This window comes from Macrobrachium rosenbergii, chromosome 3, assembly GCF_040412425.1.
Source record: "Macrobrachium rosenbergii isolate ZJJX-2024 chromosome 3, ASM4041242v1, whole genome shotgun sequence".
Taxonomy (NCBI): domain Eukaryota; kingdom Metazoa; phylum Arthropoda; class Malacostraca; order Decapoda; family Palaemonidae; genus Macrobrachium; species Macrobrachium rosenbergii.
The window spans coordinates 19,332,197-19,404,285 of record NC_089743.1 but is presented as its reverse complement, the minus strand read 5'-3'; positions in this window follow the sequence as shown (position 1 = coordinate 19,404,285).

Sequence of the window (72,089 nt, the reverse complement as noted above, 5' to 3'; positions counted from 1 at the left end):
TGTGACTTTATTAACCTTCCGATAGTCGAAGCATAAACGAAAATTACCATCAGGCTTCTTCACTAACACTACCGGAGAGGACCATGGGCTTTTATGGGGCTCTGTTAAGTCATGAGTCAACATATAGATAATTTCTTTGGCTACTACCGTATTTTTAAAGGAGTTCAACCTATAGGCGTTGCAATATAGGCGTACGACCCGGTATATCTGAAAACAACTCTTAATAACCCGTAACCAATTTTTTTAACGACCTTCATTTCATTTTTAAACAGATCGATGAGATGCGATGGGGTCTCCTCTAGGCCCCACCTTGTCAACATTTTCATGTGCTCCCTGGAGGAGCACATAATGGAGGAGTGCCCCCTGTCTTTCTGTCCCTTATTTTACGCCAGGTTACATAGACGACACATTCGTTCTGCTGAAAAATGAGTATGATGCTGATAGATTTTTAAACCTAACCAGCAACTTTCACGATAATATTAATTTTACTATTGAAAAGGAACAAGACGGTAAGTTGGCTTTCCTTGATGTTTTAGTTACTAAAGATAATGATAATTTTAATACGACTATTTTTAGGAAAGGTACATTCACCGGGCTCGGCTCCAATTTTTATAGTTCTTTTTTTATTAATTTTAAAATTAGCTCTGTTCATACCCTAGTACACCGGGCTCCATCTCTAACTTCTAACTGGTTTTCTTTTCATTCCGAAATTCTCTTCCTTAAGCAGTACTTCCATAACAACTGTTTCCCTGCCCGTCTAGTACTTAAGGTTATTAAGAAAGTTCTCGATAAAAAAACTTGCACCCTTAATGCCTAAATGTAATGTACATAAACTTACTATATATGAAGCTTCTGATTTTTACCTAACAATCAGATTTTTGCTAAGCAGTTTGCTAAAATTATTCAAAAACATATTGGTGCTCTTAACATTAAATTAATACCAAAAAACCCTAAAACCATTGGTTCTTTGTTTCCTTTCAAGGATCGGCTCTGTCCCTTGATGACGTCGGGCGCCGTATATGAGTACAAGTGCCCCGGATGTAGTTCCGGGAATTACGTTGGTTCGACTCGGCGTCTCCTCAAGGTCAGGGCCGATTCTCACATGGGCATGAGTTATCGTACGGGTTGCAGATTGTCTAATCCCGAACTTTCAAATATAAGATCCCACGCTAGAGGTTGCAAAACATCAGTAAAATACGACAACATCAGAATAATTGGCCAAGCTAAGGAACCTGGAGAACTGCTTCTCTTGGAAAGTCTGAACATCAAAAGAATTGTACCGACGTTAAATTGCCAATCATCGGCCGTTCCCCTGTTCATAGCATGATTCCATTGTTTGTTTATATTTGTCCGTCTCCTCCTGTTTTTATGCTGTTTTCTTTTAGTGTGCTTTCGTCTTTCACCCTGAGAGGGGCGCCTTCTGCTCTACCTTCTGATTCTATTTTTCAATTCCTTTTTATTAAGTTCAGTTTTTATTAAGTTCATTTCAAGTTTTCGTTTATTGGTTCTTTAATGTGTAAATGTATTTAAGTGTCATTGTTTAAGTTTAACCGATTTGCTATTTCAAGTTTTTTATGTTTTGTGTATGTTTACTTTTAACTATGTATGCTGAATGACCTTTTTTAATTTAGATGTCCTGATGATGTGACCACGGGTCAAGAAACGCGTAGACAATTAATGTACGTACTGGACCTGTATATGTTCCTGCGCCCTTCTCCTGCCTGACGTATATATATATATATATATATATATATATATATATATATATATATATATATATATATATATATATATGTATATATATATATATGTATATATATATATATATATATATACATACATACATACACATGTATATATATATATATATATATATATATATATATATATATATATATATATATATATATATTGTGTGTATGTACGTATATATATATGTATATATATACATGTATATATATATATATATATACATGTACATATATATATACTTAAGTATAAATATATATACATATAAGTATACATATATACAGTATATATTATATGTACATATGTATATACATATGGTACTCCACAGGACCCACACAACGGCAATCCTACGTCCACCAGGAAGATCCTCAAAAAAAAAAAAAAAAAGCCCTGGACGTCCAAAGTCAGACCTGGGCCTTGGTTCTCACAATGATCGCCCGAATAATCCAAAGAAATTAATTACCTGTACCTTGGCTAAGCGAGAGCCCCTCGACATTTGCTTAGCCGAGGGTGAATGAGGATGAAGAGTAACCCTTCAAGAGCAATAGTATATCCAAAAAGGCGTTTGAAGCTAATCCAAAAATCACGTGGAAGTAATGAGGCTCAGATATTACCTGACTCGTTTAGCCGAAAGCATCTCCGACCAAGCCACAATAACAGCACCACTCACTCACAAATATATGAAAAAGACAGAATGGTCATTATCGGCAATCACCGAACAATCAAACCACCGGGGAGGAGGAAAACAGACTAATTGGATAATACAAAGTTTTAACATAACATCAGCATCCTATAGTATTAATAAATCAAAACAAAGTGACGCTGAGCACAAAGAGAAGTAAGTCCTTGTGGACTGCTGTCCTTTTAAGATTAATAATTAATATTTTATTTCTCTGGCAGATAAGTGAGACCCAAGATAGTAAGAGGTCCCAGGACTCATATCCCGTGGAAACGCCCTAAGATTCACCACCTTTTCCGTTCGACTGCCAGTGGCTCCTCTCAGCCTTTCCCATGTCAAGTTCATGTTATTTATGCTACTCATGTTATTTTTTATAATCTAATATTATTTGGCTATCATCCTATCTTTTTTCCTAAGGAATCTCACGTTTTAATGATCTGCCATTGGTCCAGAGATTTTTTTTTTTTTGTACTAGTTAATATTATTTATTTACGTCAGTATTTGATTTGACAGTTGTACGACTCAGGACGCCCCGATCCGAGTTTATAAAATAATCTGCACAGAGATATTCTTCGTCTGTCCTTTTTCAGTCCTCCTTGTAAAAAGTGTAAGTGTATAATCTATAGGCTACTTTTGCCTAGTGCATATTTCTCCTAATTTCTTCGAAGTAAAATTGAATATATGAAATGCAGCTCCCAATAAATTGAGAGAAGAGCATTCGGAAATCCGTAGTGAAGATTGAGATAAAAGTGTTGTCTACGAGAGCTTAAAATCCGGCTTGAATGTTTGATATGCCGCGGTGAAGGGTAACTTGTTTGGATTGGAATTCTTGGTTGTTATCTAAAGGTAATCTGGCTTTGGTTAAGTGATCTAAAGGTCAGTTTGATTGTAGAAATGAAGGATATTGTGGCGTTTGTTGAACCCGAAATGGTTTTTGTTTTTGGTTTAGGATGAAGGATGGGGTGAGAGAATTCACCACAGCTGCAAGATCACTTTTAGTTGTAATCATGTCCTGTAATATCGATGTTGAATGGTAGCATCTCTTCATTAAACCCGATGCAGACGTGTAGCTAATTCTTAATCATCTGTTGCACATGTGACTTCCACCAGTAAGACGAACAATTTCTCTTTATGAAATTTGATTAACTTTATTATTATCGGGGCAAAAGAGCGTATCTCCAACAAAAGATGTTTCTTCTGTTAGGGGTATTAAAAAAAGGTTGAGCCTAGTTGCTTTTACAATGAAGAATTGACAACATAGCTTCATGGCTTCGCAGAGGCTTCAAGTAACCCACATAAAAAACTCATCAGCATCATAGTGATCTCTTACTGTTGTAAACACCACTACCTTTCCTTCAGTGTGAAAATTCTTTGTTAGAAAAGCCCTAACATTTTCTCCCTTACATGAGACCATCCGAACTATCCCCCATTTTTCAACATTGTCTTTATGATGTCCAACCACTTCTACACACAGTTCTTACTGTTCCATCTGAGACAGCCTTCCTTTCCACGTATATCCTTCCTTTTACTCACCAGACGCGAATTTTCACCAATGCAAATTTCTTTCTCACAAATGCTGCCTTCCTCGTCCTCTATATGACCTTTTAAACTATGCAGACCTTCCGTTTCTCGATGCTAGTCCTTGTTTCCACTCCTAGCAGCTTCTTTTCGCCAGTGGTTGGTTATCCTGCTTTTTTCAATACATCTGTTTTTATCACATATAACATTTATTTTTGTGACCTCCGCCTGCCTTTCGCTCGTTACTTGTTGACCTTTGAAGAATTAGATGAATTTATTTCTGGTGATAGAAATTCATGTCTCGCTATAATGTTCGGATTCCACAATAAGCTTTAGGTCCCGTTGCTAGGTAACCAGTTGATGCTTAGCCACGTCAAATAAATCTAATCCTTCGGGCCAGCCCTAGGAGAGCTGTTAATCAGCTCAGTGGTCTGGTTACACTAAGGTATACTTGTTTTGTTGACCTTTCTTTCCACTACAGCTATTCTTTATTACCCTTCTTTTTACCCACGCTAACATTTTCACTCTTGGTGTTCATTCATCAACGCAACCAGATGTATCTTGAAAATTATATATAATTACATATATATATATATATATATATATATATATATATATATATATATTGTGTATATATATGTGTATAAATTTGTTGTGTATAATCACTATGCAAATGTACTGGCACGTTTATTAAGTAACTTAGAACATGGATAAATTGGTTGGCCTGGGTCTCTCATAATCTAGGTTAGAAGCCCATCATAAAAGGCAATTTCGTCATTTCATTTCCTACTTCGGATTTCAAGGTTTTCGTTCAAAAATGTAAATAAGTAAGACAGGCAATGAAGAATTATTTATGTATGTACGTGCGCACACACACACCCAGTCACAGTGTGTTCATGTTTGTGCACATGGAATAAAAAGTATAAAATAAAAATTTATAAATGAATTTTTTTAAACATGCTTTTATTAAAATGCACTAGAAAATAAAAAAAAATAATTTTTTGAGACACCAGGATTTTCTTACAGTCACCATGTCTACAAAAATAATGGCGTGGGGGCCAAACATGGCAGGAAATGCTACAAGAAATGAAAAAAAATATATTCTTGTCTTGTAGCATTTCCTTCTATATTGTGCGCCCACACTTTTATTTTTGTAGACCTGATTAATTGTAAGAAAATCCTGATGTGTTTCGAAAAAAATAATTTTTCCTTTTTAGTGCATTTTAATAAAAGCATATTTTACAAAATTATTTTATATTTTTTTATTTTGTACTTTTAGTTTTGACAAGCTGACGAAATTGAACGTGATATCCTGTTGAGCCAAGGAAGGTTAAAAAATCCGTAGTTATTAACATATTCTGCCAAGTCAAAGAAGGTATGAAAAATCCGAAGAGTTTCATACAAATCCTGAGATACTGGGAGAGGTCACTGTATAGTCACTAGAGGTCACTACTGACCTACTGATCATGTAAGGTTGTATTGTCACTAGGATTGAGTAACCATGCAAAATTTCAAGTCCATTGGATGAAGGGAGTAGGTTGAAAATTGAGTTACAAGTTTTGACCCAAACAGATGGACAGATGCAGAAGTCAAGTTAAGTAAAAACATGTAATAATAAAAAAATGTTACGCATGCTTTTATTATAATGCAGTAAAAAGTAAAAAAACAATTTTTTGAGACACCAGGATTTTCTTACAATTAATCAGGTCTACAAAAATAGTGTGGGCGCAAAACATAGAAGGAAATGCTACAAGGAAAGAAATATATATTTTTTATTTCTAGTAGCATTTCCTTCCATGTTTTGCGCCCATGCTTTTATTTTTGTAGACATGGTTAACTGTAAGAAAATCCTGGTGTCTCAAAAAATTATATTTGACTTTTTAGTGCATTTTGATAAAAGCGTGTTTTAAGAATTTTTATATTTTTTATTTTATATTTTTTAGTTTTGACAGAAATTGTAACTGATTTATGCTTGTAACTAAAAAAAATTGAATGTAATATCCTGTCAAGCCAAAGAAGGTTTGAAAAATCCGTATAGTTATTAACTTATTCTACGGAGTCAAAGAAGGTATGAAAAATTCGAAGATTTTCCTCCAAATCCTGAGATACTGGGAGAGGTCACTGTAGGGTCATTAGAGGTCACTGCTGACCTATTGATCATGTACAGTTCTGTTGTCACTGGGATTGAGTAACCATGCAAAATTTCAAGTGTATCAGATGAAGGGAACATCTCGAAAATTGAGTTACAAGATTTGACCCAAACAGACGGACAGACACAAAAGTCAAGTTAGATAAAAGTGTTTAATAAAAAGAAAAAGGATAATGTAAGTCCTTACATATACAATGCTGGAAGCAATGGTGGTTATCGTGTAGGTCGAACCATAACTTTAATGCCTTTGCGCGGATACTTGATTTCAACGAAAAGTTCGTTTTCAATTAGGCAATTATCGTCAACAATGTTGTTGTGTCTGCTTTCAAGATAAAATATTTGTTCTAGTTGTATAAATTTCCAAGGGCTCCAGTTTATCGTTTCCCTTATATCGTTGTATTTCTGGGAAACACGTTTATTGGCTTTCTAATTCGCGTTGTAACTTGCGATCTCAACTTTTACGCCCTTTAACGAATAATTTCACCCAACCGAAAAACGACCACTTCAAACACGGTAGCAGAGAGGGTTAAGTGGGAGGGATGCTCGGTAGTGGTAGTGGGTTGGTGGTGGGTGGAGTGGGCTTCGGGATTGTGAAGAAAGAGGGGAGGGTGGCCAGACGTAACATGAGAGATGTGGGGTGAGGGCCGTGTTGGGGAGAGAGGCTGGAGGTGGGAGGAAAGAGGAGAGGATGGTGGAGGTGAGGGATAAGAGGGATAGGTGCTTGTAGGTGGAAGGGCGATAGGTAAGGGGGGGAGCCGGAGAGGGAGCATTAGAGATGCAGTTGTTAATTCACCGCTATCATAATCGCTTTTTGCTGATGCTGCTAAAGTGAGCAGTTCAAGTGCTTCCCCGCCCTTATCGGCCGCTCCTTGATCATGCCCCAAAATGCTGCCGCTGCGAACCTTAATGGCTTTGAGATGGTGTTTCTGTTGACGCCTCTTTTCACACTTTTAACACCCATCCTTTCTCTCTAGATTTCTCTTTTTCTTCTTCAGTAGTCACGTTTTTATTTCTTGTTTGGATTGTTCTTTTATCTTTTGTTCATATTGGAGAATTCTTCGAGTGCCTTTCAATGTGTTATAGATATTAGGTAACATTGATTGTTGAGAACACTCCATCCATAACTTTCATGAAAACGGATCAGTCCTGTTGCTTTTTTTTTATTTTGCTGACGTGAGATTTAAACGGTTACATCATAATAATACGCTTATAATGTTTCATTCGTATTTGAGTCTTTGAAGTTCCCACCTTAAGATCCTATCATGCTAGTTCTTTTGTTTATATATTTTCAGTCTATCCACCTATAAATGTTATAGGTAACAATAATCAATCTAGTATGTGTATATATATATATATATATATATATATATATATATATATATATATATATATATATATATATATTTATACATATATATATATATATATATATATATATATATATATATATATTTATGTATATTTATGTATATGTATATATTTATATATATATATATATATATATATATATATATATATATATATATATATATATATATATATATATATAATATTACTGACAATAACCTCTTTCCTTGAAGAACTGAACCTTCGATCACTGAAGCTACGGAGACCATAAAAGAAGAGGAACCACATAAGCATACTTAGGGTATAACAGTGAGCACCACTGCACCCCCTAACTTTAATTTCACATCCTCTAATAGGACTGAGGTGATATACCCATGACAGTGGTCAACGGTTCGAATCTGTTAGAGAGGAACTAATCGTTATTGTCTTTTTTCAGTAGTACGGTCTGTCTATAATGTTTACATTACCTATGGCCCATTGGGACTAGTATTAAATATGTGCAGCTTTGACCGCTGTCATACCATGTGTATGCCGTTTCATATCGGGTTACTTACCTTTGGTTGTTCTGTAAATGAATGGACTAAGCATCGACTCCTGCTTCAGTGGTCAGTGTTTTGAATCTCCAATACTGCCTGCTTCTAATTTATATATAAATATATGTACAAACTTTATACAACAGTTGTGTGTCGGTTCAGATAAGTCAGATTTCATATGCTTAGCTTTTATACCATATTTTCTTAAGGAAAGGCTGATAAAGTATTCTAACATTATCCTACGAGACTCTTCAGTTTGGGATTCTTTCACTTAACCCAAAATTATAATCATCGAGACATTGATGTGATATTAGGTTTCTGCTGTTGACCTGATCCAGTTCCTTGTTGGATGAGTCGGTAGAGTTGTCGGCTAGCACTCTGCTAGGCCCGAGTTCGACTCTCCGGCCAGTCAATGAAGAATTAGAGGAGTTATTTCTGGTGATAGAAATTAATTTCTCGGTATAATGTGGTTCGGATTCCACAATAAGCTGTAGGTCCCGTTGGTAAGTAACCAATTGGTTCTTAGCCACGTAAAATAAGTCTAATCCTTCGGGCCTGCCCTCTCTGGGAGAGCTGTTAATCAGCTCAGTGGTCTGGTTAAACTAAGGTATACTTAACTTTAACCCCCCTGATCCCAACCCCTTGACAAGGTAGGGGGCTTAGGGATCCACTGCAGGGAGAGTATGCTCTTTTACACCTGGTCTCTCTGCTGTGGATTCGGCTGAACACTGGGACATTTAACTCCTGTGCTCCTCCTCCTCCTATAAATTTTCCCCTTCCTTATTTCCTCTTTCGTTGACGTCCTTGGCATGGTATTGGATTATTGAATTCACTGCTCTTTTAATTTGATGGAAGGTGGAGTCGGACGGCATGCCGCTCCACTCGTAAAACTAGAGTACCCAACATGGTCGAGCAAGGGAAAATTTTTACGCCAAGCCATGCCCTCAAAGCTGGGTCCAATCTCGACGGATTGACAGCCCTTAAGGCACTGCGGGCATGGTGTATGTCCGGGTAAAAAAAAGTATACCCTAGTTTACCCAGACCACTGAGCTGATTAACAGCTCTCCTAGGGCTGGCCCAAAGGATTAGGTATATTTTACGTGGCTAAGAACCAATTGGTTACCTAGCAACGGGACCTACAGCTTATTGTGGAATCCGAACCACATTATACTGAGAAATTAATTTCTATCACCAGAAATAAATTTCTCTAATTCTTCATTGACCGGTCGGAGAATCGAACGTAGGCCCGGCAGAGTGCTATCCGAGAACGATACCAACCCGTCCAATGAGGAACTACATATATAGGATCCCAGGATAGCTCTGGGTAACGGTATTGCTCCTCCTCCAGTTGGGCCTCTCCTGGATAAAATTGACAATATTCGTTATATGGCGAAGCAGACAAACCTCCCTACGACTTCTGGCATGGCAGTGGACTGTTCATTGAAAAACTCAGTTCATGAAAATCAAGGTGTATTAAAACCTTAATGCCATATAATTAGCCTAAAAGAAGTAGATATCGTCATGACCCAACCTTGACTCACTTTGATTCTCTCTGTGGAGAGTCAGTCTGGTCAGGATTTTTTATTTTGCAAGCAGACCAGGACATATCTGTATTAAAATGAGAAAATTACTTATTGAATCGATGCCCACCGCAAGAGTTGAGCATAAGTCAAATTAAAAAAAGGGAATGGTTGGTTAAAACAACAACCAGAGACCAATCAGGAAATTACCAGAACATTAAAAATATAGAGAACATAAATATAAATGTTACAAGGCATGATACCATGAATAGTGTACAAGGCACAACAGTATGATGAAATTATAGACAAATTAATGTTATTAGATTCGGTAAAGAAAAGATACAAAACTTTGAAGACTGCGAAATATATGAGTTCCCAAGCAGGAAAAACAAAAGTAAATCAATCAAAATAGCAAAGATAAAGTTCAGGGGCCAAAACTTGCCCTTGAAAATTAAAATACTGGGAGTAAATAGCGAACTAAGTCCTTATGTTCCCAAACCTATGAATGCAAGAACTGCTGCAAATATGGTCATACAGCCATTAAGTGCAGAAATTTTCCCAGATGTGCCTTTTGCAGTTCGCAGGAACATAAAACACGCTGGGACTGTCGCCAACCAAAATGCATAAATTGTGGCCTAGAACGTCATGCTCGATCTAAAGGATGTGCGTTCTATATCTAAAAGACTGAACTTTAATTACTACAAGAACGATCTGGAGTGTCGATCGGGGAAGCAAAGTTAGAACAAAGGGAGAGGATTGAATGACCCAGCTAAGAAATTTAGGTATGCAGATGCTTCAAAATCAAACAATACCAGAACTGAAATGAATGAAAACAGAAACAAAGAACCACCACAAAAAATACAAGATGAAAAGAACTCTTCGAAGGAAACTTCAGACATCAATGACATTATCACAGTGGGCAATCGATTTACCTCTTTACCGGAAATAGAAACGAATAATGACATAGAGGAAGACGGAGAAGAATTAAAAACGCACGAATGTGATAAAACAGATAACTCGGAAGAGGCAACTAGATAAGACCCCACCAGATTCCACCAAACCAGACTCTAAAAAGGTAAATAACCCACCAATCTCACCAAAAGCCAAAATTCAGAAACAGAACACTAAATCAAACATTCTACTGTCTCCCAAAGTAACAGCAGTACCTCTAGGAGCTGAATTACAAAATTCAGAAAAAATGGAAAACCGAAAAATAGATAACTACAATGAAAGCAAAGAAATTCATCCATCACCAATTATAGGCACCACAAGAAAAAAAAAACAAACTGATGAACACGAAGATTCATGTGCTTGCAGTAAATCCTTTATAGCAATGTGCCACAAAAATGAAACTATAACTAAAGAAAGTATAACCAACACTAAAAGAAATTTCATGAGATATAGGAATAAAGAAAAATCAAACATCAACTCTCATGGAGAAGGTTGCATGTATTGAGCACTTCGAATATTACAAAGAAAAACATATCAGTATTATAGATAATATTCTAAAGAAAATGAAAATGGAAAAATTAAATTAAGATAGTAAAAATGTAACATTTACCGAAAATCAGATTCAAACTGCAACAAAAAATGAATGAAGACCTACAAAAATACAAGTTAATTTATAACAAACTTCAGAAAACATCAGCTTATATTTTTAGAATAATCTGACCACCCACATGTTACACCATTCAACCGGCATATAATTCAGTGGAATATAAATGGATTATTAACGAGAATACTCTTGGGAGAAATCCAACGACTTATTAGTGAACACGAACCAATGATTATATGTATACAACACGTAAGAAAATTTTTTCCAAGTATAGGTAAATATCTGCTATCCACAGCGTCAAAAGAAAAGGAAAATAATTTAGGAACAGCAATATATGTCCATAATAAAATAATATACGGCAAAGTAGATATCGATTACACTGAATTATAAATTTCAGCAGTAACAGAATAGAAAACAATATATTTGATATTATTAACTTAACCAACCCAGTAAAAAGTATGATTTAAACATTTTTCAACAAATAATAAAAGAAATTAAGAATCCCATATTAATTGTAGGAGATTTCAATGCACATAATCCCATATGGGGCTATAACAATATTGCACCAGATAAAAATGGAGAAAAAATAGAAAACTTAATGAACACTATTAAGCTCTGTTGTCTGAATGACAACGAAGTAAATACATACTGTTCCAAAACCCATGCAACATTTTCCTCAATAGATGTCACCCTTTGTTCAACAAATATAGTTGACAAACTAGATTGGAATACGTGTGATGACTCCTGCTCAAGTGATCATTTTCCCATTATAATATCCCTATTAAATAATAAGCCAAAACCATACTCTCTACATTGTAACATGCAAAACTCCTTTATTCACTCAAACATTTCTTTTCTTTTTGTAAATCAGTCTTTAGTCTTTTCCCTGCAGACCGATCCAACCCTTTTTCATTGCTGGGAATTGATGATCTTTTGTCCCTCCAATGTGTCATATTGAATATGTCCGTTTTTGCTTGCATTTTGTATTGTTTGGAAAGAAGCCTTTTTGGATGTCCTCGTGGGTTTATGAAAAATGCAAAAATCAGTTAGGGTTAATGTTCCGTATATTTTATTCTGATATATTTGATTTTGTCATCTTTTTCTCGAAAGTTTTGTTGATGAATGGTATTGCACAAAAGCTTCGTCTGGAGATGTGAACCGTGTTATGCCTGCCTCAAGCTAGATGTAAGATCAACAGTTTATTCACTTTATTATAAATTCTTTAGAGAATAGGGGACGCATACGTTTTTTTATAGAAAAAAAAAAGTGAGAGAGAGAGAGAGAGAGAGAGAGAGAGAGAGAGAGAGAGAGAGAGAGAGAGACTGAGACTTTAGGTTATAATTAAAGTAATATAGCATCAAGTATAGTAACATATTTTCTGTGATAAACAATTACAACAGGTTTCCTACATTTTAAGATTTATTTAAATTGACCTTAAGCCCTTTTGCTCCCTCGTTTCAGTCATATCTTTCTCTATAGATATGCTCTTAATCACTCGATGACTTATAGCTGTTTTGTTGATAGATTGCTTGGTTAAAATATGATTAGTTATCGTACAGATAATGCTCTGATGTTTGCTTGTGAAGACTGATGGAACGTCAACCTACTGCACTTGTCTTGCTCAGGCATTTTTATGTGGAGGTTTACAAAACGGCAGCCAACTGCTTTTATGTAGAATATGTTTTAGGTGGAAAAAAGTTATTGGAAGGTAGACAATGGATAATTTAGGTGATATGTACATACGTAATATATGTAATTAAAGTGGAAAGAGTTCACTAAAAATGTATTACATATCAAATAGTATGGTATTTTCCAAGACCTCTGTAATAAGTCCTAAAGAACAGGGAAAACAGATAGCAGGTGAATCTCCGTGTATCTCACATAAGCAAATGAGTCCAATTCCGAAGTAATCGATACTTAGGAACAGAGCGACTCATATTTACATTTAATTGGGAAAGCTCAGGACGTAGCACCGTCCCCGACAAATTAAGAAACCGCAAGGTAATAATTGTGGAGCGAACCGCAGAATTTAATCATGTAATGTTTCCCATTAAAATTAACTTGTAAATCGATCTTGAGATGAGACCATTGATTAGATTGCCTTTTCCAATATTTATTGTATCCTTTGTCCCAGTCCGACTTATTAGTATGATCCGACATTATCGGCTTCGAAAGAACTGTGAGTAGGTCTTCTCATGTGTCGGCTCAGCATGTCTGACGTTTCTCTGATTCCTTTTCCTAATTGAAAGAATAAATTGTTTTTATGGTTTTTGGGAATTAACCAGAGATGTTTAAGTTTCTTGCAAGTAACAGACTATGGCACTGTACCTTTGCCTTTATTTTGACCTCAACAAGATCTCTGAGTCGGTGTTTATAGGTCTTCCTTAGTTGTGATGGGTTTGCAAATTCCTGTGCTTGGTTGTTGTTTTGGGTCCAGTGTAGCTATACGTGAATTTATATACATAGTTGGTTGACTCTACAGTTAATGTTACATATTTGGTCGACTCTGCAGTATATGTTTGAGGTGAGGTGCAGTTCTTCATTTCAAGTGTGCCAACCAGGTTAGAACGGCAAAAAATTCATGGGCACACTCGCTTATCGGAGGAAGTGATCGTGACACCATTAGGAATTGCTTGTTTCATATCCTTACCTTCTAAGTAAACTGGACGACTTTAACTGAAAATTGCATTATATAGCATATTCGATATATCATAAATAGCAATAGTATATAATTGGATACAGTAGCAGTAATTAAAATATAAAAAGTGAAACAGCATAAGACACTATGCAGTCGTATTGGATTCTCTCGTAGCGTTTGACGTTAATCAATAGTGAGTTCATTGTAGGTTGATGGTACGCGGACAGTGTGTGTACATTTAGGCTATAGTATGTGTTACATTGGCAGTGAAAAAACGAAATGGGGTATCAGTGTAGAGGCGTAATCATTATAAACAATATATTCCTACTAAAGATGCACTTGAGAAAAATCTCACTACGCAGATTTTCTGTCCCTGTGCTGGTGAAACATATGCTACTGAGAGACATTTGAAAGGCGTTGCGGGAAGGAAGGGCTGGATAAAATGTGAAGATTGTGGAACTCTGGAATACTGACTCAGTAAAATGAAAAAGGGTTACAAGTTACGCGACGGTGAAGAAAAAAAATGTGTGCTAAACAAAAAGAGATCCCACGTTAGGCAGAAAACATTTATTTGAAGGAAGTTAACTGTGTTTGCGTGTGCTGGGGTTAAATGAATCGAAGAGACGAGTGTTCATCACTGAGTTATTTCAGTGTCAGTTTGCCATATGTATGTTTAATGTTGTAATTACAGAATAAATACAAAACAGGTAGAAAAATAATGAGTTTGGAAATATTAATGGAAATGAATTTGTTCTTGTACATTTGCAGAAAATAGATCAAATATTATAGAACATTTTGAGTAATATAATTCACTGTTTCAGCTAGCATAATAACCAAATATAAAATTCATTGTCATTTGATCTCAGTTCAACCAATGTATTAAAACAGTGACATTAAATCGTATTAGTTACAGTAAATGCACGTTAATTCATCTTGTGTGGGCGTTTGTTGCAGAGGAACATAATACATTTATAAATCACAGTTGTAAAATGCAAGTAAAAATAAGATTACATGCGAAATTTAAAGTGGACAAGAGAGGAGGAAAGGGAATATAATTAAAGAAAAAAAGTCTAGTTATTTGTGTGAACTAAAATAATGATTATGCTGTTTGTATGTATGGAAAAATGTGATTGAGCATCTACGGCGTAAGAATTACATGATAATCCCGGTAGGGAGGTATTTTTAAAATGGATAAGTCGGGATTATTTTGTTGGTAACATAGTTTATAAAATGTTCTCGCATCCGCAATACTTTTGGGAAGGCAATTGCTGCCATTGCTCGCTCAGCGTCTAAAAGTGTTCACTCAGACGTAAGTGTAGAATGACTCATCTATTTATTAAGAGGTCAGCTTGAGTAGCTCCAGTATTTGCCGCTGATAAACCTTGTGCCGAAGAAGTTTTAAAGCCAGGAAACCCTGAGGTGTTGCTTTCAAGCCGCCGGTTAGTCACATTAGTAGAAATTAAGGTATACAATAATACTTAACAATTTAACATTACATGCTTGTCGAGTTTTCATTAAAAATAACCAACATAAAACAATAAAGTGTTTAGATCAGGGGTGAGCAACAAGTAGCAAATCATAACGCGACACAAACTAATCTTGAATAAGTCCAATTAATTTCTAAAGTTGTGGAATCTGTACTTATTATAATCTTTATTTCTCTGATGATGTCTTTCTTAATCATAATGATCTTTGCGCTGCCTTTTATTATGCTTGTGAGCTGCCTCTCACTAAATCCTCAATTCTTCACAGTATGTGATATATAATTCATATACGCAATATTCCAAGGCGCTTGAATTTCAGATCCACAGTTTCATCACGCAGATAATGTTACGTACAATTCTTATTTTCATGCTTGCCGTATTTTACGGTACTAGTTGATTTCATTGGTGTTATTAGTTAAACAACATCCCCTTCGTTTATACAGAAATACTGCAACAATCCATAGTTTTCATGGAGATACGAAATTATGATTTCAACTAAGAGGTATCAGTATTCATAAAACAAATGCAAAGACCAATAAATGCTTATCCTCTCCAAGATGTTACACTTTGAATAACAGCAAGCGCAAGGCTTAAAACAAACTTTTCCAAAGAAGCTTAATAAATATTGCTTATTCATCATTACCACGGCCAGCGAAAATGCAGCAATTAACAACCAAATCATGAGATTTATCAGTTATGATACAATGCGGTACAGAGAATGTGGAGCAACACCCAGAAAAATACTGTCTTTGTTGAGAATTCTAGTATCAGAAATAATTATATGACTAACACCACGTCAGTATAAAATTTATTGCTCAGCGTAGACTTCCGGCACTCGGAGAAACTAGGACCTACCTAACTACTGTATATGTAGCTTTAATTGCCAGTGGCCAAGGTGTCCTTTATCAGGGCATGAATCACAGGCTTCATGTGTATGCTTGGTGCCAATGACCTCCAGTAGGGCCATGTTAAGTGTTACAGTTCCCTAATGAGATCATAGAAATGACTCTTCCAATTACAAACGAATCGGTGACTTGCAACCTCCAAAGTTACTACTTAGCACCTTACCGGTGCTTGTATTCAAGATCCAAAGTACCAATAGCTGACATGATTGGTCTGCATCAACAACTTGTTTAACAACTCCGACAGTAACCAAATTTTAATAAACAACAGTTGCGCAAATTACTTACACTAGCTGCGTCCAAAATGCTGTTTTCTGTATAAAAATTTGTATAAACAAAAAGATGGTCTCGCAATGGAAACCGTCTTTGCCCTACTTTGGCCAATACCTTTTTATTTCATCACGAAGTTGTTTGGCATGATAATATTCCCAGTACTTTTAAACTATTGTATTGCCGACGATATGTACGGTAGTTGGTACGTTTTTATAGTTTGATAATAAAGAACCAATACCCTGTTTCTTGATCATTTAAATATAAACACCAAAACCTATTATATCAATTTCCTTGGCTGCCTTTCTTTGTGTGTGTTCCTCCCCTCCCCCTTGCCCCTCCCCTCCCCTTTCCCCCTCCATTCCCCTTCCCTATCCCTTCCCTATCCCTTCCCCTCACCCTCCCCTTCCCCCTTCCCCCTTCCCCTCCCGTGCTTTTATGTTTGTTCAAGTTATTTTTATCTTCATTCAGAATTTCCGTTTATAAAAGAAATGCTTCATAAAAATGGTTTTAATATTACTTCCATAGATACATATGTTGGCAAACAGCTGGAAGAGTTAATGTTCCCCAAAGTTACGTTTTCAAAAGCCAGTAGCAGCGATGCTATATTTTTCTGTTTTTGTATGGCAGTAAGTTTTTTTTTTTTTATTAAAAATAGATCATACCTTCCCTTCTCTTTTCTGTATTCAGAACTAGCGGCATCATTAGCAATACCACTGTGGTACTGGAAACATCCACGAGCTGACCATAGTTTTTCTATAAATCGCGACGGTTATTTCTGGAATGTTCTCCTCTTTGGTTTTTCTCTTTTTTTTTATTTTTAATAGCTTTCAAATTTAATGTTCTCTGCTTTATATCATGAGTACTGGAATTCAGTATATCCTAAGTCTAGTGGTATAGTATTTTATATCGCGAGATTAATGATACTATATTTAGATCCAGTGATTTGTTTAGTGCGAGCGAGACCCCATGTCAGGACAGAGGATCATTGATGACCTTCCTGTCTGTGACATAACGCTCACTGAATATTTGTTTGCAAAATCTGGGTTAAAAGTTCTTCAATACATTCGTCTAAAATTATTAGAAGTGCAACCCGAATTCAGATAATTACGATGTCAGGACATTCTGAATGACACGTAAATTTCCAATAACACGTCCCTTGTTTGGAGAGAAGTGATGCTTAATAATTACGAGTTAAAAAACTGATATTGTAGAGTCATCTTCTTTGATGTCATACATGTCAAAATCAGGGAATACTTGAGTGATCCCCACGTAATGAAAGGGTGCTTGTGTCCCTCGTTTCTTGTGGAAGCTCGTCGGGTAAAGCCGCTTCATTTTTAAAACTCAACAACTTTTCGTCGTAATCTTCAGGGAAAAGGTGTTAGGGAGATCATTAAACATTCTTCAATTACTTTGATCAGAAGATCGTACCATGCTGCTTGTTTTATGAATAATTTAAATATTTAAGAGGCGCATTTGTCGCGAAATGAAGTGAATGAGGGGTGTGTGTTCATTAACACTTCCCTTTTTTCATTTGTGCCCTTTTCAGATTTTTTTACCCATAGAAGAAAAAAAGTTAAGTATACCATAGTTTAATCAGACCACTGAGCTGATTACCAGCTCTCATAGGGCTGGCCCCAAGGATTAGATTTATTTTACGTGGCTAAGAACCAATTGGTTACCTAGCAACGGGACCAACAGCTTATTGTGGAATCCGAACCGCATTATAGCGAGAAATGAATTTCTGTCACCAGAAATAAATTCCTCTTATTCTTCATTGGCCGGACGGAGATTCGAGCTCGCGGCCAGCAGAGTGCTAGCTGAGAACGGAACCCACTCTCCCAACGAGGAACTACCCATTGAAGAGAAATACATGAATTGTGTTTCTTTCATCGAGGCTCTACCATTTTATTTCATGGCAACTCGCTTTGAACGGACAGTACTTTCGCGTACGTATTGGGAGTTGTATAGTAAATGTGACATTTGATGTACTGTATGATGAAATGGTTTCGTTTTAATGTCTGGTGTGACTGAAGTGCTTTTAATACCGATCAGTTTTGTCAATTAATAGATTTATGCCGCTTCTGTAGCATTTACTATTATTGTCATTAAACTGGTAAGCAGTTCGTCGGTTTGTCGACCCACTGAACTCGAGAGTCAGTATTTATAGCAATGTTTTTCTCTTTACTCACTTAGACCCAAAATTCTGTCATATTGTTCTGGGAGGAAGTTTGACCTTGCATCATTTAGAAGGCAGGAATCTGTAATTTTTGTTACTATGAAGCTTTCAACATAACATGGGTAACTTTTCATCTCCATACTCTGCCTGTCAATTAAAGACACCAACATAAGAATCATACCCTTTAATTAGTGTAAATGATCTTGCAAAGAAAATCCATTTCTGGTTTGAAAAACCTTAGTCATTAGGCACCGGGTAAGAGTTTCATGTAACTTTTTTATACATAAGGCTTTAGGATAGGCAACCATATACATGTATGTAAGTATGAGAATTTTCAATCAGACCAAACTAAAATTAGTTTGAGTTATATGACGCCATGCAGATTTCACCCAGGTTAAATAACCAAGAACGCCGTATCTACTAAAAATCATCAAAGTAAACACATCGGTGTCACGGCACTTTGGTAGATCAAGTGAAAGGGAATAGGCATATCCTGGATGGTCCTTTGGAAACGTTGGTACTAGATCGCATTGAGCGGCAGCTTTCCTCCGCTCAGACAAAGGAGGAGCAACAGAAGAAAATAATTTTGACAAAGCATATGTTTCCATTCATGCTTGCTTCGTGTCGAGAATTGATAATGCATGCAGAGTTCCTTAATCGCTCAGCTCTTGTTCGAGTCCTGAGGAATATAGAGAGAAAGAAGTATTTTTTTGTTTCACTGAACCTTCCGTGGTTAAAAGGACCTTTTAATAGAGCAGTTTCGTAACCAGTGTGTGTTCCATGGTTAAAAAGAAAATCATGTGGTTTGTACAAAGCTGTTTATATTGACGACTAAAAGACTTTTAGGAGACAAGAAAAAAATGTATATGGATTTAAGTAATTATAGTTTTATTAGCCAAATGACTGCTGTGTAATCGAGTTCTATGCCAGAGTGTGAGTGTGAGGTGAATATTATTATTATTATTATTATTATTATTATTATTATTATTATTATTATTATTATTATTATTATGTTCCCTAACAATTTCCCTCAGAGGACACTATGCGGGAAAACAATCTAAAATATTAGCGGAAGGGATAAATAGATATAAATTGACAACAGGCAAGTAGATGAGATTTTCGTCATTTGCTAATTACGCTCCACCCGTCCCCTCCCTGTTTTTTTATATTTTTTCTTGACATTTTTAAAAGTTGTTTTCCAAATGGTCCAACAAGCCGATGAGAGTTCGCTTGTCTCCTTTAGGAGAATCCATCTTGAGTTTTTATGATCTTATATTCATAGTTTATCGTCGTTACATACAACCTTATAAAAGTCTCATTGATCTGTTGTAGATCTTCAATAATCTCAATACTTTCATTGAGAATGTTATTTTTGTCAACTTGGTAAATACAGTCAGTTGTATTTTCTGAGCTCAGATTTTTAGTTTTAATAGATTCATTTTCTCGTCTTGAGGTATTCAGCGCTCTCGTCGGATTTTCAGAGTTAGAGTTTTCAGGTATCTGGACTTACCAAGTTGCAAAGGTTTCCAGAGTTCAGATCTTCAGTTTTCAGAGGTTTCCACGAAGTTTCTAAATAACCTCTCGGTATGATTATTTGCTGACCTGAAGTATTTTAGAATTTATTTAAATCACCGGAATGCACTTAGGTGGACAAGCATGATGGCCTTGTTTTATAAAAGTTTGGGACATCATCTAGTTTATGATCCAGGATAATTCTTGAGTTGGAGGCGTAGCCATTTAGTAGGAAAGGATTTTTCATTAATATCGAGAGATACACTCTCTCACTGAAAACGATGGTTTTTCTAACAATTCCTTTTGCTGTGGGGGAAAGGTCACATAATTTTCCAAAATTCATTACATCCAAGAGAGAGTATGGGCATGATAAAGAGTATTTATATTTTACTGGACCAAATAATATTTACATTACTGCTGGGCAACGAAAATGTGGCTGTTAACATTTCTGTCTAGTTCAACATGCCATGATCTCAACAAAAGTCAAAGATGTACTGAACTCATTTTCAGAGTTTAATTCATTTTCAACTTTCGTTAACGGCTATAGTTTGCATTTCCTGAGTTTATGTAAATAACTGTATATTTGTATTAATAAAATGAAAACGTGCCTTTGTCCATGCTGTCTCTTGGATGAATGGAATACTGGATTTTCCTCCTAAGGAGATAATGAATGTTTAAAAAAATATTTTATTAGATTTTAAACTCCGCTGATGTAGACATCATTTTAAATGAAACTTGTTTTTATTATTACTATTGTTATTACTTCAAACCGTGAGTAGAGTTACATTATTGTTGTCCTTGTTACTATTCTGTTCTGCGAACATTGACTGAATAAATTCGACAATGTCGAAAATTGGGCTTCTGAATTGGGAACACAATAGGACCCTGATTGAGAAACGAAAATGCTCACACTGTAACCCATCCCATCTTACTAGCAAAAGAAAAAAACTTGAAATATTTTTACATTTCGGTCCTGCAAACCAGTGAAAAGGTTCCTATCAGATATTTATTTTTAGTAAACCTAGAGACTAGTTGTAGTTCATCTGGATCTTGAAGTTTTCATCTGTTAAATGATTTTTATATCAGTATATTTGAAGGGTTAACAAATAATATTTTAAAGAAATGCAAGTTGATTTTTTTTCTAGGGATTGGAAATTTTTTGTAGTACCCGAAATCTGTTTGTATTCATTGTAATCACGATGAAACAAATAAAAAATGCGCCGAAGTTTCTTCGGCGCAATCGAATTTTCTGTACAACGTATAATGCTGTATGAAACTTTCAGCCGTGGTCCATGAAACTCAGCCACGGTCCGGTAGTGGTCTGTGTTGTTGGTACCGATAGCGGTGCTAGAAGTACAATTATGGCTAACTTTGGCCCTAAATAAAATAAAAACTACTCAGGCTAGAGGGCTGCAATTTGGTATGTTTGGTGACTGGAGGGTGGATACTCCACATACCAATTTGCAGCCCTCTAGCCTCAGTAGTTTTTAAGATCTGAGGGTGGACAAAAAAAGTGCGGACGGGCAGACAAAGCAGTCACAATAGTTTTCTTTTACAGAAAACTAAAAACCCATTAATTTACTGAACAGATTTTCTCAAAATATAATTCCCAGCCAGTATACAAAAATAGAAAAAAAACAGAGGCGTATAAATATGATAAAATAAACTAAATGATTAACGTAAATCCTCAAGTACAAATAAATCACTATTTTAGTAAGTTTGTTTATTATCGGTTATATATACGTTGATAATAGAAATCACTGACAGTTTACCTACAAAAGTCTGTAAAATTATGTGATCAGAACGTTAAAATGTTCAAAGTTTCTAGCGTGTAGAGTTTTGCTGAAGTAACACTTATTCACTGTTTGTGTAAAACAGTCGTTCCTCATGTACCGTTAACTGCGATTAAAGTTAGAACTGAAAAAAAAGGCTTGTTGTGTGTTCGTCTTGAATAAGATACGAAGCATTTATGAAATTTGCAGTTCGAAACAAGTTGTGCGTTTAGACTTATCCTTATATAAGTGTTCAACAGTATCTGTGTTTATTCTTACTAAGGTTTTGTCTACAGTGACAAATTTTTAAGCAGCTGTCCTTTGTAATGTCTATTAGAAGATTGTCGAGTAAAAGAGAATTCGACATGTACACAAATGTTATCCATATAATATATATGCATAAGACCACACTGTTGAAATAAAACACGGCTTGTTTCTGACCAGTTTGTATTATTCTTACATCTTCCGGGAACTAAAATAGAAAAGGAGAATTACAATATATATTCTTGAATGAAACCAGTAAAAAGAGATACCAACAAAGGAGGAGGAGGAGGAGGAGGAGGAGGAGGAGGAGGAGGAGGAGAGTCTTCAGTTATTAGATTGAAGATCAGCCATCAATCCTCAACAGATCATTTTTAAAATACCAACACATCAAACCTGTATTAGTTTGTGATTTAAAACAGGCATGCATATGGCATTTTATTTAATCTCTTAACAGACAAGCTACTATGCTACAAAGATGCACATTTTGCACATTTATTTAAAGATAAATAGTTCTAGTTTATGAATCAGTAAAACTTATAAAACTTTATACAATTATCTTGCTTTACAGCATATCAGAATACGCAGGTTTATGGCGACCATCCAGTTGCTATGGTGATTGTTTTCTCTGCCAAGCAAGAAAAACGTGCTGCTATCTTGAGCATATTTTACTGCCTCGAGTGCAGTTTAATTTTCTTTTCCAATTGTTTTCCAGTTTGAACAATATATAATTGATCAATTTATTTATCCGGGATATAATACCTAATCTTTAGCGTTGTTAGTATTGTTCATTGCGTTACTGTTCATAAATACCAAATTACCTCAAAGATTGTAAGCAAATTGGAAACATCTTGAACAGTTATTGCTGTTTTGTTTAGTAAGTGTCTCGAGTTATTAGGGTTATCTCTTCTTATTGTAATATTTTGATGCAGTATCATGATGTGTCACTTTCTTTTGTGTATTCCTAATTGCATTTATTTCATATTCTATGAAATGACAATGGGTCTAAACTCATTATATACAGAAAACTTACAGCTTGTACCCTCTGTTCTCAAACTTCTCACATAATGTGCAAAATAAACTCACAACCCTCTGCCCTTCTCCTTGTTTAACCCTACACTGTTCTTTCCCTTTCAGTTCTTCTCTCATCTTTCTGTCTTAATTATAATCTTATTGTACACCTTCCTTGGTATAATAAGTTATGTTATACCCCAACAATTCTTACTGTGTATTCTGTCACCTTCAACCCTATGCAAAGGAAATATTGTTCCGTTTGCCCATTCCTTCATATCCTTTCACTCATCCAAAAATACCTTACAAACCTGGGTCAGCGACTCGCTCACACTACTATCACTGTACAGCTGTATCTCACATTTAATCTCCTCACCGTGTGGGGTCTTGTGATTCTTCAGCCTCTTTGTTGGCCTCCATATGTCCACAACAGAAACTTCCACTAGCATCTTCAAACTTGTCTTCACCTACTCACCCCTTCCTTGTTTGTGTCATCCAGTCTGCCTGATATAAATCTTCAGAATACTTGGTTCGACAATTTAGCGATTTGTCTTCAGACAAAATCTCTCCGTTTGCCTCTTATGTTCTAAGATCAGGTTGTTCACTTATAGTTTTATCTCCATCGACTTCCTCATGAAACATCTGTAGACCTAAAAATTATCTTTTCCAATATGTAAGAAATTTTCAGATTTTTTTTGTATACAAAGCCGTTAATTTCCGTACCCACCATTTCTGCCTTTAGTTCGTTTTCTTACACCCATTATATCCACACACTCCCTGATGAAGGCATGGCATATTCCATGAATGTTATGTGGTCGTACGATCCCCCCATTATTGAGTATTTACCCATGACCCATTTTTATCCAATTTCTCCTTATTTGGTACTCTTAATTCCATCTTAACACATTTTCACACCTTCCTCTCCAAAGTTATCCTCTATTGCTTTTCAATTTCTCTTCAACAAGATAATGCTTGGGTACTCCCTGAGCCACTCCTCACCATTGTATTCAACAAATTACTACTTAATCTAGCAAACTTTTTTGTTATTTTTCCCAAGTATGTCTATGAACAGCTTGGTTTAGAAACCGTGTATATACAGTACAAGTATGAAAACCTCTTCCAAAAAAAAAAAAAAAAAATCTTCACAATGCGCTCACCATACTCATTTACTTTAGGAACTCCATATCTACCTACATTGCCAACTCATTTTTTGTTCTCTACTTTCAACAAAGCCAGTAAGACATATTCAGACTCGCTCAGAAATTCATTCTTATTCTCATTACTGTATTTTTCTTCCGTGGACCATAAACACTAACTGGCTTCTTTTTTCTTGCTACATTCAATCCTATTTATACTATCCTCACACTAACTTATCTGTATCTTTTCACCAGTTCCCTGAGTTCTCCTGACACTACAGTCTACTGGTTACGTGTTTTACAGATTTATATGTATTTGCAATATCCACAATGGCCTCTTTAACGTCTCGATTACTTCACATTTGGGATACACTAGTCACTACAAAGCTTAAGACCCAAGTGGAGAAAAAATAATGAAACTGTCGCCCATGGCAGGATGCAAACCCCTTGGTCAAGTGATTAAGATTAACCTTATTTTAACATATTAGGTGCGGGTTCAGGTGGTAAGGGTTAGCCTTATTATGACATATCGGGGGAGGTTTCGAACACTTCCATGGGCGCAACAGTTTCGTCATTTGGTTGGCTTTGTAGTGACAGCCTTGTCTGAAAGTGTGAAGAAATCGAGGGGTTGGAAGGTGATTATGGTGTTACAAACACACACACACACAACACACACACACACACACACACACACACACACACACATATATATATATATATATATATATATATATATATATATATATATATATATATATATATATATATATATATATATATATATTTTGTATGAGCAAATTGTATACATATAATTTAAATATATGTAATGCATTCAAATTTCAAATTGGGTATGGGCAGAAAGATGGTGGAAAACTGCTATCTACGTGTAGAACATTGGAAAACTTCAATTTGGCACCAAAATAGGTGTTGCAAAGGAATGCACTCCCTAACAAAGTTAAGTATACCTTACTTTAACCAGACCACTGAGCTGATTAACAGCTCTCCTAGGGCTGGCCCAAAGGATTAGATTTATTTTACCTGGCTAAGAACCAGTTGGTTACCTAGCAACGGGACCTACAGCTTATTGTGGAATCACAACCACATTATAAGGAGAAGTGAATTTCTATCACCAGAAATAAATTCCTCTAATTCTTCATTGGCCGGTCGGAGCACTCCCTAACAACATGCTAATGTAAATAGTAGTAAAATTTTAATTATGAGACTAGCAGATGCTCGCCATTGCTTGTATTTGCTAGTTCCCATAACCTTACCATACCCATATCTGTATCATACCCATACCTATATTTGTATTGTACCCATACCCATAGCTGTACCATTCCCATACCCATACCATACCCATGCCCATATCTGTCCTATACCCATACCCATAGCATACCCATATCTGTACCATACCCATACCCATATCTGTACCATACCTGTACCCATATCTGTACCACATACCCATACCCATACCTATACCCTACCCATATATGTACCATAACCATACCCATACCTATACCCATACCCATAACTATATCCATTCCATACCCATATCTGTACCATACCCATACCCATACCTGTACCCATATCCATTCCATACCCATACCCTTATCCATACAATACCCATACCTATACCCATACCCGTACCATACCCATACCCGTACCACACCCATACCGATACCCATACCCATACCAGTACTATACCGATACCCATATCCTTACCATACCCATCCCCATACCCATACCCATATCCATATCCATACCATACCTATGCCCATGTCCATATCCATATACATATACCATTCCCATACCTTCCGGTCATATACAAACAAGTGACCATGTCTTGGTGCAGGTGTAGGAGCAGCTGTTGATGGGTTTTGAATCAATGCTGATGCCATTAGTGGCTCGGACCATCACCAGTAGTGCCCGCTGTTGTTCTAGAATTACCCGCTGAGTCCATTTCGAAACGTTGAAAATTTCTGGACAGTTAATAAAATAATATTCTTGAAAGACGCCTTCACAACTTTGAATCAGTCTTCAGCTCCTGAAGCATTCCTGGAGAAATGCCCATTGGATTATAACGTCTTCTTAAATTCTTTAAGACTCCAGGATCCTGTGAAGCCGTCTTCAGCTCTTAAACAGAATGCAGGTGGTTCATAGTTACCACATGAGGCTAATTAAACACTTCATAAATTCTAAAGGCCAAGCAAGTTATATTTTGATTTAAAAAACCTATACATTACTTTTATAAAGGAAAAAATGATGTCCTTACAAATCTATAAACATTTTGTTAATAGTACTAAATCTGAACACATTTTATTTCATCAAAAAACATCATAAAACTGATACCCATACTCATACCCATACCCATATACATGTCCATGTCTGTACTATACCCATACCCACACCTATACCCATACCTATACCCATATCCTTACGATACCCATACCCATATCCATATCCATGTCCATACCATACCATACCATACCATTCCATTCCCATACCTTCCGGTCATATACAAACATCATAAGACATGGAAAAGGGAACAGGGAAGAGGGAAGGAGGAGGGGAAGGGAAGAGGGATGGGAAAGGAGGAGGGTAGCGGATCAGGGTGGGAGAGGGGGATTATCGTTTCTCCATGAGGAAGTTGAGGTCCTGGGGAATGATGCCCTTACAAATCTATAAACAGTTAAACATGGAAAAGCGATGAGGGAAGTGGGAGTGGGAGGGAAGAGGGATGGGAAAGGATGAGGAGAGGGGAGGAAGAAGGGGGAGGGTGATTATCCTTTTTCCATGAGGGAGTTCAGGTCCCGGGGAGAAGGGGTGTGTTTAGGGACCACACTGCTTAAGCCGATTTTTGGGGAGAGGGGGAAGAAGAGAGGGCATTAGGAGGCGAGGCCCCAGGGGGAAGGGGAGTGTTTAGGGGCCACCCTGCTTAAATCGATTTTTGGAGGGGAGAGGGAAGTGGGAGGAATGGGGACACGCACACACAACACACGCAGAAACAAAGCCAAGGAAATTAAAATATAATAGATTATCAAAACCGTCTGTAAACGCAAGAGGTGTCAGATGCATGTCTGGGAATATCTCTTTTAGTGGCTGAGAACACAATCCTAATTTGGAATTCTAGTCATCAGCATTGTCGTTTTACTCAGGATAACTAATTTTAGTTAAGCTTCTTAGTTGGAACTTTGTCAGTTTCTACTTCTCTGTAGGTGGTAAAACATTCATTGCAGGGTAGAAAATAGTTTCTCTCGGGCTTTGTCTCCAGCAGGTGACTTTCACGTTGAAAGCAGTAGTATTTTGTCTTGGCATCCATGAGTTAAAACAAGCAATATTTCACCTCCCAATGAACTCTTACTATGGGACTATAGCCATAGGTTTAATGTTAGAGCTTGCCTTGTCACTATCCTGTGTGGATCAGGGATGAGAAACTTCTCAGTGCAGTGGTCACTATATATATATATATATATATATATATATATATATATATATATATATATATATATATGTATGTATATATATATATATATATATATAATAATATATAAATAAATAAATATATATATATATATATATATATATATATATATATATATAGTATATTTATATATATTATTATATATATATATAATATATATATATATATATATATATATATATATATATATATATATATATATATATATATATATATATATATATATATTATATATATGTATATATATAATATATATAATGTATATATAAAGGCATACAGCAGGGTCCATAAAACACATCAAAAGGCCATAATTTATTCATCAGAGACGTTTGCCCGTGCACATGTACTATGTGCAATTTTCAATCTGCAAATATAACAACTTTTCGTTAAATTTTACAAAAAACATTTTAAAAAGAAAGGTTGAGAAAAAAAAATTATTTACAAAAATTAAAATTAACTTGAAACGTTATACAGTAAAAGAAACCAGTACTCAACAAACCATTCAAAGGAGAAGGTGAAGAACGATGACCTTGAACTGACCCCATCCTACGACTTCAGTTATGCTAGATAAAGAGGAGAAGCGGAAACGTTAGAGTTCAAATACGGAACAAGTCGTTTGATGTATAAGGACTCAAGGGTGGTTAGGTAATCACTATGGCTTGTTCCACCAATAATAGAGAAATGTTTTTTGTTTATTTCGATTTTACATATGGAGGCATGGTTCTTTATATTAGAAAATTCTGGTTTACTCAATTTCTGACCCGTTCTAAAACTGTATCCCACATGGCTACAATATCTCACCTGCAGTAACCTACGGCAAGATCCAACATAGATACCGGGATATCCCGGACACTTGAATTTATAAATAATGTTAGATCTCATGAAGGCCTGCAGTTTGTCCTTGTAGCCAAAGAATACACCGATCTTGAGTGGATTGATTGGAATAAATTGTATCTTAAGGCAGCCAATTCCTGCTCAATTATTTGTTTAAGTTTGGCTGAAAACTTGTTGTCAAAAATAAACGGGATTGTTGCATATATATTTTTTTCTGGACCATATTAATAAGCAACATCAAAATATAAACTTTACCATGGAAAAAGAAAGTAACAACTCTACCTTTTTCAGATATCAGTGTAAGCAGAGACAATGGTGAATTTACTACATCTGTGTATAGGAAAAAAACATACACTGGACTTGCTAATAACTTCTATAGTTCATGTTTTAAGAACTTTAAATTAAATTCCATATAAACTTTGGTTTATAGGGCTCTTCGTTATTCTTCAAGTTGGTCTCTTTTTCATAATGAGATTTTATTTTTAGTTAATTTTTTCTTACAGAACTCCTATCCTGAAAATTTGGTTTTTAAAGTCATTAACAGACTGCTGTCACAACACTTCTCTAGTCCGACACCCTCTTATAATGTCTCAAAGAAAAATATATATGCAATTGTTATACATTTTCAAGTAGCCTATATATACCTTAGAAATATATAACAATGTCTCCTTTTCCATAATGAGAACGTAAAAATTTGATATTGCGGGAAAGTTTTCTGATTCGTCAGCATATATATATATATATATATATATATATATATATATATATATATATATATATATATATATATATATATATATATATATAATGAAAAAAAGAGTACAATATATGGAATCGTTTGGTAAATAATTCCATGGCCTGTGTCAGCACAGGGTTGGCGATGCTTATTAGTAAAAGTTATGGTCGCAAAACTGTTAATGTGCGGAGTTTGTAAAGTACGCCTTATTACGGATATATGTTACAAACGCTCCTTTGATAGATATTGGTCATTAGTGAACACTAATAGGAAGCATTATTGGTATTCAAGGTATTGTTTTATTAGGATTAAAAAAAGTGAATTGTAGGTTATAGGGACAAAGAAAACAGTGCAGTGTTTATCGAGGTGAGTTTCCTAATCACTTCAGGCCTTTTCAGAGTTAATTGTAAAGCTTCTGTTATGCCTTTTGTATAGTTATGGAATGGCGACAAATAAACATTTGCTTTACAGTGCAGTGTTTATTGAGGTGAGTTTCCTAATCACTTCAGGTCTTTTCTGAGTTAATTGTAAAGCTTCTATTATGCCTTTTGTATAGTTATGGAATGGCGACAAATAAATATTTAGTTTTCTGTTAAATGTGCCTTAAAACATTTTTATTTTGAAAGGCGATAGCAGAGTCAGTGTGAACAACAGGTGCATTTATATGCATATTTTTTATCCTGCTAAGGAGCATTATTCGTCTTAGGTTTACCTTATAATAAGAATCGCGGTGCACGAAATTATAAGGTAAGAATTTAAGTGAAACAGATAACTGATGTGAAAGTACTGAAATGTTTACATTACGGGGGACCATAAAAATGATTTTAATCGATAAAGCAAAAAATAATACATAGCAGTAGACCTTTAACTCACCGTGAAAGTTACAGAATAGTAGACCATTGCAAATTAATATTTCATGCGTGTGCATCAGTAATAAGCTTGGCTGTTGAAACAAATTATAGACATATAATAGGAAAATTATCTTTGAATACTATATTTAAATCATAAAATTGTTCAAAGTAATTATAGAAATTTACAAATGTACAATTTAGAAATTTATTTATATTTAGAATAATATAATTAAAAATATGAATATTACATAAATCAGAGATTTTGCATAATACGGTGATGCCATAAAACTTGAAAGCTCGCATTTCTCAAGGTTCTGCCTGCCGCCGCTCTGCCTGAACGCCCTAAGCGTGAGCAGGCCCAGGACCCACTCAGATTGAGCAGGCCATTGCTGGAACATACCGAATCGCCGCCTGTATGAACACAGCCTAGAGTAACTGACTGACAAAATGTATCGTTGTTGATTGGTTCATGGGCATGCTTCATAACAAATAGCTTCTGCTAGGCAGATCACAACTAAATTACAGTCATCCAAAATTTGAGGTACTGAACTCACCCCCTGGGCTGCCTTCCCAAAAACGTTCATGCAAATCCGCCTTCAGCGTTTGGCATAATGCGGATACATGCAAACAGACCGTGATTACTGTACACGCACCCGACAAATTTCAATAATCTAAGCAAAAGCTTACAGGAGAAAACAGTTTTAAGCAAATAGACCTATGCATTTTCCTGGTAACTGTATAGAGAAAAATTAATAGTGACGATATACGAGTACCTTCTCTTGCATCCGACCTTTGATCTGCTTTGTAACAGGTTGGTAACACATATGAGGAAAAAGTAATATCTCTGTGTTTTTATTCTCTCTCTCTCTCTCTCTCTCTCTCTCTCTCTCTCTCTCTCTCTCTCTCTCTCTCTCTCTCTCTCTCTCTCTCTCTCATCGTTTGTTGCGTCGTCGTTAAAAGGAAAGATCCCGGGAATAGACTAGTGAATGTATTTTTCATTTGTATATGAAGGAATAGCAGCTGAAGCCGGATGTGACAATAATGTAAAACATTTTAAATTATGTTCCATTATAACAATTTAAATGAGTTTTCTTTTCCTGCATGCTATTGTTCACTGGCACGATGCTTTTATATTTTCACTTCATAATACTTGTTTGTGTGCGGTTCGTTTATTTACAGATAGGCGTTTAGAGTAGTTTTATTATTTTCTCCTAATTTGTTTTTCACCTTGACGTACTTTGTTTACCTCATGCAGGGAAGGTCAGTCTTGAATTTACAAATTCCACGTTTTGTCACCAGAATAAGTAGTAGAACTACTTTGAATTCTTAATTTCTATCCTTGAAGCTTTGTTATCTATACAAAAAAAAACACGCAGTGATCATTCAAGCTGTGTTGGGGAATGTGCTGCACCCCGGCCATAATTGTTTAAGGAACGAATATCCAAAAGCATGCAGAGTTTCATGTTGCAAGCAAGAAGTGAAAACAAATGTCATTTATATTTTTTACCCTTTCGGTACGTTTATTTTGTTAATGCCAGGTGCTTCACATAACAACCTTCTTGTCATCACCGCTTCTTTGTAGTAACTCAGTTTCCTAATATATTATCCTTAGCATGAATGGTAAGACCCGTTCTATCCACACATTTATATTATTTATATATATATATATATATATATATATATATATATATATATATATATATATATATATATATATATATATATATATATATATATATATATATATATATATATATATATAACGGGGTTTGACGAAGGAAAACATTATTTTGACCAAGGCAGACATGGGTCACTCATGGAGGACTATTCACCACCTGTACAGGTGTGTGCGACTCTCGAAATAATTATCATGAAATCTAAACAGACCTAAAACGCCCAAAGGGCTCTCTCACAGGCTAAAAGCATGTATATGGAGAGAAATGACTGAATTTCAGGTCTGCCTAATCAAAAACAACCATTCCAACGTCAAAACCTCTTCAATACAAGAAAGGAGAGCCGTTCCAAGAAAGAAGAACAGCGCATTCCACCCATTAACTGTTACAACCCATTATCCCCATGTTCACTATTGAGTTAATATATAGTGGTTATCGAATTGTGTGAAATGTAAAAGGAAAGAAAACCAAGAAGGGTGGGGTCTGAGTGACCCAGGTCTGCCTTGGTCAAAAATAATGTTTTCCTTCGTCAAACCCCGTTTTTTGACCGAAGGGCAGACCTGGGTCACTCATGGAGTACTTAGCAAGAGTCAAAAAGAGGGACGTTTATGGCCAGGAAAAGAAGGGAAGGGCAAGGTAATCAGCTAATAGAAGAGGGATACACCTGAAAAAATAGCTAATTGGTGTATCCTGAGGTAAAATCATAATCCACAATAATATAAAGAATACAGAAGCTCAAAATTTGATTAAGGCAGACCTAAAAGATAGGTAGCGATTCTAGAAAAAAATAGATAAAATATACATAATATATTATACTTGATAACTAGTATATCAGGAATCCAATTGTCATATTGACATCAACCCAATTATTAAATATAAGCAAATAAATAAACTATATATATGTTAACCCAGAGACAATTATAATCTAAATATATACTTATAGAAGAAATACATATTTAGACAATTATGAAATAGTGCCTTATATACAAATAGATAACAAATTATGAAGTTAGGCTTCCAGATTCAGAACCCAGAACAACAAAAGACGATGAAATACTAGAGATCTGCTTCAAATAATGTTTTCTGAAAACGTTTATAGAAGACCATCCAACCAGATCAGAAATTCTTTTGCTATTCATACCTTTTAGGAAAGTAAAAGAAGTTGCGACTTTTCTCAAATCATGAGTTCTGGGAAAGGAACCTGGATCAGCCCAACGAATAAATTGACACATAAATAATCTCAACTTATTAATTGAAATGTCAGAAAGGTTTTCTGGGTGTACGAAAATTTTAAAAGATTTGGTATTGCAAGTCAAAACAAGATACTTTTCCAAATTATGCACCGGACATAAAGGATGATGACCTCCTTTATCATCCCTAAGTCTAGTAATAAAAAAGGGTTCATGTCTGAAATTAGGACGTTCATTCTTGGCCAAAAAATTAGGGTTAGGAAACAGTCTGACTCCTTCTGAAGAAAAATCAAGAAATTCATCTGACCTCAGTAGTGAATGGATTTCACTAATCCTGCTTCCTGTAGCCAAGGAGATTAGAAACAATGTGATATATAAACTGTCTTTAACACAAGGGTTCTCTTGGAACCTTGAAGACAATGCAAAATTTAAAACCTTATCTAAAGACCAAGAGATTTTTGTACCAGGAATATTGGGTTTGATGTTAAAAAGGACTTTAACAAATTCTAGAAATGGATGAACCGATACATCAATGTTAAAAGCAAGTTTAAGAGGTTTACATAATGCAGACTTATAAGTTGAAATTGTGGTAGGAGATAAATGTTTTTCATAAAAAAGATTTCTCAGAAAGGCTAAAATAGTTTCCACTGAAATCTTACTAATATTATTAGATTTAATAAAATGACAAAAAGAGCTCCACACAGTTTGATATTGGCTAATGGTAGAAGTTCTTAAGGGTTTAATTAAAATTCTTGCTGAATCACTAGGGTATAACTTGCTATAAATCTTAATCATAAAATCCAGCAAGCTAGTTGGAGGAGAATCTTTGAGGCACAAAAGGAACGATTCCTACCAACTAGTTGTGAGAGTACTGGATTCGGTATTATTAGTCTTTCTTTGGCTCTCGCTTGCAATAGAGGGAACCATGGCTGAGCAGTCCACAATGGGGCTGTCAACATTGCTTTTTCCCTGAAGCTCTCCAAATAACTGAGCACTCTGAGGATCATCTTTGTTGGAGGAAACAGGTAAATTACTTTCCACCTGTTCCAGTCCAATGTGAAGGCATCGACCCCCACTGCTAGAGAGTCGATTACTGGAGAAACGAAGAGGGGTAACTGGGAATTCTCTCTCGTGGCAAACAGATCTATCTGGGGGATCCCCAACTGGGAGCAAACATAGTGGGAGGATGTCTGATCCAGAGACCACTCCGATGGGATGGGGTGGCTTCTGGATAACGCATCTGCTATAACATTTTTCACTCCTGCTGTGTGAAAAGCTGTCATCGTTAGGTTTTTCCCTCTGAAGAAGCCTCAGAATAGAGAGAGACCACTCGTTTAGAGGCTTCGATTTAACGGACCCCTTCCTGTTCAGACAGGCCACTGTTGTTGCGTTGTCTGAGTGTAACCTAAAGTGGATCCCTGGCTGGAGATTCAGCTTCTTGATGGCAATATGCACTATGGCTATCTCTAAAATATTTATATGGCAAGCTGAAAGAGGATGAGACCATACCCCCTGAAACATCTGCCCTGCAGATGTGTGAATCCCCCAGCCTGTCTGGAAGGCATCTGTGTACACACCCAGAATGGGTGGAGGTGGACGGAAAGGAATCACTGACGAGAAAATCTCTGGATGCTTCCATCTTTCTAGAACCCTCTTGATGAAAGGAGGGAACAAACATAATAGATCCCTTTGCTTCCTGTTGGCCTTCTTGATTGATTGGCCTTTTAAAAGGGCTTTGCCACAGGGTGACTAAAAATTGAGTCAGGCCCTTTAGATAGAGACAAGACCTTTCGGCAGATACAGCGTACCAGAAATGGTGTCCCAAATCACAGCCACTGAAAAGTCTGTCCAGAGTTAATCTTGATTTCTTCATGTTGATAAGAAAGCCTCTCTTGGGTCTGCCTTGTTGCCTTTAAACATCTGCTCCACTTGCCAGCCAGTCGTCCAAAGACACTGATGTTTGGGGACATCTGAGTCTTAAGACCCAAAAATTAATGCTCAATGTACACAGGTAACTGGCAGACAATGGTCAATGGAGATAGAGACAAGACTTGTCTGGGATTACCTAACAGCTAAAAGAGCTAAACCCTAGACAGAAATGATAATAAAGGAGATGTATAAGAAAAACTGCAAAAATAATGTGTCTTTCAGAAACCACCCAATGAATACCTATATCCACTGAAAAGTCTGTTCCGGAGGTTAATCTTGATTTCTTCATGTTGATAAAAATAGAAAACCTCTCTTGGACAGGGTCTGTCAAAAACAATCCTTGTTGCCTTTAAACAATCAGACTCTACCTGTTGAAACAAATTCGCCCATATCAGCCTCAAAACTCCGGAGAAAAAGTTCCACCAAGGTGGCAGCGACAGACATACTAATACCAAAACCTTTCTGTCTGAGTAATACATGATGTTTCAGGAAAGTGTGCCTGGAGTCAGACAAAACGCCATCCTCACCGGAGTCACCTCTCTAAGAAAAGGTAAACAAAAGATCCAATCGTTAATAGGATTACGTTTCCCACGACCTAACGAAACCAAAACAAACGAGCCTTAAAAATACGTTTTACCAAAACCTCCTTAACTAGATTTTACCTGGGGACATCTGTTAGGAGATGAGGAAGCGTACTGATTCTGGTAATTCCTTCTGTAGTTACCAAAGGTGTGATTCCCTTGATGCTGGACCTGGTTCTGAGGATTTTGCCGTTGTTGTTTCTCTGGCTACTGGTTCTTTTGACGCTTTGGAGTCCTGGGTCTTTGTTGTGAGGAGGGGCGCTTCATAGCAGAATTCCTAAAACCAAGCATGGTCAGCATTGACTTGGCCTGATGATCAGCTTGGGTGACTACCTCCTCCAAGGCGTCCATATGAAAGAGGTCCCTTGAAAGTGGATCTGAACTGAGGAGCTTTAAAAACCAGAGTATTTTCCATAGGACAGCCCTGAAGTGCGAGCTTCCTCAATTCATATTTCTTTCTCTTGAAGATGTTGTAGGCTGTCCACAATGGCTGTAATGACATCTTCAACAAAGCGTAGAGAGCTGAAGAGTTAGGATCCTCTTTAGGGGTCTGTCTGGCTAGTGCTTCCACCACGATAGTCATATTCAATTAGCTGAGGAAGTTCTGACGTGCACCTGACTCGTCTTGAACAGCAATCTTAGGAAGTTGTTGCAATCTGTTGGAGTTGAACAAGGTGGCTGGTTCTGTGAGAGCAAATTCTCCCTTCTCAAATGTCTTAATGTATTCTGTAGATGTTATGGGAGAAATAGAGTCAGGGACAAAGTTTGCAGGACAGGAGGCCTCGTCCCAAGATACTTATGCATTCCTAGTTATAACCTTGAACCAGGAAGATGAGGAAGCAAAAAAGGATGATACTATTGAGGAATCATCTAGATGCATGACTACTGCCATTTCACCCCTCGAATCAGGAGGATGGAAGGGGCTATCTGTCCATTCTGAGATAGCAACAGGATCAGGTATAAGACGATCAAAAAAGGGCCTCATTTGACGGACTGGGATGATGCCCTTGATTTTCTTGGAGGAGCCAGGTCTCTTCTTTCTTCCAAATGGGAAGACAGGAAGATCATCAACATCCACTAGCTAAAAAAGGGGGCCAAATATGTCATCAGCAAAGACAACGGGATCCACAAAGCAACATGCCATAAATGGTTGCCAGCCCTCTGGCAAGATCCATGAAAGCTTCTCAGGCGGGGGTCAGCAAAATAAACGTTGAGGATGAAAATCTCGTCTGATGCATGAACCTGTGCCACTACTTGCTCCACCACCACATCCCGGAGGAAAGAATTTGAGAGGCTGTTCCCTGAGCCTTATCTGAGTGTTTCTAATTAATGAAGTATTCTTCTGGATTGAGGTGGCCCAAAAGGAGTTAGATTGTTTAAAAGGGATGTTCCTCCAGAGCAACAATCCTCTGCATACCCTAATCAAAGGATAATCATCCCAACGTCAAAGTGCTGTTCTGAGGTGGAAGAGGACTGGGAAGGAAGGCGACTGTCAAGGTGCAGCAGAGGGGTTCATCCCTACTCATTCACTCTGAAGGGATGGAGTCTTTGGCGAGGACCCTTCTTAGAACCTTGGGAAGAAGAACCAGAGGATTTGGGTGTCGACCCCTTAGAGGGTCTGGATCCACGAGATATAGATTTGGGAGGCCGAAGATGACTTCTTCAGTAGGGTACCAGTCTTGGGGCAGACACCATCCTGCTTAGGACGTTCTTTAAAGGGCAGGAGAAGGCTTGGAAAATTGCAGTGCTGAGGTTCCAGTGAAGGGTCAGGCGGAAGGTTACCTAACCATTACCAACCCTCTCAATGAAGGGATAAAAAGAGAAAACAAGCACCCCACAAAGCAAGAATATGCCTAAACTGACCCTAAGTCATCCTAGAAAAAATAAAAAATTAATAAAAGACACAAAACAAATAAAATAAAAGCTAAGCTACTTATTTTAAAACATAGGTATAAAAACGAGCCCCATAGTTCATTATGACTGACAAAAAAAAAAAAAATATGGCCGTCCCTTTTGGTTAGGATGAATACACAGTTTTGACCAAACAATTAACAAAATATGTAAGTATTAAGCAAAAGGAAAGAACCAAAATGAACTATGGAAGAAACGGAAAGTTTTGATGATAAAAACTCACATTAGGATGAAGATAATAATCCAAAAAACCAAAATAAATGAGAGTCACACAAAAGGTAAACACCTGTCAGGGTGAAACAGGTGAACGTGGGGATGATGGGTTGTAACAGTTGATGGGTGGATCATGGAATGTAAAATCCTTCTTCTTTCTTAAAAACGGCTCTCCTTTCCTGTATTGAAGAGGTCTTGACGTTGGAATGGTTGTTTTGATGAGTAAAAGCAGACCTGAAATTCAAAGTCACTTCTCTCCATTTAGCCTACATGCTTTTAGCCTGTGAGAACAGCCCTAAATGAAGACAAGTGTTTAGGTCTATTTGACAAGAGTTCTTGATAATTATTTCATGAGTCGCCTTCGCTGAACAGAAACCTGTACAGATGGTGAATAGTCCTCCAGTGAGTGATCCAGGTCTCCCTTCCATCAAAAATTATAATTAGGTAAATGGGGTCCTGCCAGAGCACAAAATATGAGGAAAAAGATCTTAACTGAGGTGCCTGGGATTCCACTTCAAGGGCACCAATGATTGAATGAATAAAAGACACAAAACAAATAAAATAAAAGCTGCATTGTTTTCCACAACATTGAAAGCAAAATCGAAGCAGAGGGTCCACAGCGATTACTTGGCGAATTAGTGAAGTTAAGAGTGCGAGGTTGCTCTGAGGGCGCCAAGGATCTTCGGTTATAAAACACAGTTGAATCACTTACAACACAAGTTAATAACAAAATCAAATCTAAGTGAGAATTGTGCTTGGAAAAGGAAAACTTTTAGAAAAAGAAAAAACTACGTAACTCTTAAACCTCAGATTCCTGGCACTTTACCTTATTCAGGAGAGATGAGTCTTTGTGGATGTACCAATATGCTGGGGGGGGGGGAGAATTGGGATTTTGGCACTGGAAAAGATACTGGACTGGATAGTCAGCCCAGGTCTGGGTCTATAATTAGGTAAAGCAGAGCACAAAATAGAGGGAGTGTAGGTCAGGGCCAGTGAATCTGTTATTGCCACCGTTCTGTGTGTGTGTGTCTCCCGAGCATGGGGCATGCAGGCCTATTTATGCCCTCTGCCAGATAAATCTTCCTGTTCTGGAAAAGAAAAAGTCTTAAACCTCAGATGGCCCTTTTTTTCTGTTGTGGCACATATGGTTTTTGGCGTGTTGCCCTGACCTCATGGGTAGCTTTTTGACTGTGAGGCAGGCGTCATGACCTCGTGGCTGGCCTGGGAGCAATGTGGTTTGTCTGACTTTCACTTCTGTGTTTTTCCCAATCATTGTTGCTCAGCACCTCCCACAGTGCTGGCTCAGGGTAGCCTCAAGTAGTGCCTGCAGCCGTCGGACGAGCGGGTTATTGTCTCCAAGGGTGACTTAGTGATCTGGAAAAGGGCTTAATGCAGTCACAAGTTCGAGGAAGGGGATAAAAGACTGCCAAGGGAATAATAACGAGACTTTAGAAAAGAAGCTATTCCTCCACGACCAATCGTTAGTGTCAGCAGCGAAATAATTGATTTTACTGTAGGCTCTTGAAAGGCGAGTTGCAATATATATATATTTGTATGTGTGTATATGTGTGCACGTGCGTGTGTGTGTGTTTGTGTGTGTGTGTGTTTGCGTGTATGTGCAGTATATATATATATATATATATATATATATATATATATATATATATATATATATATATATATATATATATATATATATATATATATATATATATATATATATATATATATATATATATATATATATATATATATATATATATATATATATATATATATATATATATATATATATATATATATATATATATATATATATATATATATATATATATATATATATATATATATGTATATATGTATAACTGAATCACGAAAATATGGAACGTGATGAATATATAATTAAAGGCAGTGCCATGAAGGAAAGAGAAACAATGGAGTACTGCAATGCCTTTTGACTTCTTGTCCTTTACTTAGCAGACTGAAGAATAATAAAAATAAGTTTACAAAGGAAGTTCATATAAATGACAGATTGGGATTATACAGGAAAAAATATGTACCTGGAATACAACACAATCGAAGATTAGTAGACCTACTAAAACAGGGTTAATATTTTAGAGGTTTTAGAAAGGATTAGGCCCAAAAGCTCAGAAGCAGGGACAAGACAGTTAAAAGATTATGCAAGGAAGGTGCCTGAAACAGTATCTGAATGGAGCATTATCTCTCTCTCTCTCTCTCTCTCTCTATATATATATATATATATATATATATATATATATATATATATATATATATATATATACATAGGCAATGCCACAAAGGAAAGTGAAATGGCAGAGCTTCATTGCCTTTTTATATATTCATCACGTTCCATAATTTCGTGATTCAGTTATACATACATACACACACACACACACACACACACACACACACACACATATATATATATATATATATATATATTCTTCAGACTATTAGAAAAACAAAGAATAACCGAAAGAAATCTCATGTTTCAGTCTGGCACAATAGTTTCGTCACTACCTTCCCCGACCCAGTGTCAGGAAACCCAGTCATTTCCTATCTGTCAGTCAGTCAGACATTCAGCACTCTGATAGACTATCTCATTTCCGCTCTCTGGTTAACTTTTTTGGAAATCTTCAGCAGTCGAGATCATGGATGGTCCTGTATCATGAAGTTTGCAAGAAGACTCCCATAATCAAGGGAAAGGAACCCCCTTTTTTTTTATTTCGCTTTAATTCAAGTCTCTCTCTCTCTCTCTCTCTCTCTCTCTCTCTCTCTCTCTCTCTCTCTCTCTCTCTCTCTCTCTCAGGTGTATGTTGATCTTGATTTCAGGTCATGCTACTTTATTTGGTACTTTTTCTTCTTAACATCTTTTAAGTAGTGATGTAGAAACGAAGTGTTTACATAGCGAGAGACAAAGGGAGTTGACAGACGAAACATTCGATCTCTGTTTCTACAGTAGGCTGGGCGGATGGCCGGATGGCTCATTGCATGTAGCGATCAAGGCCAGGCCCTTAATAAAAAATTTGAAAGGATAGGAAGATGAGGTGGGACGGAGGGAAGGATGCAAATTCTTCTTCCTGGCAGAGGAAAGCACCAACCTCTGACCCCTCTTACTGCATACAGGGATTGTTGGTGTCTACACAGTAGCTGTGCGAAGAGGTCGAGTGTCAGCTGTTTAAAGGTTTGAGTCTGGCTCGTTCCAGCGTCGCAGTTAATCATTTCACATGTTATAATGTAACGTAACAGATTGTAGTGTTACGAATTTGTATTATGAGTATTGCTCGTCACAGTATTATTGTTATATTTATTATGACTATTGTTATTTTTTCGTTGATGGGTGTCTGCTGTTTTCAGCTGTAACTAATCCGACCATCAAAACTCGCTAGCACATTTTCTTGCCATTTTTCGTATGAGCGTCTAACAAACGTGTAGCTTTAGTTACACATAATTTGTTTTGCTTTTTACGCTGTTTGAACAGAGCCCTTGAAAAGTTGGCGACCCCAGTTACCTGCCCATATCTCAGCAAACTTCCCCTTTTAGTATCATGGGATTGCTTTCATCGGCAGAATGAAGGAAAACTAAAGAATAAAAAAAATGGCTGGGATCTTATTAGAATTATTTTGTGGATTTGTTTATTTTACGTACTTTTAATTGCTTATAATGGTTCGGTCATTTATTATTCTTTTTAACGAGGGGTTGTTTTTATTGAGATGAAAAGTCCTGTCTATGGCATTGTGTCAGTTGGCTTACAGACAACTAGACTATAAGCTGTTATGTTTATGAATATCATTGTTAATAGTTATTTAAATAAATTTACAGGCACTGATTGCTAAAATACTAAAATCAAGCGCCGTCTGGAGTATTTTAAATTATTAACGCTTTCAAGTATCTCTACTGTTAATTTAGTCCGAAATCACTATATAATGATTCCAGCGCAGAATGGACACAAAACTTATCTTTCCTCTCTCTCAGATTGCGTGGCTTCTCGGTTAACTCGCGAGGTATCATCCGCAACTGCCTTGAACATCGTCTTTACCCAAGTCGCCATTGGTCTCTACCAATATGCTTGCCTTTGTTATATTAAACGGGACAAATCCCTCCCTTTAACGATTGTTTTTTACTAGTTATGATACAACTTCGGTAGGCTAAGGAAGTTATCAAGGTTGATGAAATCAACTGCCTTTCCTCCTGATTTCCATTTTAATCCGTTTTTCTTATTTAAGTGCAGTGATTCCTCTCCATCCTTGGTTGTCCAATGGCAGTGTTTTACTTTTTTCCACTCGTTCCAGAAACTGTTGGGCTAAGATTCATGATCATAAATAAACTTTTACATTCAGTTTAGGACCACAGAGCTGAAATTTGGTATAAACCGCCGCTGTATGTGCATATGCATTTAGATTGAAGTTGCTTCTTTATAACATTCATGAAACTCAAAGATATTTATCATTATTCAAATTAAGCAAACTTTTACTTACGACAAGCTTAAAACTCTAGTAGATGACAGATTCGGCTGTATCTTTTTTTTTCGAAAAAAGAGAAAGCAGATAGAGAAAGCAAGTAAATGATGGGAAATAATAAAAAGCAAAAATTACATGCAAAAATAATGATAAAAACACTTAAAAAAAGTCGCCCAGTGGCCCGGAACATTTATTATACAGACTCTCTGAACTTTTGAGAACGGGCATCAGAGACATCGACATCGTAAGAAAGACGCTAACACAGTTTTACAGTAAAAGAACCGCAGGAATACTGCTAGCGAAAAAATGCGAAAAGGAGTCACCGCAACACAAAGTTGGCGGCGCACTAGTTATTTGGGCAGAACCAGGGGAAGATGTCCAAACAGGATATCTTCTGGCAATATTCTACATTGCAATTGCCAACAAAAGACTGCTGAGTGTCCAAGTCTTCATGGTGTGTCCTGTGAATCAAATAGTATTTTGCTTTCGTTAGCTTAGAAGGGAGGGATAGTTTAAATTCTAAATTATTGTTACTAATATTTTCTTAAAGATATGGAAAGTATACATCCTGTGGCTAAAACTCGTCTCCCAAACATATTTTGGTTGGTAGCATGTTCCATTTTCTTCTTACGTGTACTAACTTTAGATGGCAAGTCCCACAGTTATTCCCGCTCATATTAGCCTTTCTGTTAATGCTGTTAACACTACATCATCTAAAAGTAAAACAGTCTAGATTGTTAAAGGTCCTTTCATGTTTGTAGAAACAGAATTGTCAGAATCTACTTTCGACAAGGAAAGATGGTCTTGCATTTGTAATCTTAATGGTACCGATTATTCTACTTGTTAATAATAATAAACTTTTTTCTCAGAAACCATATTAAGGCTTGTTGCCTCTTAAGGATAGACAGGCGTTGTCATAACATAACCTGGCTCATGGGTAATGTTCATTCAAGCTTCCGTTGTTGAAAAATCCCTGGCATTCGTGGAAATCGAATGAGGCCAAGATTCACTCAAGCTTTGAACTTTATTATTCTCTGATGAATTAATACTCATTCAGTTATTTATGGAACCAGCTCAATAAAATAGGAAAGACAATTAAAAAAAAAAACAACGATTTTAGGACAGGGTGAGGACCCCGAAAAGGCGTAAAAGTTATAGGATAAAATTTAGTAACTGACGTATATCTCTCTGAAGATGTTTGAGAACTGTGTAGCACGTAAACAATCTTCGTTGCATTCACAAAGAAGAGGTAAAAGTTTTCTTGTTGAATAAATGCTGGTAGCATCATTTTGCAAAGATAACTTGATTCTTAATAAATACGTTTATTTTACAATTAGAAAATTCTTTGTCATTATAAATGAAACTTAATAAATATAATTTATTGTAGCTCAGGCTTTCAGATTTAGTTATTTTCTTGAAACCAAGAGAGAGAGAGAGAGAGAGAGAGAGAGAGAGAGAGAGAGAGAGAGAGAGAGAGAGAGAGAGAGAGAGAGAGAGAGAGAGAGAGAATCTGTAATGGATGCTATTACCACTGGAAATTATAGGGGTCTAGAAAGACAAATTCTCATCACGAGAAAAGCAGCTGACCAGTGTTTATATAAATGAAGTGACGATTTCTACTATTTTTCTTAAGTAGTTTAGCGAAGCGTCACCTCCGTTCTGTTTCAGTTTCTATATAATTTGCTTTTGATTGTATATCTCGTTTTATGAATTTCCATGCAGAAGTCTTGCATATCCAGTTTTGCGTATAACTCTTCTTTTCCCTCGCGTCCAACTTATCCATTTCAGAGAGAGCCGTGAGAACTCACCCCTTTCAAGGGAGCCGCGAGTGCTCATCACCAGCGGCCACAGTTTTTTCAGCCCTTGACTGATTTTTTATGTTAGCCGAGTCGCTTAATATCCGAATCGTATCATCGATGCTCTTCCGGGGAGCGGATGTGCTTTAGCAAAGGAAGCCTGTCCTGATGACATGGAACGCAGGGTGGCTTGATATATAAATGAATAAGTAAATCAATATGAAAGGTGGAACGGCAGCTGGATGGAATTGTTGCATCAGGCGCCAGTAAGATTTGTGAAAAGTACAAATTCACATCTCAGTATCCGTCTTCCAAAGAGCTGTTCAGGCGAAAATATATAATTAGAAGATGCTTGCCATTATAATTTCTATCACATGAATATCAGCGGTGAAAGAGAAGATGGATTTGTAAAGTAAAAAAAAAAATACAGTTTGTGACAGTTCTCCAGATGAGGTATTCAACTCCATTTACACCGTATTGAAAAACGTTCATTGTTTTACAAGAAGAGTATAATTAGGTTTCACGTAATCGTAATTTCTGCTCAAGCTGGAACATGGGTTCTTTGGTTGTTACCATGACAACCGACTTGAGTATTCACTTTGTGTTTGTTACTCTTCAGGGATAGTATGATTAGTCATATACACAGAAGCATTATCTTCAGATGAGAAACCCTACGGTTTTTAGATTTGTTGTCGATTTTCTAGTTACTTTTCTTCTGTTTATATTTCTTTTTTTGATTTTATTCTACATCTGTTCATTAAATTCGTATTTTCTCATTACTTCACTGTTTAGCCTGGTTTATTGCGTCATGTTTTTAAAGTAGAGCTTTTCATTTTCTTCTTTAATTCCGTTTGCCGTCCAGTGGTTCGTTCTTTTCTCTATTCATCATGTTTTCGTTAAACCATACTATTATTTGTCATTCTACAGTTTATTGTTTTTCGTCTAGAATGCTCCTTAATTTTTTCCTTTCACCCTTACCTAGATTTATATTTTTGCATGTTTGCCGTTATTACACTTCCACTTTCTTCCCATTCTTGTAGTTAATAATATCTGTTACCTTGTCTTATTTACTTAATTTCTTTGCTTGCAAATCCATCGATTTAGTTCTGACTTCTCATGATGTCTTCCTTTCACATCTTAACTTCTATTTGATTTCCATTTTTTTATGTGTAGTCTCTATTCGGAGAAGATATTTTTATTTATGTGACAGATTTATTTTTTACCTCAAGGCCAAAATAAAGTGGTTCTAAAATTCTTGATGCACCTGAGAGTGCCTAAAATATCCAAGGTTGACAGAAAGTGATTATAAAACTCTTGGTCAGCTTAAAGTGATTTTGAAACCCAAGTGCATTAGTATATATTGGTTCCTTATTGAATGAGCTTTTGAAATCCAATGTCCACATAATGAGCCTTTAGAAACCTTAATCTACATTAAGTGCTCTTGGAGCCCAAAATTGTTGGCCAGTTTAATGTGCAGTGAAGCCAAAAACTCATCGCTTACTTAATAGGAAAACAAGCTGTAAGATGCCTACAGAACTATGATTCATAGTCGATATGTGATTTGTTTTTGATACAGCATGTGGATGGGAAAGTGCTGTCTCAAACCACGTGGCTTAGATGATGCCAGAGACTCAAGCACGTGGTCGAGAAGGTACTTCATGATTGCCTGCCCCCTTTGGTGGCTAGACCAAGGTATGGCAGCAGAGTGCTAGCTGCACAGGACTTCCCTGCAAAAGAGAGAAAAAAATGGAATATATGTGAGGGATGACATGTGTTTCTGCAGCATGCAGGAAGCTTTACAATTATATTCCTTTTCTGGCTTTTAATCTACCAGGTGTATGGTAACTAATTATAAAATACTGTAGTTGACGTAGATAAATGCCTTTCGGTACTGCATCACAGGAATATTAGCAATTAAAAGAATAATTTGTTGTTGTTTTGACAATGAAATGCCCATGTAAATGTATCTGAACCACTGAAGGCAGGTTAGGGATCCCACCGTCACTTGGAGTTGGAATTCCCTGACACTGGGTTCTTGTGCAATACATCACTTTACTTCTGTGGCACTTGATGTCCAGTTTTGCCCGCTATTCGACATCTCTTTTTGCACCATTCCACATGAATTTCTCTGTTGTCAGTTTGGCAGTTGTTTTGACCGATGGATGAGTGAATGTGTGGATGGGGGCTGGGGTGCTGAAAGTTCTTGCTGGTGTTCTTCCCACGGCACCTGAAAGGTATTCCCCCCTGATCCCAGCCCCTTGACGAGATGGGGGCCTTAGGGATCCAATGCAGGGAGAGTATGCTCTTTTATGCTTACTCTCTCTGCTGTGGATTCAATCAAACTCCTCCTCCTATAAAGTGTCCCCCTCCCTTCTTCCTCATTTGTTAACGACCTTTGCATGGAATTGAATTTCGGAAATCACTGCTCTTGTAATTTTTAAGGAGGTAGAGTTGGATGGCATGCTGCTTCATCCATAGAACTAGAGTACCTGACATGGTCGAGCGAGGGGAAATTGTTTTGTTAAACCATGCCCTCATTGCTGGATCCGATCTCGACGGACTGACAACCCCTAAGGTATGGTGTATATCCAGATGAGGATACCAGAACAGTTAACCACTGTGGGTAGCAGTATTGCTATTGTTCCCCCGCCTGTTGGACCTCCCTGGTGAGAGGGACCTCATCCTGGGCGAAATTGATAATATTCGTTGCATAACGACATATTCAAACCTTCCTAAGACTTCTGGCATGGCAGTGGACGACTCACAGGATAGCTCAACTGATCAAAATCAGGGTGTTATTAAAACTTATAATACCATGTAAAACACCCAAAAAGAGTAAAAATCGTCATGACCCGACGCAACCTTGACTCACTTCGATTCCTCGCTGGAGTGGAAGTTGGCCAAGGTTTCTGACTTCAAAACTGACCAGAAGATTTCAGCATTAAAATTGGAAAATTATTTATTAAATAGACATTCAGTGGTTGAAATGTCGTTTAGACAGAAAAAAGTAAAGACGTTGTTTATAGAACCACAACAAGGAGTCAGTCTGAAGACTATATGTCCATAAAAAACCATAGATAATATAAATGGGAAAAAAACATGACATTAGCATTCAGGGTACCGTTGTATTTCATGAAAACAATAACAAACCTATCAAAAAGAGTATGCTGTTGGACTCTCTTAAAAAGTGATATCCCAAAGTCCAAGATTGTGAGGTATATATTATACCAAGTAAAAGAAAGAAACAAATATTAAGAATTGCAAAAAATAAAATTTTGAAGGTCAAGATCTACCTCAAAAAATAAAAATCTTATCCCCAAAATATAGAAATAAGACCATATACCCCAAAGCCACTACAGTGTCCAAATTGTGGTAAATTTGGGCTCTCAAAGAAATAATGTCGAAATTATCCTGTATGTGCGTAGTGTGGATCTGACGGACATGCCACACAATGGAAGTGTAGTGAACCAAAGTGCATAAACTGTGGACAAGATATCCTGCAAGGTCAAAAGAATGCATGTATTATATATACAATGCAGAGTTGAAAATATTTCAAGAAAGAACAAGGATGTCTATAAAAGAGGCTAAATTGAAACTGAAAGTGAGAGGAATTCAAGATGCAGCTAAGAAACATACATCTTCTCAATAACAAGAACCAGTAACGAAACAAAACGCGTACAGATAGAAGTAACAAAACACAGGAAAATAAATCTCAAGAAGAAAACAACAAAAATGGTAATAATCAACAAAAAGGTGCAAAATGATGTGGATATATTTTTTAAATGTATTTGAAATATTAATGCAAATAGGAACACAAGAAGATACTACTACAGAAGTAGCAGAGGAGAGTTGTGATTGACCGGAAATTAAAGATAAAAAGAGACCTTTCGAGAGACCACCACCCGAAACAAAGAAACCACCTGTTATTAGAGAAATATTAGCTAAATCAAAGACAAAAGATATGAAGAAAGAACATAAACAAAACCAAGCCCAGAATATACCTTCATCTCCTCAAATAATAGTAAAACTAATGGAACCAGATAGCCAAGACACCGAAGAAAAAGAAGAGAACCATACGATAGATAAGAATGTTCATATCAAGGGAGAAGAGATTACTCCATCATCAATAATTCGTACAGCATGAGCAGGTGAAACGAGAAACATAGACGATAATACTTGTGGATGTAATGAATGCTTCGTTGAATTGTGCAGTAAGAACGAAACATAACAAAAGATAGTTTGACAAACGTTGTAAGAAATTTGATGAAGTATAGAAAAAACCACTGCATTGAACACGTAATATATTACAAGGAAATACAAATAAACGTTGTGAGTAAATTATTAGAAAAATCCAAGTTGATAAAACAAAGAAAGAAAGCAAAACTCGATCGCTTTAACATAATACTTTCAATAGCTATATTATACGATGGAACGTAATTGTATAGAAACCAAATTACTTCTAGGAGAAATACAAAGATTACAAAAAGAATATGAACCAATGATATGTATACAATATGTCAACAAAACAGTATCAAAATTAGGTAAATACACCTTAGCATCGACATCTCGAGTGACAGAAGGAAATTTAAGTGCACCCATATACAGGTAGGTACATGACTAAGTAGTTAATGACAAAGTCCCTATAAACATTACTGACTTGCAAATATCAGGTATTAAAATACGAATAAAAAAAACAATAATTATATAATTTATAGTTTATACAACTTACCTAATAAAAATTAATATAGTGATAAACTTAAAGAATTACTTAACAATACCAAAGAACCTGCGTTAATAGTAGGTGATTTTAATGCTCACAACCCAGTATGGGTCCGTAAATGTACAAACCCAAATAGAGCAAGAAGTAAAATAGAAGAATTCATAGTTTCAAATGATATGTGCTATATAAATGATGACGAAATCAACACATATTATTCAGAAACACATGGAACATTTTCGTCAGTAGACTTAACTCTGTGTGCCTCAAATATAGTAGACAGATTAGATTGGAACACAGTTGATGACTTGTATGCCAGTTATTATTTCCCAGTATTAATTTCATTAGTACAAAATAATCCTGCCAAGCATGTCACTCATCGTAACATTTATCAAGTAGATTGAGAGTGATATGAATTGCACACTAGGAATATCCCAGCATTTGAATATTTAAAAGATTGTTATGAAACTAATAAATTTCTTGTTGATTTCATTAAAAGTACCAAAATCAAAATCCCATCCAACAGAAGACAAAGCTCCATGGTGGTCTCATAAACTAACAGAATTAATAAAAATAAGACACTCAATAAGGAGGCGTTTAGATACGAAGAAAAAATTCAGTAAAATCAATAAAACATTACCGATATTAGAAGGAAATTGATTAAAAATGACTATATCATTACTAGAAATTGGTACATTAAAACCTGCATAAAACAAAAATATCTGCAAAATTTAAAAAAGAAGTAATTCAAGGAAGAATTATTTCATGGAGGAAATATGTATCAAATATCTTTAATAATAGTCACATACGAAAAATGGGAAAAATTCAGGAAAATAAATGGTACCCATATTAAAAGACGGAAAAAGAATAATCGATCCGAAAGAAATAACTAACATAATAGGAGAAAACTAAGGAAATGTAAGTAGTGATAGAAATTTAGGTGAACACATCCGTACAAATAAAAATGATATAGAATTAATAACAAATTTTGAAACAGTAGAACACATATATTATAATAAAAAAATCAGTATGGAAGAGTTAGAATATACTCTCTTCAACAGCAATAAATCTGCTACTGGAGATGTCAAGATGAGCACCGTTTACAAAATCATACTTGTTACAGTTTTATAATCATTAATGGCTTCAAAATTTGTTACCAGGTGAATGGCGTAATGCCATAATAATTCCGGTCGCCAAACCTGGAAAGAATCCCAGTAATATATGTAATTACAGACCAGTTTCTTTAACAAGTTGCATATGCAAATAGCTAGAGAAAATGGTAAATGCTCGACTAACGTGACACATGCAAGAAAAGAAAATTTTGACTCCCACTCAATTCGTGTCACAATGTAATAGATCTACATTAGATTCTCTATTGAACTTAAAAGACCACTTATGTAGAGGAATTGAACGAAAACAAATTACTACATCTTCCTTTTTTAACACTGAAAGGGTATATGATACTACATGGAGGTATGTAAAATTAAAAACGCATAAAAACAGCCTCCGTGGACATTTACCTGAATTCATCCAAACCTTTCTGACCGATCGCACATTTCAGGTGAGAGTCGCACATTTCAGCTGAGAGTAGATAATGTTTTGTCAAAAACATTTCCACATGAAAATGGTGTTCCACAGGGAAGCATTCTTAGTGGCACACTGTTGACTTTAGCAATAAATGATATCAGTAATAATCTGCCTATTGGAAAGTAACCTGTATTTGGACGATTTTGCCATAAATTATTCAGCATCTCGGATAAAATAAACACAACGAATGAATCATGAAACCATAATAAAAACAGATGAATGGGCCTCATCTGCATGCTTTAAATTTCCTATATATAAAACTCAAATAGTAGCGTTTTATAAAAACAAAATGTAGATAAAAGGTTAAGAAATATATTTAAAAATCAGAATCATAGTTTACTAATTGGCCAGACAGCAAAATTTTTAGGATTAGTATTTGAAACTCACTTGAACTGGAAAACCCACATAACATACATGAAATCAAAATGTAAAAGAGCAATAAATCTAATTAAAAAACTTTCCAAGACTACCTTACTATACTGTATAAAGGAACAGTGTTGTCTGTCAACAATTATGGAAGCATATTATGTGGCTCAACATCAGACACAACGCTGAAAACGTTAGAGGCCAATTCACAACGGAGGCCTTATAACATGTTCAGGAGCCTTTTAGACCATCACCAAACTCATCTTTATAAGTTGAATGTAGTGAACTACTACTGTCCCTCCATAGAGAATTAATAACATTGAAAAGTTTCCCAAGAATTCAGACAAGTGATTCACCAGTATAAAAATTATTTGAATTAAGAGATGTATTTATAAACAGCCTTCCACTATCTTTCCCAGTTAGAGCTAAAAGATTATTTTAGCCACTGAATATTAACACACAGTTACCTTCAACAATAAAACTTCCTCCTCCATGTACTATAAATAAAATAAAAAGTTGCAAATAAATAATATATTTCTCAAAGAAGTTACTCATACACCCCAGAACACCATAGACAACATACAATAGAACATAAAAGCAGAAAAGGTGCACATTAGGCAATATACACAACCGGATCTGAATCACAATACGGAGAAAGATATGCAGCAATATCCCAAGACAAAACTTATCAATTCTTTCTGTCTGATAATGGGTCAGTATTCACAGCAAAGTTGTGTACAATTTCATCAGCCATAAAAATAATTAAAGAAACCTCATTCAATAATTTTGTTATTTTTAGAGACTCGAGAAGTGCTATAGGAGCTATTCAAAGTTACAAACTAAAAAATAATATTGTACAGCGAATTAGGTTATTACTCAATGAGGTGTATAACAATGGGAAAAGTATGGAAATATGTCGAATCCGTGTTCATATAGACCAAAGGAAATGAAGAGGTTGAAAAAGCATCCAAAGAAACAACCCATATGACAAGATCAAATTTAAATATCCCTATTAATGATTATATAACACATATAAAAATAAGTATTAAAGAAAATGGCAAAATATATGGAATGAAGAACCTGAAAGTAATAAATAAAAACAAATAAAACCTAGTATTATAAAATGGAGTTCATCATACCAAAGAGAGAGACATACGCAAGTAATTCTGACACTTCTCTGAATAGGCCATTCTTGTCTAATACAAAGACACCTAATGAATAATCTGCTCCTGAATGCTCTGAATGTAAAGCAATGATAACAGTTAAACATTTGTTGTGTGATTGTCCAAAGTGAGCAGCGAACATCAAGTTATGGATAAATTGATCAGTGAAATTTTGTCAGAAACTTGAGCATTTAAAATTAATCCAAATGTAAAGTATTTGAAAAATTGTAATTTCGCTGACAGAATATGAAAAGCCAGCATAAGTAAAAACACGTCTTTCGGGCCAGCCCGATGAGAGCTGATAATCAGCTCAGTGGTCAGGTAAAACTATTTTGATAGTAATAAAGAAAGTTGTGCTATTTGTTAGGTAGACAAATCTTAAGAAGTGGCAATGGGTAGCATCAGTGAGCTGCCTTTACTGAATATGGAAATTTTGAAGACACCGATGATAAATTTTCTTCCATCAGATGGCGGACGAAGTTTTGGTGGCCATGGGATACTATGGGGGTGCGTTTGGTGGCTACTAGTTACAGATCAATGTCAGTTGGTCACATGTAACAAATGGGTACCATTTGGTCCTTTGCATTTGCTTTTTAATTCTGGTATTATCAGCCTGCAGGGTCTTCATGTCCACCAGGAACTACTGTAATTGCCAGAGGCAATTCCCACAGCTCCCTTTATTGTCTATTTAGATTAAAATATATTTTTGATTCAAGATTTTTAGTGTTCTTGATATACTCTAAGAACTTCAGATATATAGATGAATATGACAGAATACAACATAAAAGAAAATATATTTTGTAATAATATAAATATTTTTGAATTTTAACTTTTATTCAGGAATTTTACATAGTTTTTAAACATGAGTTTCTTTTATATAAATAAGTAAATGAGTTGATTGCAATCTAATACAATTTATCAGAATGTTTGATGACGGTGCCATTGCGTCTGTCGGCATGGGACCTAACTAACTTAGGCTACAGTTACTATGGATGCGAATTCTGACGAATATTTGTTCTGACGAGTTCTGACGAATTCGAAGAAAAAACAAAGGCATGCATTCCAATGAGAGTGTTTACAGTGGCAGCAACGAACACGTCAGAACATGTACGAAGTCGTCAGAACCATTTGAGCGTTCAAACAAGTTTGATTTTTTCATGCGACCTGCGTCTGTTTTTGGTATTTTTGTGCATTGAATTTAGATTAATTTTATTATTCCACCATGGATAACGATAAATTGATCAGCCTTGTGTACGAGAACAGGTGTTTGTGGGATATGAGAGACAAAAATTACCATAACAGATATTTCTCGGCAAAAGTGGGAGAAGATTGCTACAGAACTCAACACTAGCAGCAAGTACAATTTTTTTATTTTGATGTGGGGTTAACATTTTAAGAAATTAAAAAGTAATTGGGACATAATTTACTATTACAGAATTTCTTGCATATTACTTGCTGTAATTAACGGTAAATGATGTATAATATAATTAATTATATATGTTTTTAGTAAAGAACTAGATAACTTTGCGGACTTTCAAGAAAAAAATATTGCTCAAGTTCATCCATCTTTGCTGGGCGGCAGAAACGTAATGACTATCAGAATATCAGAAAACGCATACAGTGTAACCACCTTGTTCTGACGAGGGTTTCTGACGTATTCGTCAGAAGACATTTTCGTCAGAATTCGCATCCATAGTAACCGTAGCCTAAGTCGGGCATAAATCGTCATGAATTGTCATGCCTTCATGGACGTCGCCGTCCTGTAAAAACCGCTAAATGTGGGCGTGGCCTGAATCATCGGCGACGACTACGCAAAGTCTAATGAAAGATAAGTCTGTGCGTGCGCAGGTGGTGACTTCACCTAGCCTGTGTATCCTAAATTATAGAAAACTGGGCTTTTATTTTTATCTGTTATTTTGTCCACTTCTCAGTCACACTATTTAACTTTATTAATTTCAAGTATATCATTCGTATTTAAAGAAGAAATAATATAAATAGTATGATAAAATATATAAGTAATGTTTCTGCCTATTCTTGTTATAGCTTACTTAAAGTTAATAATATTGGTGAGAAGTGGCCAGTTTACACTGTACTCTATCAGTAAATTACTGTGTAATATTATAAATGACTGTGTAATATTATTGTTATTATGTTTAGACTGAAGTAATTACTTATTGATTTGTAAGAAGTTACTGCAGTAAATGAGAGAGAGAAATGAACAAAGATGTAAGCTTCTATCCTCATGTCTTTTTTTTGAAGATTTTCCAGCTTACCTTCTGTAGTGGAATAATTAGCACTGATATGGCTACATAACAACTTGTGAAGTTGATGCAGAAAGGGATGAAATAACACCGAGTATAATGTGCAAGTGGGCATTATGTTAAATAAGAGTGACAGTGAGACTTTGACATCTTTGATCATAGAATTAGCAGCAAACTATTATAATGTTCATTGTGAAGAATTCAGTCAGGTTTAAAGTTGTTGAAGACACAGAATGAAAGGATCAGTGGCTGTGTCCTGATTCCAGTTGATAAGAGCTGGTGCAGGGGTTAGTCCACTTCCTGGAAGGAGAGGCATCTTCAACGAAGTTGCTGGCTGAAGTAGGTCAATACCCTCAAAAGCACTATCTGAACTATGACAATTAAAAGTTGTATACATTTATATTTATGCTGTACTCCTTGTGTGCTACAGAGAATTTTCAGAAACATACTTCGATAAGTCAACCATGTAGGCCTAGCTTATAATCCATTTTAACAATCAAAAGGAGGATTATACATATTAATATATGTAATATGTATATATATACTTATATATATATATATATATATATATATATATATATATATATATATATATATATATATATATATATTATATATATTACATACACACACACACACACACACACACACACACATATATATATATATATATATATATATATATATATATATATATATATATAAATTCTATATTTGGTTTCCTCCATTGTTAAAATTATATATATATATATATATAAATTTATATTCCTCATTTGGTTTCCTCCGATTGTTAAAATTGAGTAGGCCTATAGGCTAAGCCTACAAGTTTGACTTATCGAAGTATGTTTCTCACTAGCAAAAAAGGTATACAAACACTGCTGGTAAAAACCCAATAACTCATTGTTTTTTATTCCACAAAGTATAATTATACCGGAATGTTTAAAGGAACATTCTTAAGCTTTGTCCTTGAGATTCCTATGAGTCCTTTGTTTAGTATCAGCAGAATACTTATACTCAAAGTTAGATTTCGAGTTACTGTGTCATTGTTAGGCTCACTTAGTTAGATTTCGAGTTACTGTGTCATTGTTAGGCTCACTTAGATTTAGGGGCTGGCTCACCTTTAGATGCTGGAAGATGGAGTGTTGGTACCTTGTCATCTTTCAATGTTCTCAGTTTCTAGGGGATCGGCAGATCGAGGAGTTCATATGTCAAATGTCTTTTGTAATCATTCTCGTGAAAGTGCCGGCTGCATACTCTTGCAAAAACAGGATTTATATTTTCTCTATTCCAAAATGTGGCCCACTTTTCCCTCAAAGCCTCATCTCGTGGGAAACTGTGAAAAACAGTTCCATCTTTGTTTTCATAGTTGAATGTGCAGCCACTAACAGCGCAATTGCTAGGCATGTTTGATTGTTGCATCCAGAGTTCTGCACACAACACCGGCTCGTTGCTGACCGACTTGGTTCCATGTAACGGACCCAGCATTTTGCGGGCTAGATGACATCTTTGCGCGGCTCGTGCTACTTTATCCCAGCAAGTGAACAGACTTATCTTTTATTAGACTTTGCGACTACGCACGTTAGTAATGTCATCTCAACGTGCGCACTGCTGTCTTAAATGTTCATTACGTATGATGTCATAGTGTCGTAATCAGCTGACTTTTCTTTTTATTTTTTTTTTTTTTAGGCTCAAGGCCCGCGTCTAATGCCGATCGGCCGCCAAACCCAGCCATTATGACGGTCGCGGTCCTGGATCGCTAATGTGTGATGCGGGCATAAAACTGCTCTCTCTCTCTCTCTCTCTCTCTCTCTCTCTCTCTCTCTCTCTCTCTCTCTCTCTCTTCTAACATACATCAATACTGACGATATTTTTTTTAACAAGCTTTTATTCCTTCACTTCCATTGTATATGGAGGTAATGTACCTTCCCTTGATTATTGCTAAATTGCCAGATTAGAGAAATATATTTTAGTATTTTCCCTCTTGTTTACCAAATATATATTAACTGGAGGGAGCAGAAGAGAGCTTTTACATTGTGTATGAAAAATGGAAATCCCCTTCCGCGCTCGGAAAAGAGAACTGATCGAAAACCAATGAGTACTTCAAATATGATGAAGAGCCCCTACAGGCATCATAGTATTAAACTAGACCTATAAGAAAGTATGCTAATATATGTCCGAACGTATGGAGATATATTTTGATAATCAGGTATGCTAACTTATTCCACCTAATTTGGGTGGCTACTAGGCTTAGGCTAGCCTAGATCCTGGACTCGGGAAACCCACTGTAAGTAGGTTAATAATATAATATATTCAATTCTTATCTGTAGTACATAGTTTAATTTTTATTTTCTTATTATACATCAACCATCACCCTAGTTGATGTTAGTAAGCCCAGCCACCCGGAATACACAAAACCCCAACTTTGGCCCTTTATATACGTGTATATATATATATATATATATATATATATATATATATATATATATATATATATATATATATATATATATATATATATATATATATATATATATTAAATATATTTGTATGTATGTATACATACCAAACAAGCTGAGCTGACCATAATTATATATATAGCCACATATATTTGTATGTAGTTCTACCAAAAACTATAAACTCTAAATAACCCCCATTCCTGTGTTACCACATTTTTCTAGATGTAAGGCGTTGCCATTACAAAAAAAAAAAAAAAAGACTGAAATCACAGGCAAAAAAGTGATGAAATCACAAAAAAGGTTAGTAAAGCGAGGCCACGCGAGACAGATATGGACGCCAGGGATACAAAGGAAGGGGTAGGGCATAGGGCTTTACTCCACAACCTGAAAAATTATGATGAAAGCAAAAAGCAGAAGTAGGAGTCTTTTTTCCAATCAGTATAAAAAGAGAGTGCCATTATAATACACACGCTTACCATACCTGAGGAGATAGACACTGGCACCTCGTCTAGCATTACAATTTGAAGACATATAGCAAATGCACCCACTCTGAAGTGCACAATCGCATATAAACACAGCGCCTCTTTGTAGGTAACAATTTTTTTTTTTTTTTCTTTGTCGTCGAGAATAAGACGGGTGAACTCATTCTGATTATTGCTGTTGCTGTTGCAGAGACTAGAGTAATGTTCAACAAAAACGTGGCCCGGGTCAGTGTTGGGTGGTACTGGAATCAGGCACTCTTGCATAATTTTCATATCATCAGCAGTGGTTCGTCCAAACCGAAGCTTATTCAATGTGTGTATTGTAATGGCACTCGCCTTCTATACTGATTGACAAAAGACTCCTACTCCTACTTTTTGCTTTCATCATAATTTATCAGGTTGCAGAGTAAAGCCCCATGCCCTACACCTTCCTTTGTATCCCCTGACCTCCATATCTGTCTTTAGGCTGGGCTTTACTACCCCTTTTGTGATTTGATCACATTTTTGTGTGTGATTTTTTAGAGAATTAGTGATTTTGCCTTTGTAGACATGGCTGCATTTAGATCATTAGTTACCAAGAGTGGTGAAGGATTGAGAGCTTTCAAGGGAAAGTGATCTAAAGCTAAGTTCTGTTAGTGGTTGTTTGTTGTTAGGTAGGGCGTGGCTAGGAACCATGTTTTCTACAAGGTCACTCCAATGGGTCACCAGTGTAAAGGTTAGTCATATACGACATGTCCAGAGTATACTGATTTATTGTTATTAGATTAGCTCTTGATACAACATGTGGATGAAAAAGTGGTGTCTTTATGGTTCAGGTGACAACAGTGATGTGCATTCACATGGTTTAGAGTGCTCTGTGGTTTTCTGCTAACCTTGCTAGCTAAACCAAGGTGTGGCAGTGGAGCACATGCTTGCTGAAAGCCCATGTTGTGTTACTCTTGAAGAACAACATCCATTAATAAGTTTGTTTGAAGCCAAAATCTGCACAAGGTTCTGAATTATTATGGCTTATTTATGTATTTCTGAAATGTAAGGTTAGAATTGTGTACATTTGATGCCCCTGGACAAAATAAAAGCAGCAAAAAACATGTGGTATGACTGAATTGTGTCTCGAGCCCATGGTCTGCTTAAATTCACTGAAAGTTACTACAAGGCACAGTGCCTGAGTAATGTGCTATTGAAACAAACTCGTTTAGAGTGCTTCAAAACCTCTCAAGCTGTAGTTTCATAAAGAGCTTCAGGAGATTAAGTTGTGAAAAAAGTAATTCAGAAACATAGGCGGTGAACAGATACTGTATAACTATATTACATCTTAGTGGCTCTGAAGGAAATGTCAACTTGAGATAGGCTTTACAATTGGTAGAGATTCCCAGATTGCATGACAATCCTTGAGGAATTTCAGTACCAAGCATCCGTAGATAACAGATTATGTGATGGATATTCTTGATTAAGATGCTGATTTGGGGAAGTGACATTTTTATGCACTAGCACACATCATTGTGCAAGGAAATGAAAGGGTAGCCAACTTGTTGGTAATTTTGCATTTGAACAGCAACTTTTTAAATTGCACTTTTTTTTAGATGGGACGCAATTATGAAGACAGGGTGGTCATTTAGTAGTGGATAAACACATTTGATGCTACAAGGACACACTAGAAAGATTAAGTGATATGGTCCATAGATGCAGTGAATCTCGTATGTGTCCTTATGATGTCAGAGCATGTGGGATGAAAAGTGTAGTGTTTTGATGTACATAATTTAATATGATCATCATCAGTCTACCAAATAGTTGAGGAAGTGGGAATTCAAGCCTCTGGAAAAAGTTGAGAAAGCAGTGAAAGTGTTGCATTTCTTACTGTATCCTGATATACTTAGGAATTTTATATCTTTGGTGTTTCATTTGGCATACTGAAGAAAAGCATATTTCTTCTTAGCACGGTTCCATTGCATGAATAATTTTTCATTGGAGGGCTTTATTTTAACAAAATAACCAGCAGTGTTACTTGAAAGTGATAAGCTCTTGTGCCATAAATGATCGGGATGCTGAAGTTTGTGTATGCTGTTAATAAAATTGTTAGTTTTTGTCTTCCTTGAATGCCTTTAGATTCTATCCATATTCTGTTTCATTTGATTATGTCCTATACTAATTTTTTCTCGTATATTGCTAGCTTTCTTTCTTTCCAACATGAGTTTGCATATGTTCAAGTCGGTGGCTCCTGGTTGCTCTATTACAGTGTCTATAATGAAATTTTAATACCTGATAATATCCATTATGGTTAAAAAAACTCATTCTTTTTTTGCTTGCTGGATATCGGGGTAGTAAGCAATAAATATTTTGTGGAATATATAATCTAGTGGCACTCACCATAAACAAGTAATTCATATGGCCACAGTGACCTCTGAATTACACAGTTTCTTCATAGTTTTTTGATAAGTTTTCCTCTTCAAGCTTTAATCTGAAAGGGAAAAAGAATGAGGAGTATCTTCCTTCTTTGGTGGGATTTGAACCCACTCACAGTAGATGAAGAGAGGTTTCCATTAACCCTCAATGCTTGGTCGTATCGTAGTGGTTAACGCTAACCTTACTCATTTTACTTTGTGAGGATTCGAGTCCATCAGGGAAGAACGAGCTGCTTCACATATTTCCCCTCCAGAGATGCGGTATGATTTAGTTGTTGTATCCAGAATGTGTAAGGAAACTGAACAGTTAAATTTGCTAGCACATTACTTCCTAAAGTTTCCTCTTGGGAAAGGTTCATGTTTTACCAAGTTATCCAAGAAAGAAATTTACTAACTTGTTTTTACGTTTGTTACAGATATTCATTTAGGTCAAGATTAATAGTGCATATTTAGGTAGTTATGTTTTGTTTAGTTGGTTAAATTCAACAATTACCTGCTCTTGTGTTTGGTGTAAGGGTAATGAAAAGATGAATTTTTCACGTGTCATTTAGGCGACTGTATAAATTAATCGATGTAATTTAGCATTGCTAGACAAGTTTAATTATCAACTATTCTTAGTGGAATTTAAATTGATTGTTCTCTTTTATAGTTTTAGATCTGTTTATAAACCAACTTTTTTATTGTCATTATGGTAAGGGTTTTTAAATAGATTTTTATATAACAGAAATTCTAGACCCCCGAGATAAGTTGTAGTTTGAACCGTGAAATAGGAAACATTTAATACATCAGGAACTTATTTACACCTGAAACATTTCTACTTAAATATAATAAAAATATTCAACGTAAATTATATCTGTAAGAAATGTTTTTCTACATAATACGTGCTATATGTTATTTTTGTAGATTACATTCAAAGGTTCACACGAAATTGGAAACATAATGCGGAAGATAATGAAAACCAAACATCATCGTCAATTAACCTGAACTACCTCAATTTCAGAGAAGGCTGTTGTAACAAAGTCTGATAACAACGGAAGATATAAAATGTACATGGGGATAGAAAAGGGAGAACGTTTAAATGGAAAATGAGGAGAGTGACAGAAAAGGAGAGGGAGGGCGATTAAAGGGAGAGAGAGAGAGAGAGAGAGAGAGAGAGAGAGAGAGAGAGAGAGAGAGAGAGAGAGGGGAGTTAGGAGGGGGAGTTAGCTGAGTAGTAAAGTAAAAATAATAAGCAAGAATGGTATAAGAGAAATGTCAGAGGGAGAGCGCACGATTTGAGTATTTAATTTCCTGCGTTTTCCATTTTGACATCGTAGTTAATCCCACGTTTTTCCGAGATTGAACTGTGCTTTTATCATTTAGTTTTCTGAGGAATTTTTTCTAATTTGTTGTTGGAAGATGAACATAATGCCATTTCTTTGTGATCCTGGAAATCGATATGGACATTTTATGTGTTATAGTTTGGTCAAAGCGCTTTGTCGCTTATTATAAGCACTCTGGCAATATTGTTTTATTCTCATATTATATAGTCGAGTATTTTCTAAGAGCGGATTTTAATGATTTTAATTGCCAGGTATGAATAGACGCTCATGTAGTGTATTATATATATATATATATATATATATATATATATATATATATATATATATATATATATATATATATATATATATATATATATATATATATATATATATATATATATATATATATATATATATATATATATATATATATATATATATGTATATGTGTGACTGATCAGAGAGGCAGACACTTTGCTATCCGTGTAGACATCCCGGGATTATATATGTAATCAACGGATAGGTTTGTAAAAAGCAAATGGGTGTTACAGACTAAATACACACACAAAACAAAGCCATTATGTAAAAACTATGTCACACGTCTCGAACTCTATGTATGTACAACTTCTATTGCTGGGAATAAGGGCGTTGGGTCGGGTATGATACATGAAACATACGCTACCGGGGTCTAAGCGATGTCGGGCAGGGCAGTCTCTCTGATCGAGACTACAGGTACCCCAAAGCCAAATCAAAAGTCCTTATATATACCCCCATATGTTAAAAGAAGAATATATATATATATATATATATATATATATATATATATATATATATTATTTATACAAGTATTATATATATATTATATATTGGCATCCCTTGTTCTTAAACTTGGGGAATTCTTAAACCCAAAAATCACACCCAAATCAGGGAGTGGCCTTAAGGACGTTTCCCTGTTAATTAAATTGTGCCCATTAAATGAGTCAGGGTCTACCCCTTTCCCTCACCAAAACCTATGCAAAGCACTTATCTTAAGCTGTTTGTCTCTAGACACTTTATCTTAGGCCACTCCCTCTGCTTCCCACCCAGGATCTAAGTTCCTGGGCTGAACTGTGAAACTGCCCAAAGCTGGAATTAACAAGAAACGCCATCCCCAGCCAGGACACCTGAATTGCTTCGGCTATGAAAGCCGGCGAGGAAGCGAAGTCTATTCAGGGTTGAGGAGAGTGTTAGAAGACAGATGCAGCCAGTAGACTGAACCAGTAACAGGCCTTGGAGCGTGACCTCCGAGCTAATGCTTGATGTCTTTTGTCTGGCCGTTCATCTCACCATCCAAGTGCTACCTGAGTGCCACGTGCAGAAGGTCCCACTCATCTGAGAGCCATTCTGTCCTACAACCACAGAGGTTTGCTAAAGGAATAAGGTACTGTGCGGTGGAGAGTGTTTGGTCATTTGTCTATTACTCTTACCTCAATTCATTTTTCCTTTCACTTTGCATCGTGTTAGACAATCATATTTGCCAGTAATTTAACTAAATATATCCTGACGTTACTCCTTGAGCCTTCAGCATTCCATGTAATAATTAGCCTTTGTTTTGGTTAACCCAGTGATCGTGTTCCTTTTCCATACATTGCGGAAGGGTTGTGTGAACGCTGTACAAAATCGGCATCCTCGGTGCCCCTATGCCCATCAATCAAGCTTTATAGCTGATGTATTTGTGTCTCATTATTGATTGAGTGGCACTCTTAGTTTTGTCTACTGTTAATTTTAACCTGAAAGTGCCAAGAGCCCAGCGTACATGACTCCCTGTATTTATTCTTCTCATTTCTGAGACCTTCCCTTATTGAATTCTCAACTAAACAACCTTTCATTTTGTATTATGACATGTGGTCCGCCAGTCAGAAGCATCCCAAACAAGGTAAGATTGCAAATTGCAACCACACTCATAAGAATATATATATATATTATATATATTTTAATTTATATATATATATATATATATATTATACATATATATATATATATATATATATATATATATATATATATATATATTATACACATATAAATATATTAATATATATATATATATATATATACTATATATATAAATATATATATATATATATATATATATATATATATATATATATACTATATATATATATATATATATATATATATATATATATATATATATATATATATATATATATATATATATATATATACATGAGTGTAGTCGCAATTTGCAATCTCTTTGTTTCAGAATACTTCAGAATGAAGAACCACACAATCATGTGTATATATATATATATATATATATATATATATATATATATATATATATATATATATATATATATATATATATATATATATATACTTATGAGTGTAGTCGCAATTTGCAATCTTACCTTGTTTAATGCTTCAGACTGGGGAACCACACGTCATAGTGTATATATATATATATATATATATATATATATATATATATATATATATATATATATATATATATATATATATATATATATATATATATATATATATACACACACAGATGTAAAGAAAGGTTACAAAGTAAACAGAAAGAACAAAATGCCAGATGGTCAGTTGTCAAAGGGTAATAAACAGAAAGTTAATCCAGGATAATCCGGGCTCGAGCTGTCACAAACTGAACCTAAGACCAAATAAGAAGAAATACTAAAGTTTAAACTTACAAAATCCAAAAACATGTATAACCTTGAATACCAGATGGTTAATTGCCAAGGGTAAAAACAAAAAGGTTAATCCACAGCAAATCCAAATATATACTTAACCATAAGGCACACAGAATCTTATCCATTCACATTGCAGAAACATGCATAAAAATGAATATTAATTTTGCACATATTTATCAACAACCTTTTCAGTTATGAAGGCATCAAGTTTAAATGAACCAAGACGTAAATTTAGAACACTTTCATTATTTGACTTAATAAAACAAGATTCGACGATATTCCTTTTAACTGTGTCATTGCACGGGACTGAAGGTCTTGCTTTACCCCAGTCAATAGGATGATATAAATCTCTCATATGTACCAATAATGCCCATTACCAAGCATGCCTATGAAGCAGCATTGCAATCTGATCCTCAGCTTTGGCCTCCTTGAACTTTGGGTGGAATCAAACAACACCAATATTCTGTGAGAACTGGCCAAATATCAGATGTATTTATATATATGTACATAATATACAGTATATATAAATATAATACATACATATATATATATATATATATATATATATATATATATATATATATATATATATATATATGTATATATATATATATATATATATATATATATATATATATACACATACATATATATGCATATATGAACATATATATGCATATATATGCATATATATATATATATATATATATATATATATATATATATATATATATATATATATATATATATATATATATATATATGCATTTATGAACATATATATACACATATATTATGTTGTATGTATATATGTTCATATCATAAATATATATAATGTATATATACATATATATAAATATATATGTATGTATATATACACATATATGCATAATATATATATATATAATATATATATATGTATATGTATATATACATATATACATACATTATATATGTGATATATATTTATTTATATATATATATATATTTATATATATATATATATATACATACACTTTTGTAAATGTATATATATACTTTATGTATATAAATATATACATATATAAACATATATATGCATTACATATGTATATATGTATATATATATATATATATATATATATATATATATATATATATATATATATATATATATATATATATATATATATATATATATATATATATATTGTCACGATGCGTATCAAGTACCTGGTTATTACACAACTAATCTCAAGATTCAAAATATACCTCACTTCAGCCAGATACCTGAACTCATAACATTAATTATTACGACTGAGTACTCTAAAGGTAACAGTGATCCCTTAAGAAAAACTTATTTATCAATCACTTGAAAAATCAAACTAAGTCTATCAGAATATGTGTGAGGTATCAAAAATTAAACTAGAAATATTCTATTGTAGAAGGGCATCACTCCATCAAAAAACTCTAACTGTTTCCCTGGTCTTAATTCACTTTAGCAAAACTAAAGAACAAAACATGTTTATCACTTTGCCTTATGCACACATAATGAATCCTATTCACTGGTGATCAATAAATGAAACACTTTTTCTAAAAATGTTAAATACAAAAATTTATTTTTAAATTCAAAGTTTATAACTAGAATTCACAATTAATTAGAATTCACAATCTGAAAAATTTACCATTACTTGAAAATAACACAACACTTAATTAATTCTTGAATTCAATTATGAAACAAAATTAATTCACAAAAAACTTTATCAGAATTTAAATTAATCAAGCAAAATTTAAACTATCAAGAATTACTCAAGATTAAAGAAAATCTTAACACATGAGATATCAAAATCAAATATGCAATGTTAAATTACGTATGCAATGTTAAATTACCAAGAAATATTTAAATGCTATGTAAATAAATGTTACATCACAAACATAAAAATGTGAAAATATAAAGAGATTGTAAATAGAAAAACACATAAAAATACACATAAGATTTATCAATAATGATTTCACTTGTTCAAAATTTCTAACTTATCATACCATGGTATTAATAAGTAAAATTCACGTTACCTTACACAAAATTGTGAAAACCTCTGTAAATCACTTGCTGCAGCTGCGTTACACAATACACACTTTTTTGCCAGGCGCCATTACAAACTAAATAACTTTGCTAAATTCAGATCTCAAAAGTTAATGTTAATATGTGACCACAAAACACTACGTTAAAATAATCTCTTTCTAAGAACGAGAGAGAGAGAGAGGGTACCAATTCAACTGGTCTCAGATATCAGATTGAAAAAAATTTTAGAATTCCAGTAACATGTGAAACAATTACATGATGTCATTAAAGCATTTTGGGTACGAGATACAAAAGTTCTAGAAGCAGGGAGGTGACGTCATTAAAGCGTTTTGGGTGTGAGATACAATGGAGAAGCTTCTAGAAGGAAAATGATGTCATCCCAGCAAAACGTTTTGAACGCATCTTACAAAACATGATGTAATTGATCAGGACACGTATTCTTTCTCTCCAAGTGGCGTACGTGACTCGACCAACGCATGTAACAACATGAAATCACTCGTCTTGAGCCCGTACGGGACGAATCGCATTTGTTTTCAAAACCTGTCATCACTAACCCAAAACAAAGTGCTTGCTCTTATCTTAACTGATGACAATTGAAATGAAACAAGTCCTGGTGGACACACACCGCTGTTCACATACTACGCTTTTATCAAGAAAGATATTCTTCTAAACTATGTTACTTTTAAAATTGTATTATTAATTCTAAATTACGCTATCAAGTTATTCAATCATTAGTTCTTTTGAGATCTGATGCCAAACTAAATATGACACTTTATGATCATTATCATTATACATAACACATGAAAAAGTAAATATGTCAAAATTATAGGAGGATATAACTATTACAAGGCAACACCATGAAAATATATATATATATATATATATATATATATATATATATATATATATATATATATATATATTATTTTTGTCTTTTATGTCTATCTTCATTTTACAGATTGAAGGCTGATTACATATGTTTGACAGACTTCAAACTAATAGCTATATCCCAGTTTGAGGACGAGCTCAAAATTACATAAATGTATAATATATGTTATTTACATATATGTATATATATATACAGTATATATATATATATATATATATATATATATATATATATATATATATATATATATATATATATATATATATATATATATATATATATATATATATATATATACATATATATATATTATATATATGTGTACATATATATATATATATATATATATATATATATGTATATATACATTCTGTCAAAGTGAGCAGCATAAGGGAAAAGCATGACAGCTGCCTCTGCCAGATTCATCCTTTTAAAATCTCAGCCTTTCACAAGTGTGCATCTCCTCAACAGAAACCTCATTAAAAAAAAATAGTGAGCCTTCGTTATACAACGCCTTTCACCTGTAACTTGTGTGTGTGATTATTACATTTGGCAAGGAGCTTTGCTCTGATTTGCTCTCTTTTGTCCATTTGTTAAAAGTGCTTTGTGAAAGTTTGTTGTCAGTTTTTCTACTAATTTCTCTACGATGGTGGCTATTATTTTTAACTGCACAGGATAGAAGTTAATAATTGGCTTGCTTACTCCACTAATGATGTCGATGTTCTGAGTGATGTTAAGGAGAGTTCAGCGGCCAGAAAGTAATTTAACCTTGGCTATCAATACGGGTTTGATGCCCTGACACTTAGTAGTTTTTACCATTTTGTTGGAGGAGAGGGAGGACGTTTTGGTGGACGAGTGACTCCATTTTGGCTAAAGTTTATTACTGTTTTATTTGCTGATCCTGTTACTGATATTATTATTATTAGTAGTAGTAGTACTATGTATAGTTTCCTATTTTTTGACAAGAGTAAGTGAAATATTATGGGGATAGATGTTGTTCCAGAGCTCCAGAGAAAGTAAGCTAATGTATATTGCAGTTTATAAGTACTTTTAAGTTACTGCTTTCTCATGATTATCTAGCCTTAATCCCATAATATTCTCTAAAATAAGTATTTATAAAATGATTCACGTACTTATTTAAAAAAATTTTTGCAATGTAAATTCATGTATATATATATGTATATATAACTATATATATATTGTCACAATGTGTACCAAGTACCTGGTTATTACACAACTAATCACAGATGTCGAAAATTTACCTCACTTCAGCCAGATATCTGAACTCTTCATAACAATAAGAATTACGACTGAGTACTCTAAAGGTAACAGTGGAAAATCAAACTAAGTTTATCAAGACTAGTGTGAGGTATCAACAGTTAAACAAAAAATATACTAGAGTAAAAGGGCATCACTCCATCAAACAGCTTTAACTGTTTCCCTGGTCTTAATTCACTTCAGCAAAACTAAAGGAACAAAACATGCTTATCACTTTGCCTTACGTGCACAATTAATCCTATCCACTGGTGGTCAATAAATGAAACACTGTTTTTAAAAATTTTAAATACAAAAATTTATTTTTAAATTCAAAATTTATAATTAGAATTTACAGCCTGAAAAATTTACTATTACTTGAAAACAGCACAAAATTTTATTAATTCTTGAATTAAATTATTAAACAAAACTAAATAAAAAAAACTTTAATTTATCAAGATATTAAATTAATCAAGTAAAATTTAAACTATCAAAAATTATTCAAGATTTGAAAAGAAAATCTTAATAAATGAAAATTAAATCAAGTGTGCAATGTTAAGTCATCAAGAACTATTTAAAATGCTAAGTAAATAAATGTTAAACCACCAAAATATAAAATAAAAAAAATCAAGAGATTGCAAACACAAGAACACACAAAAATACACAAAAGATTTATCAATAATAATTTCACTACGGAAAAATTTCCCTAATATTCCTTATTATACCATGGTAATAATAAGTAAAATTCACTTTACCGTACACAAGCTTGTGAAAACCTTTGTATAACTTGCAGCTGCTTTGATTCACAAAACACCCTTTTTTCTGGCAGCGTTACAAATTTTTACACTTTTCCTACACTCAGATCTCAAAAGCAATATTTAATACCAGTGACCACAAATATGTTACATTGAAATTGCTCTCTTTTGAAGAGAGAGAGAGAGAGAGAGAGAGAGAGAGAGAGAGAGAGAGAGAGAGAGCTAACAGTCTCTCAAATAAGAATGAATAAATCTGCGGATTCTAGTAGGAGATTATTAAAACAATAAGATGACATCATTAAGGCATTTTGGGTACGAGACACAATGAAAGTTCTAGAAGATGGGAGGTGATGTCACTTCCAGCAAAGCATTTTGAACGCAATCGGGACAATACATGATCAGAGCAATGCAATCTTAAACATGACGCAACTGCCATGTGCTTCTGTGCAATACTCTCAAAAAGGCGTACGTGACCAGAGCCATGTATGTAACATTACAAAATCATTTGTCTTCTTCTTGTATGAGACAAAGCTTTTACAGAAATCCTTACACGATCAAACAGACTACAACAGGCTAATTATGATTGGCCTGTTTTAAAAACAAAGCGAAAAACCCGAACTGAGCAGCAGTTGGTATTCCTAACCTGTCAGTGCTTTATCTTTACTGGTGACAGATGGCACATCTGTTTAAAACTTGAATCTCTCTCTCTCCTGCTACTACACTATTATCAAGAAAGATATTATTAATTCTAAATTACACTATTAAGTTATCTAAATGACTAACTCTTTTGAGATCTGAGACTACACTACATACGATACTTCAACAATCACTACCATTACACATAATACTTGATAAATAGAAGAATAAATATATCAAAACTATGGGAGGATATACATAGTACAAGGCAACTTAAGTGAAAAATATATATATATATATATATATATAATATATATATATATATATATATATATATATATAGGGGAAATTTTTTAATATAAGTACATGAATCATTTTATAAATACTGATTTTAGAGAGCATTATGGAATTAAGACTAGATAATCATGAAAATGAAATATATATATATATATATATATATATATATATATATATATATATATATATATATATATATATATATAATGTTACATCTGTGACTGAGTGATTGATTTAAATATTTACACAACTAGCTTTGCTAATTGTCACAAAGATGTAAAAGGGAAAAGAACATGGAAAAAATGGGTGAAGGTCACCAAAGTGACAGTCCTAGTAATTTAAAATTACTTTAATTTGCAAATTTACAGGATAAATTAGCAGCATAAATAACACCAGGACACCCACTCACAAAGGGGCACAATAATAAATAAGGAGAATCTGTTTTTTGGGTAAATGACCCAAATTGTAACAGAGTTTTCTAATTATTCAATTCCCGGAAATTTTGGGTCAGGATAGACTTACACTTGAGTTATTAAGTGTACGTCTATCCTTACCCAAGATTTCTGGGAATTACATCATTAGAAAACTCTGTTGCAATTAACACCCTGTCCTAATTACCGTCTCTCACATCTAATTTAAGGCAAAAACCGGGAGGGAGCGTTACGTTAATGTTGCTTCTGCAAATGGGGTAACTGTACTCTAATTTGAGGTGTTCAAGGGAAAACCTGAGACACATGTTTCATTGCACTTGTCAGTAGGAATGAATGGAACAATTAAGTGTGAGTAAGTTCGAGAGAAAAAAATAAAGATAACAGATACCAGGCAAATTTCCTTGCCTCCCAGATGTACCTTCGCAAATTGCATATGCTTCATAAAGCAGAGAGTAGTGCTGTTCCTTCCTTCCGGGTGTCGTAGGACGTCTTAGTGGGTGCTTGATTGCTGTCAAGATAGAGAGGCCATTAGGAGAAAGGCCTGTTGGAGAAGGAAGGACAGCTTGTGATTTCCACTGTGGTTCGTTGGCTGCCGACTGGTTTTGCCTTTCCTCCTGGGTTGAGAGAGGGATATTTGTCTCCTGGACTTGCCTGGGAAGCAGAGGACAGTTGGCCAGTATCAAAAAGACAAAAGATACAAAGGGGAGACGAGATTGAAAACATGGGTGCAGTCTAACAATGAGTCCAGGTGTTATCCTTGGGGAATTAACTCAAAAGAGAGTCATTAAAAGGGGACCCAACTAGCTACAGAGTTACTTCTCACTCCCATTTTTCATTTGTTTATTTTCTCTAAACAGAGTTTAGTTATATCAGATCTACGACCTGATACATTTTATATATATATATATATATATATATATATATATATATATATATATATATATATATATATATATATATATAATTTATGTATATATATGTGTGTGTGTTAAGTTTCAGTCAAGAAAAATTTTAAACATGGACCAAGAAAACCTATGATAGAATTGTCAGGGATGTCACATGGACTTATGATAGATGTAGATCTTGTACAAGGTATTGGTTTCAAGGAATAAAGAGATTTTATAAATGTGAAGATTGTGAAAGATTGTGTAGATGGGAGGGTGACTGGTTTGGTTCAAAAAGAGGGTCTGTGACAATGGAAATTGTCAAGTCTCCGTGGCTGTTTGATATTTTATAGGCTGCAGTGATGTGGGGACTTAGAGAATTGGCATTTGGTGCAAAGTTGTGCAGTAAGGAAACTGGTTGTGAATGGAGTAAGGAATGGAGAGTTTTGAATGGAATATCGAAGATAAGCTTTATGAACTAATGGGAAGTTTTGACAGTGTATTTGAGCAGTAGTAAGGTTATGAGCGAAATGGAAATGAAGAAGATGGAGTAATGAATGTTGGCATGGATAGTGGAATATTAGGAGCAGTTGCTTTGAAAAGTGGTGGTAGGATAACAGAAGCCAAATTTAGCTGCATGATTGCAGAAGCTTTAGAAGAGAAGATTGTTCTCCATGGAAGTCAATGTCGGAATGTAAGAAGGGGTTATGGAACAAACTTTGCTTTTTTGGAGATGAAATGTTTTCGTTGAATGTGAATGAAGGTAAAAAAGCTGAAGCTGTTGAGATGATTTGTTTACATGGTATTTGTAGTGAAGAGGACTGAAAGGATGAAAAATGGGATATATACTGTGTATAAGGGTGTCCCAACATGTTAATCTTCCTGACTTCAGGAAGATTGGCGTAGTATTCACTGAGTCAGTCTTTTTCCCTCAGGCCATTCATTCTTATATTGGTATCTATAGTTTTCTACTAAACTTAACAGAATCATTGTTATTTTGTTTGAAAAAGAAAAAAAAAATTAAAGAAAGCGTCGTTGGGTGAAGGAGACATGGATATATCCATAAAAATCGGGTAAGGGACTCACGATTTAATGTACCTGATGATTTTAGAAATTTCTGGAGGATGGGCAAGGATTGCTTCGATGAGTTTTTGTTTATGGTGAATCCATTGATAGGAAACAAAGCACTATAATGAAACTGTTTTGCGGTGTTTATAATCGCATATTTATTCATAATTTTGTTATATTTAGCAATCTTTAGTTGGATCAATAACAGAAATATTAAGTAATCGTTTTCTGTATGATAAATTCATGAATAAAGCCTATTAATACTCACCGAAGTCAATTCATCTGTGAACCCAGATCTTCATGATCATTTATGGTACTAATAAAATATGCTTGAGTTCCCTGGTCTTGATGAAATGACATTTGCTGAATGTACCTTAGAGTCGAGTCAAAAACTCCATCAGAGCTGCACCCGACTTCTTTGAATTCTTCATCTTGAGCTCTTTTCAATAGTTTGTCCTCAGCAAATT